This window comes from Nelumbo nucifera, chromosome 6 (genome assembly GCF_055504915.1).
Source record: "Nelumbo nucifera cultivar China Antique chromosome 6, China Antique-T2T, whole genome shotgun sequence".
Classification (NCBI taxonomy): Eukaryota; Viridiplantae; Streptophyta; class Magnoliopsida; order Proteales; family Nelumbonaceae; genus Nelumbo; species Nelumbo nucifera.
In genome coordinates, this window is record NC_142654.1 from 64,733,772 (window position 1) to 64,805,860 (window position 72,089).

The 72,089-nt window shown below is 36.7% G+C and overlaps 4 protein-coding genes and 1 long non-coding RNA gene across 11 annotated transcripts in view; all 5 read left to right on the top strand.

The window, feature by feature from the left end:
• Positions 1-17,415: 17,415 nt before the first annotated feature.
• LOC104587120 (ubiquitin domain-containing protein DSK2b-like) lies at positions 17,416-27,425 on the top strand. 4 transcript variants are annotated; one of them, XR_016077600.1, is made up of 9 exons: positions 17,416-18,018; positions 19,700-20,488; positions 23,302-23,519; positions 23,615-23,728; positions 24,045-24,103; positions 24,701-24,738; positions 24,977-25,005; positions 26,756-26,845; positions 26,962-27,425. XR_016077600.1 is itself a non-coding variant. In XM_010244586.3 (8 exons), exons 1-8 carry the CDS (start codon positions 17,787-17,789, stop codon positions 27,108-27,110), a joined length of 1,680 nt encoding a protein of 559 aa, XP_010242888.1. In that variant the 5' UTR covers positions 17,416-17,786; the 3' UTR covers positions 27,111-27,425. The 4 variants fall into 4 exon arrangements, 2 of the variants coding, with proteins under 2 accessions (XP_010242888.1, XP_010242891.1); XR_016077601.1 differs by having other exon boundaries at positions 23,305-23,519; positions 26,962-27,404; XM_010244586.3 differs by lacking the exon at positions 24,701-24,738.
• Positions 27,426-27,446: 21 nt separating this feature from the next.
• LOC148791145 (uncharacterized) lies at positions 27,447-29,353 on the top strand. The gene is made up of 2 exons (XR_016077602.1): positions 27,447-27,552; positions 28,725-29,353. It is a non-coding gene; the product is annotated as an uncharacterized LOC148791145 (long non-coding RNA).
• A 4,457-nt stretch (positions 29,354-33,810) lies between these two features.
• LOC104587121 (integral membrane hemolysin-III-like protein) lies at positions 33,811-41,725 on the top strand. Of its 3 annotated transcripts, XM_010244591.3 has the most exons (6): positions 33,811-33,963; positions 34,158-34,325; positions 39,109-39,304; positions 39,656-39,847; positions 39,958-40,041; positions 41,175-41,725. In XM_010244591.3, the coding sequence occupies exons 1-6, from the start codon at positions 33,880-33,882 to the stop codon at positions 41,264-41,266; spliced, it is 816 nt and encodes a 271-aa protein (XP_010242893.1). In that variant the 5' UTR covers positions 33,811-33,879; the 3' UTR covers positions 41,267-41,725. The 3 variants fall into 3 exon arrangements, with proteins under 3 accessions (XP_010242893.1, XP_010242892.1, XP_019051509.1); XM_010244590.3 differs by having other exon boundaries at positions 33,813-33,963; positions 39,109-39,847; XM_019195964.2 differs by lacking the exon at positions 33,811-33,963 and having other exon boundaries at positions 34,191-34,325; positions 39,054-39,847.
• A 12,950-nt stretch (positions 41,726-54,675) lies between these two features.
• Positions 54,676-55,963, top strand: LOC104587131 (zinc finger protein ZAT3-like). The gene has a single exon (XM_088889167.1). It carries the CDS (start codon positions 54,776-54,778, stop codon positions 55,835-55,837), a length of 1,062 nt encoding a protein of 353 aa, XP_088745293.1. The 5' UTR covers positions 54,676-54,775; the 3' UTR covers positions 55,838-55,963.
• Positions 55,964-67,279: 11,316 nt separating this feature from the next.
• The window catches only part of LOC104587122 (catalase isozyme 1-like), a 5,182-nt gene continuing 372 nt past the window's right edge, over positions 67,280-72,089 (top strand). Inside the window, exons 1-8 of one of the 2 annotated variants that reach the window (XM_010244592.3) lie at positions 67,280-67,325; positions 67,644-67,752; positions 68,314-68,410; positions 69,170-69,447; positions 70,201-70,977; positions 71,213-71,302; positions 71,581-71,648; positions 71,734-71,827. In XM_010244592.3, the coding sequence (XP_010242894.1) occupies positions 67,738-67,752; positions 68,314-68,410; positions 69,170-69,447; positions 70,201-70,977; positions 71,213-71,302; positions 71,581-71,648; positions 71,734-71,827 (1,419 nt within the window). In that variant the 5' untranslated portion in view covers positions 67,280-67,325; positions 67,644-67,737. Of the gene's footprint in view, positions 67,326-67,625; positions 67,753-68,313; positions 68,411-69,169; positions 69,448-70,200; positions 70,978-71,212; positions 71,303-71,472; positions 71,649-71,733; positions 71,828-72,089 lie in introns of those variants that run through there. The other variant, XR_016077841.1, reaches the window with a different exon arrangement.

Here is a 72,089-nt window from a genome sequence, read left to right on the forward strand (position 1 = left end):
CGATTGTCAAAGTGCTACACGTTTATGCAGTATATCCTGATCGTGTGAATAAAAAAAGTAAAAATGCGTATTTACAGCTAGTAGCAAGCTTTGACAACAAAATTTAATCTACGAGTAGGGTATTGGGAAGATAGGTGTATACTTTATAGATGCCAAAAAAGTAAAAACCATTGCTCCCTCCCATCAGAAAGGAATTGTGTCTTAAAATATGGACACTGTAATTGTGCAAAGACAAAAAAATGAGACCATTTAATTTTGACATTATTTACAAATACTTGTTTATGACTTATGAATAGTGGCATTTGTTGCATTTGTTTCTTTAGAATTTACTTGTAGTTCGTATTCAAGGTTGATATCACATTTATAACTACATTATATTAGCGGGGACCCGTGCAATCCACGGAATTTATTAAACGAAAGCTAAATAAAAAAAATCACTTTTCTGTATTAAAAATTATATTTAAAATATAAAATATTAATATATATCTATGATCACGTTGTTCAATTTTGGTAAGTTTATAAATGGTCAAATCAAAACTATTCCAACCTGGTCAGATTGGGAAATTGTTGAACTAAAGTTGACTGAAAATACTAGAAAACTGACTAACTTGGGCCAAGTTGGTCGGGTTAGTCGGTTTCATCAGTTTGATGCACAACCCTAGCTAAAATTAATTATTGTTATTTTTGTATTATTAAAAATTATTAAAAGTAGTATATAAAATATAAATAATTATTAATTGTTTAAAAAATAAAAATATAAAACAAGTCTAAAATATTTTATATCATAAATTTAATTTTTAATAATGCCACTATAATTTTTTAATTTAAATTTAATTTTTTAAGTTGAAATCTTTTGAACCAATTGACCAAACCGAAAATCGACCCAAACTAATACGACCCAAGTGAGCTGATTTTCACTAATGGTTAGTCGATTTAGGGTGACCAACTCCCCAACCTGACCATGTCAATTTAGTTTGTCAAACAACCTACAACCGAGCTGAACCAACCCGTGAACACTCCTAATTTCAACTAAATTAATAATCTATCTCTAATAAATAACAATAGTTTAAACTCCAATAATTATTAAAAATTTATTGCAAAAATACACAATTATTGAAAATAAATTTATAATGAAAAGTTTAATCTCTAATAAATAGTTTAATCTCTAATAAATATTAATTAATAATTTATAACAAAATTAAATAAATTAAATTTAAAAAGTTAAATAATAGTAGTTTACTCTTCAACAATTATTGAAACTTTTCTATTAAATAACAAAACAAAAATAAATTTATACATAACAATTGAAAATATATTTATCATAGAGAACAACAAATAATTGCTGAAAATACAATAAATATTAATTTTAGTATATGTAAATATATAATAAATATAGTTACAATTTTAAAATTATTATTAATAAATATTAATTTTTTTAAAAGTCATTTTATAGAATTATTAATTGATATAAGTAAAGTTAGTTATTTAAAATATTAATTAATTATTTAAATAATATCATTATTTAAATTTTAACATATTGATTATTTATTGAATTTAGTAATTAGTAAAATTATAATTTTTAATATTATTACATTATTTCGTTATTAATTTTGTAAAATATTAAATTATTGTTAATTTGAATATTATGTTGTAATTATTTTTCTATTTTAAGGAAATGTTTTAAATTTATTACATAATTTTATTATTTTAACTATTTAAAATCTTGTCATGTTAAATATTTCGTTATTTAAAATATTTAATTATTTAAATATTGAAATAATATATAAAATTTTTGTTATTTGAATTTTATTTATTTTAAAGTTATTACATAATATTAAATATTTTGTTATATAATTATTTATCTATTTTAATATTTTGGTATCGAAATATTTAAATAATATTTTATTTTTCAATGTTAGATTTTTCTTTTTTGAATAACATTTAAATTGAATAATCCAGAAAATCATAATTTATATTTCTAGTACATAATTTTGTGTTGAATTTTGTAAAAATATAAAATTATTAATAATATGAATATTATTAAATCAATTTTAATTATTTTGTGTTTTGAAAAAAATATTTTAAAGTTATTATAATATTTTGTTAAAATATTTAAATATTTTTAATTCAAATTTTCTTTAGATAGATATAGATAAAAAGTGGGGGAGAGGATAAATATGAATTAAAGAAAATTTAGGAGAGAAACTCTTTACTAAATTATAGATAACTTAGGAGAAAATTAGGAATTAGAAATAATTCAAGAGGTGAATAGTAATTAAAGATAATTTAGGAGAAAGTGTGGGAGGTAATTTAGGAGAAATTTTATGAGAGGATATTATTTAGGTTATTGAGAGAGAAAGAGACTTTAGGTGATTTTTATGGGGAAGGAGAGCATTTCATTGGTTGTTTCAAAAATGACATGGAATAAGAAAAAAAAATCAAAGAGAGAGAGAGAAAGAGAGATTACATAGAGTAAAGATGGAGGTCAATAGTCCTTTTGCCTAAATACTCACATGGACTTCACATAACACATGTATCGGGATTTCCTCTTCCCAGAGAGCACCTCACAACACATTTCACCGTGTACTGAATTAGATTTAGTACTCACAAAACGATGCTCACATCACACTCACAACCACTTGTAGTTGTAGATTGGGAATATTCCCTTGAATAAAAACATACAAGTATGGAGATGTTCCAAATACACAGTTGCAAGTGTTTGTAAGCACGGTGTGAGAATAATTTTGTGAGGACTCCAAGCTCCTATATATTGGGGACATCTCTCATGAATAAAAACACTCAAGTACAGGGGATATTCCCGATGTACAGCTAGGACATGTTGTGAGGTTAGTGTGAGGAGTGCTCTATGAAGAGCAGATGTAGACTATTCATACACATGTGGTCATTTATTTATCTTATTGATCAAAGTATGTTTATTTTTGAATTCGATCCCTTTTGAACTATCAGAGTTGGAAATGCTATTTGAACAACTACTTTTCACGTCATTTAATTTTTTCTCATAAAGGCTTACGATTAAAGTATTAACTCATATTTTTTCACTGAATCAAATATATATAAGGTATTTTTATCTCATTAATAAATTATACTAGTTCAATTTATATCTAATACTTTTTAACAATATAAAACCCATGCTTTCTAAAAGCAGCTAAAAAAATAAAACCATTCTTCCATCCAAGTAATGTTAAGCAATTTAATTGTTTGAACCAAATGGGTCAACCCACGATATCATAGTTAAATAATAAAAAAATTTAAAATAGAAATAAATACAAAAAATGTAAAAAAATGGGTATGTGTCTAATGTTTTATATTAATAATATTAAATGAAAATAAATGTGATGATAAGCAACTATTTTTATTAATAATGGAAATGACACAAAATTTAAAACTGACCAAATAAATGAAAATGTTTTCCTATTTGGTGGTGGATCAACAATTAAACTTTTTGGCCTAATCTACCAAACTTTGATGTCATAATTAAATAATAAAAATTAAAAACATATATAAACATAAAAAGAGAAAAGATACATAAAATTTGCAGGAAACATCTCAGTGCATATTTTTCATATTAGATAAAAAATAGATGAAATAAATAATTACTATTTTTATACAAAGAAATATCAAAATTTGTAGAAAAAACTAAAAACATCTATATCTATATCTACACTATTATGTGATGCAGCACGATCCGGACACTCCTAGCTGGCGGAAACCTGGCTCCTAACTGGCGACGGACGGTACCTGAGACGAAGAGGAAAGTGAAGAATTCCCAGGGAGCTTGCCCGGCGGGAACACTCCGATGCTTAAGTTAGAGCTATGAGAGAACTGTAGAGAATGCAAAGAGAGCTAAAAGTGCAGATGACGCAAGTTCAGTACCTTTTCTCCTTGGGGATCGGGGTCCTTTTATATTGGCGTTCTGTCAAATCAGGCGTAACCGCCTCTACCGCAGCCGTTACTGCCAGAGTTGAGGTGGCGGGTGCAGGCAGCCGTTGCAGGGTACGGACCTGCCAGGCGTGCCACATCTTTCAGAAATGGCAGGCACAACGCCACCTGACGAGGGACGTGGACGCAGCCTCCAGATTCGGCAGGTACTGTTGTCAGACAGATCTTTCCTACAGGTTTCCGAGCTACTTTGCACCGAGCTACCTTACACCGAGGTGCTAGGGGTGCACCGAGGTACTTATGCTTGGGGCGAGCCTTATGCAAGTATGGACAAGAATGTTAATGGTGCTGACCTGAAGTGTTTCCACTTCGGGATACTTAGCCGCAGGTTGGGGTGTTCCCTTCTCAAGAAGGAAGAGTTCGGGGCTCATTGGGAGGAGCTCGGGTCTTAAGAGGAGCTCGGGACTCCTCGCTTGGAGGGAGCACGGGGCGTTCCTCCCTTAGAGGGAATTCGGGGTAAGATGGGTGTTACTTCCCGGCGAGTTGCCACATCCACTGAGTTGTCCGGTCGGGCTCCGGCGAGTTCGTTACGCCGAGTTATGGCCAAACTGTCATGCTGAGTCGTCACTTATGCCAGGTCATGTCCACGTGTCCCCATGCTACGAGGTCGGGCCAAATCACCCTCCATCAATTGCCCCCCACTCCCCGTGCTGGGGGTTCTGACCTAGCGCGGGGAGTCCGCAGTGTGCCAGGTGGATTTGGCTTGGAGCTCAGGCCTTCTTGTTAGGCAGCTCATTGGTCGGACCAATTCACTGCTCGGCTCAATCAAGAGCAACCCGGGTCGCGTATAGTTCATGCGCGGACATCACGCAATCTATGGACTCCGTGGATGTCAAAAAATGCGCTAAATCGATTTCGCCTCAAGGGTCACGTAGCCGGTTTTCTTGAGAGCCGTCAGATCGTCTTGATCTTGATCGTTGATGCTCGAGTATAGTGGCTATAAATAATGGGGGTTCTGGTCATTTTTCCCTCGCCATAACTTCTCAGCATTCGTCTTGAGCTCGCGTTTAAGGTCTCCAGCTCGGGTCAATTCTCCCCACTTCGGTTGCTTTCCTTGGTGAGTCCCCTTAGCTTTTCTTTCAGTTTTCTTATTTCTTCCAGTTCGTTTCTATCTTTCACTATGTCTAGTTTCGATAGCCAACTGGATGAGCCCGAGGTGGGTACCTCAGCTTAGGGTGACCCTACCGAAGTCCAATCTCATGAGGCGCGGGAGGTCTCGGGTAATCTGGCGTCCACCTCCCACCGAGGTCGGATGCCGGATAGGTTCGGTCCTTCCACCATGACCCTGGAGAGACGCCGACACCTTATCCGGCAATATAACTTACCTAGGGAGTACACCTACAGTCTACCTGTGGGTAACTTCTCATGGGAGCACGGTCCTGACGAGATCGTGATCTTCTGGGAGCAGCTCATAGCCGGGCTCTGTCTTCCTTTCCACCCTCTTATCATAGAGGTTCTGAATCACTTCAATGTCACAATAGACCAGCTTCACCCGAACTCCATTCGTAATGTGGTCGGGACCATTTCCCTCTACTTTGAGTACGTCCTCCCTTTAGACTTAGATATTTTTTGTTCAATTTTCTCAATAAAGAAGAGCGCTTCAAGCGTTCTCCCCGAGCACAGGCGGGCCTACTACCTATCCCCTCGCCCGGGTTTCAAGTTACTGCACAAGCTTCCCAACAAAGTCCCGGCTTGGAAGCAGTACTACTTTGTAGTCCGGAACACCACGGGGTGGCCCTTCCCCACTCATTGGAGGGCGGTTGTTCAGGACCCCGACGTTATACTGGACAAGAAGACAAGGGAGACGCTCCAGTCATGGGCTGAGCTTGGGTTTAATTACAAGGATTATATCGCCGAGAGCAAGCTCATACAGGCCGGCTTGAGCCCGGGTAGGTTGTCTTACCTAGAGTTAAAACCTTAGTAGCTTGTACCTTTGAGTTGCTGACGCCGAGCTTTGTTACAGGATCCATGGAGGAAGAGAAGCTCAAGGGGGAGAGGCTTTTCAGCCATATGAAGGGGAGGAAGAAGCGAGCTGCCAAGAGAACTCGCGTCAAGTCCCTGCAGGCCCCTACTTCTGAGCCTGAGCTCCCTGATGTACCTCTGATCATCGATTTGGAGGAGATCTTACCACCTCGGGAGCCCGAGACATCGGCAAAGCCTGTTCCAAAGGCAGTTGTGGAGCTCGAGGTCACCACCGAGGCCGCTGATGCAGCAGCTGAAGCTTCTGTCGAGCCCATTCGCACAGCTGAGACGGCGATTTCCAGCACAGGGAGCCAGGAGGGAGCCCGGAGTATCCTGATCCCACACTGCAGCCTTCGGAAGAGTAAGGGGCTGTCTACACCGAAGAGGTTTCCGAATGGGCCGACCTCACTCCTGGTCCGCTCGGGGCCCGAGCTACCACCCACTCTATGGTGGTAAGTTCTAAAGACTTCTCTCCTTTTTCTCTTTTTTTTATTATTATTATCTCTTCGGTGCTAACCGATCTTCTCTTGTCAGGTGAACTCCGCCGTGCACGCCTTGACCCTTCAGTCCGAGAGGCACCTAAAGCGGGCTCTGGTTGCCGAGGACTTGGCTCGCGCAGCCCATACCGATCTGAGGGCAGCTCGCGACCAAATCTATCGGTTGAAGAGCGATGCTTCAGCTCAGAAGAACGTCATCGAAGCACTGATGGCGGAGAAAGAAGAGTTGGCACGCGAGAGGGACGGGGTTGGCCACCCAGCTCGGGTAATGGACCTCTCTGATAAAGTTGGTTGCGAGGAGCTTCCCGACCTCCTCGTCAACTGCTCTCCATCGTTTTGGGGCTAAGTTGTGTTTCTTCTGTCTACCGGGCCTAACTACAGGATCAGTATTAAGCTTGTGAGTTATGATGCTAGGGTCTATGTTGGGCATCTCTGCCGCAGACCATGCAAAAACATCTAAATTTTTAAGTGAAAAACTTACTAGTTGGGATCGCAGAGGCTCTCAATAGAAGCGCCGATCTGAAGTGTCCGAGCTGGGTCCTCTGTCGATGTCAGGATGGAGACAATCTCTTTGGTGAGTGCAGCTCGCTCCTCGCACTGCTCCGCAGGTCACTCCAGCTCAAGGTCGTCTACCACCTTGGCTTTTCCTTCGAGGGCGGCGATGTAGCATTTGCGGGACTCAAGCTGATCGCCTCGCGCTACCCCAACTCTGAAATCTGTAGGGAACTTCATCGCCAAATAGTAGGTGGAGACCATCGCGCGTAAGGCATGGGTGATGGGCTGACCCACCATGGCATTGTACGGGGAGGGAGTCACGATCACAAAGAAATCATGGTTGAGCCTTACCATGCTAGGCCAAGTGTCAACCCCCACCGGTACAGTGACTCTTCCTAGGGGCCTGACTTCCTCTCTGCTGAAACCTACCAAGGGAGTGCTTGCAGGCTTGAGATCGCTCTCCCGGAGCTGAAGTTTGTCGAATGTTGCTTTGAAAAGAATATCTGCCGAGCTACCAGAGTTGACGAGGACACGCCTGACTTCAAAGTCATTAATCTCTATCTTTATGACGAGCGTGTCATCGTGGGGGTAGTGGACCCCGTGCGCATCTTCCCTGGCGGCCTTGCGAGCTGATGTCCAAGCTGCAGCCGAGGTACAGCTCACGACGATCGAACCTCCGATGATCACATGAATAGTTCCCCGAACTGGTCGTTCTTCAAGGGCTGCCTTTGCGGCTGCTCTGCTTGCCTACTGGGTTTGGGAGTATCTCTACTTTGCTCCCCTTGTCGACCTACTTTATTATTATTATTATTATTATTATTATTCTGTACAAAATTTCTTAAGTATCCACGATGGATGAGCTCCTTTATCTCGTCGCGGAGGTTTTTACAATTTTCGATGCTATGACCGTGGTCTTTATGGAAATTACAATACAAATTCTTATTTCTTACACTAGGATCCGCCTTCAGCCGAGGTGGCCACTTCACGTACGGGGCGTCCTTGATCGCCATAAGTATCTCGGCCCGCTTCGCGTTCAGGGGCATGTAGTCCGTCCTCTCTGCTGCTGGAGCTCAAAAAGGCTGGCTTGGCCTTGCTCCCTGAGCTTGGTCCTTCTTCTTCTTGCTGTCACCCTGAGTTGAGGACTCTGTCTCCCTTTTTCTTTTCTCAAGGGCATGTTCACCTTTCTGGTTGATCTCCTCCTCCTTCCCTATAAACTGATCCGCAAGCTTGAGGACTCGGTCATAGTCTTGAGCTAATTAACAACCACATGCCACTTGAATTCTTTGTGCATGATGCCCCTCTTGGCCGCAGTGAGCCGAACTGCGAGGTCCAGGTCGGGTATCTGCAGGCAAGTGTCATTAAACCGCTTGATATAACTCCGGATGGACTCTCCTTCCCTCTGGACTATGCCAAGGAGGCTCTCTTGGGGTTCTGGGGCACCGCTTGCTGGTGACAAAATGAGAAGTGAAGACTTGCACGAACTGCGCCCAGCTCCTTATTGATCCGGGCGCAAGGTTCCGGTACCATGTGCGGGCCACCCCTTTGAAGGTGGTGGAGAAAACCACGCACATGCAGGACTCGCTGGCCCTCGCCAAGTGCATCTGGGACTGGAAGGCGTCAACATGGTCATTCGGATCGAAGGATCCGTCATACTTATCTAATGGGGGAACTTTAAAGTCCTTGGGCATAGGAATAGCAAGGAGTTCTAGAGATAGGGGATGGAACTGAGAGAAGCGGGGTAGTTTTTACTTCACCCGAACTTACCTCTTCCTTACCCTTGAGCTCGGGCAGGTCGTGAGTGGCAGCTCTGCAAGCTCGGCGGCGCCTCTGCTGCTTCTTTGCTGGCTCAGTGCTAGTACTGCTGGCCTCTGTGTTACCGAGCTCGATGGGCCCAGGGAGGGGCTCAGACTGTTCTTGGTAGCTGCGAACTGAGGGGCCTTGCCTGAAATCCGCAGCCAGTACCTCGAACTGGTTTTCGGCGAGCGGGAGCTCGAATTGCAAATGCTGAGGCGACACGGGCCTAACTAGCTGGGAGGCCCCCGACCTGACTACAGGCTACGAGGCAGGGGTAGCTGGTCTCTCTTTCCTGTCGTGAGACGATGCCGAGGTCTCTCCCCGTCGAGAAGGACGTTCGTTTCGACGACGAGGCTTGGCTTGTTGCGTGGCCGGATGCCGAGGAGGAAGCGGCTGCTGGGCCTGATGCAGTGGAGGAAACTGCTATTGATACTGATACTAGGAAACTTGATGCAACACTTGCTACTGATAGAGTTGAAACTACTGGAACTGTTGCATCAGGTCTTCAAGCTGGTTTTGGCTGGTCACCGGAGGAACGATGGAGGGTTCAGTGAAGGTTGTTCTAATCATGGAAGGAAGTGGAGCGTTCACAAGTGCCATTGTCTGAGGCACATTCAGGCTGGGAACTCCGTCCGCGGAGAGGGGGATGGTGAACTGTCCAATGCAAACAGTGGGAAGCTGGGGTCGCTCCTCAGAGGCATTTTGGTCGGCACCTCGTCCGGCATTGCTGGAGGAAGCCATGGATGCTGAGTTCTGAGAGTTGCAGAGATTGGAGGAAGGCTTTTTGAAGCGTTCCCACAGACGGTGCCAAATGATGCAATGCGATCCGGACACTCCTAGCTGGTGGAAACCTGACTCCTAACTGGCGACGGACGGTATTTGAGACAAAGAGGAAAGTGAAGAATTCCCGGGGAGCTCGCCTGGCGGGAACACTCCGATGCTTAAGTTAGAGCTCTGGGAGAACTGTAGAGAATGCAAAGAGAGAGCTAAGAGTGCAGATGGCGCAAGTTCAGTACCTTTTCTCCTTGGGGATCAGGGTCCTTTTATATTGGAGTTCTGTCAAATCAGGTGTAACCGCCTCTGCCGCAGCCGTTACTGACAGAGCTGAGGTGGCGGGTGCAGGCAGTCATTGCAGGGTACGGACCTGTCAGGCGTGCCACATCTTTCAGAAATGGCAGGCACGATGCCGCCTGACGAGGGACGTGGGCGCAGCCTCCAAATTCGGCAGGTACTGTTGTCAGACAGATCTTTCCTGCAGGTTGTCGAACTACTTTGCACCGAGCTACCTTACACAAGAGTGTTAATGGTGCTGACCCGAAGTGTTTCCACTTCGGGATACTTAGCCGCAGGTCGGGGTGTTCCCTTCTCAGGAAGGAAGAGTTTGGGGCTCATTGGGAGGAGCTCGGGTCTTAAGAGGAGCTTGGGACTCCTTGCTTGGAGGGAGCTCGGGGCGTTCCTCCCTTAGAGGGAATTCGGGGTAAGCTGGGTGTTACTTCCCGGCGAGTTGCCACATCCACCGAGTTCTTTATGTCGAGTTATGGCCAGGCTGTCATGCTGAGTCGTCACTTATGCCAGGTCATGTCCATGTGTCCCCATGCTACGAGGTCGGGCCAAATCACCCTCCATCACTATGAAAATTAGGGTAAATAGCATATTAGTACCTTGTACTTTGGGATAGTCTCACTTTGGTACCCAAAGTAATTGAACTCCTGTCACTTTAGTCCCTGTCATTAGCATTTTGTTCTTTTCTATAGCATGTGACCACATGTGCAATTTAAAACTTCTAAAAATGCTATAAACTACCATTTTCATATTTTTTGAGACTATTTTACCATTTTATTTAAAACCATTAAAACTTTGAGTTCTTCCCTATTTTCATTTAAACTTAAATAAGCGATTGTAGGTGATAAAGATATTGAATGAAGAATGTTTTGAACAAGATCATGGTCCTACGTTTTTGAGAAAGTTGAGATTTGAAAAGATAAGGTTTTTGAATGAAATCAAATATAAAACTACATTACACTTCAAGAAAAAAAATACATTTTTTCACCCTAGTTTTCTCCCCAGCAACGGCAACAATTATTTGTGTTGGTTGGCAATAGTGGCAGTCTAAAACCCCTTTCTTCTTATGAGAATAGTTGCAAAAAGATTAATAGAGAATGGTGGATTTGAGCCAAGCCGAGCCAAATATCTAGCTATTTGATCTCAGCTTGCCAATAAACCACTAGGTTCGAGCTCAAGCTCGATTCGAGCTAGAGACTTGAGCTCAAATTCGGCTCAATTTAAAAGTTCATAAGTTCAAGCTCGGTTTAGCTCGAGCTTGACTGTGAGCCAAACATTTTATAAAAATAACAAATATATAGATATAAAATTATTTTTTATTTGACATATAAAAAAAATAAGAATTATAAAAAATAGTTATTATATATAATAAAATATTATTTATATAATATTTTTAGTATGTATAGTATTTATATATATATATATATATACATATATATATTGTGTATGTATGTATGTAAACATATATATGTAAAAGCTCGATTAGACTCATAAGGCTCACTAGCTGAACTTTATTAGGCTCAAGCTTGGCTCAATTAGCAAACGAGCCTATATATTAGGCTCGAGCACATCTTGAAACTCAGTTTAGACTGAGCCGAATTGAGCTTTTCATGAGCCAAGCTCAAATAACTCGTGAAAAACTCGGCTCGTGGCCACCCCTATTAATAGAGAACTTTTGTGTCATTAGTAGTAATTGTGTTTTCTACAACTTTTTTTTTGTTGGCGATTTTCCATGTAACTACGCTAGTGGGAAGTACCAAAAACTATATGAGACATTGAGACTAAATGCATCTATTTACATGGCAGATGCTTACCAATTAGCCTTGAAGAGTATTTTTTTGTCCTTTCACCTACTATAAAGGGGATGGACTTATATATTGTTGTTATGGCACACAGGATAACCGCAGATACACTATTGTAATAATATCACTATAGGATAACCACGATCATGAACTAGTGGCTAATGACTTCACCCCCTTGTAGACAGCAAACCACAAACATTCTTTCAATATAATATGAAGCATGGTCTTTAGTCACCAAGCATAGTTGAATGACGAGCCACATAGGTGTTGACTTGAAGTACAAAAGTTATATCCATAAAAGACAAAGGCATTGTATAGACATGCAAGATTTGTAGAAACATCTTGAACATGACATTTGGAAAGATTGTAGAGGGGAAAGCAATCATGGTCTGAGTAGACTGATAACTGGTCCCCACTCCGTAGTCTGACGCATGTCCCCATCGAATCAACTTGGATACTCGAGCTAATTGCCGTAAGAATATTCTAGAATCTTTCATTCCATGCATGCTTTAGCCTCTATCCTCATCTATAAATGGAAATCCTTGTGAATGGAGAGGGGTTTATTATCACCATTTTTATTATCTTCATATTTGTTCATTTCTTGTTCTCCAAGCATCCTTGATTGAATGCTAAAATCCCATTCTCATATCTTTCTCAACTTCAAAGCAAAGACCATCATCACCTTACATCTACCATCTAACATTGGTTAATGGTTATGGCCTTAAGTGACAATTTTCGAGAGTTTAGCTATAGTGGTGCACGTTTTAAGTTTGGATACTAAAGTGAAACTACCTACAAAGTATAGGGTACTAATCTATAATTTACCCTAAAAAATATGAATGTGCTTGTAGAATTTTTCTTACTAAAATATTTTACTTTTTGAATTTAGTCATTCTCTAATTGTGTGGGTATAAAATGTAATTTGAACTACTATTTTTCACCTCATTCAATTCCCTATCACTAAGTCTCATATTTAAGGTATTAACCCCCATGTCCCCTCATTAAATCCTATGTTTAAGTTTTTTTTCACACCAATAAATTATATTAATTAAATTTATATACAATACTCTTAACTAAACCCATGCTTTTTAATTGACCTCAAACTAAAACAATTATTTTTGTCCAAGTGGCAGGTAAACATTTCAATCATTTGGGTCAAATGATACCAATCCATAATGTTATAATTAAATACTATAAGTTAAAAACAACAAAACAATAAATACAAAAAAAAATACATGGATTCTGTATAAAACATTTGGGCACATTTCTAATCTTATATATCCATTGTAGTAAACAAAAAATAAGTGTGACAAATAATAATTATCTTTTATATACACTAGTAAAACTGTACGTGCATTGCATGTGGTAATATCAAGTGATGATGATGATAATAGTCAACAACCAAATGACCTTACTGGTTGAACCATTAACCTTTTTTAACTAGGAAAATGGACTACAATTAAGACATTAATTCATTTATTTTCTTTGTATTTTAGCCATTTCTATCTTTACTAATAATAATTTTTATTTTTTCAAACATATTTTTGTTTAATATGACGAATATATATTATTAATGCATGTTCAAAGTTTTCTACAAAATTTATATTTATATTTATTATTATTATTATTTAATTTATGAGATAACAAAATTACTTATTTACCAAGAGGAAATGTAATTCCAATACATTGTTTGAATATTGGTTTTAATGTTGTGGTCAAATCAATTATTTATATATATATATATACATATATCATTTATATATAATATATATGTAATTTATTATTTATTTATAAATATGTTATTTATATTGCATTTTTGTAAACTTCTTATATGATGAAAAATAGTTGAAAAAATACTTATATTTTTGTTTTTATTTATTTCAACTATTATATTTTTCTTTTCCTTTTAATAATTTATTATTATTTTTAAATTAAATCGGATTGTATCATAGATTCGAATCAATATTTATGAGATCCGATCAAATCTTTGGATCGAATCGAATTCGAATACCCTGATTCAAATCCAATCTGATTTGTTTGCATCCCTACCAAACCACTTGTCTACAATGACCTACCTAATTAAATCATTGAACCATTTGACATGGTTAGTGGGGTCATGTGTTAGACATTAATGCCCTTTATTTTTTATCCTAATTTTTATCCCATTTCTATCACTAATGAAAATAAATCTCATTAATCACACTTTTTTTAATGATGGATATATAATATTAAAGAATGTACACAAAATTATCTACACATTTTTACATTATCTAGAATTTTATGTATTTTATTATTTAATAATAGCATCATGTGTTGGTCTATTTGACATGGATAGTTGAACCACTAACCCACCACTTGGACGGAAAAACCATTTTTTCCTTTTCGGTTGATTTTAAATCATGTATTACATTTTCATCATCAATAAAAGTAAATCTTATTTTTGTACGTGGCAATATCAAATGATGATGATGATGATAATAATCAATAACAAAAGGACCTTACTGTTGAATTGTTAACCTATTTAACCAGGAAAATGGACTATGATTAAGACATTAATTCATTTTTTCTTTGTATTTTAACCATTTCTATCTTTACAAATAATAATTCTCATTTTTTCAAACATATTTTTGTTTAATATGAAGAATATATAATATTAATGTATGTTCAATTTTTTTATAAAATTTGTAAATAATTATATAATTTTATTTTTTATTATTTAATTTATGAGATAATAACTTATTTACCAAGAGGAAATGCAATTCCAATATATTGTTTGAACATTGGTTTTTAATATTATGCTCAAATCAATTATTTATATATAATATATATGTTATTTATAATTTATTTATAAATATGTTATTTATATTGCATTTTTGTAAACTTTTTATATGATGGAAATAGTTGAAAAAATACTTATATATTTTTTATTTCTATTGTTATATTTTTTCTTTTAATAATTTCTTACTTTTAAAAAAAATTAAATTGGATCGTATCAAACTCGAATATTTGACATCTTGATTGAATTTGGATTCAAATCAATATTTATGAGATTCGGTCGAATCTTTGGATTATACCAAATTTGAATATACCCTAATTCAAATCTGATATGATCTGTTTGCGTCCCTACAAATCACTTGCCTACGATGGCCTAGCTAATTAAATTATTGGACCATTTGACATGGTTAGTCGGGTCATGTGTTAGGATGTACCCAAAATTATCGACAAATTTCTATATTTTCTATAATTTTATGTATTTTATTATTTAATAATAACATCGATTTGACATGGATAGTTTTACCACTAACCCACCAACTACCATTTTGCTTTTTTGATTGATTTTAAATCATGTATTCCATTTTCATCATCGATAGAAGTAATTCTTATTTTCATATTTATTTTTGTTTATGATGAATATATAACAATAGAATTGTATCAAAATGCTTTATACAAAGCTTATATTTTTCTTTGAGTTTATATGTATGTATGTATGTATGTATGTATGTATGTATGTATGTATGTATGTATGTATGTATGTATGTATGTATATTTAATATTTGTTACTTAGTTATGACATCATAGATTGAGCCATTTGACCCGGAATGTTTGATCATTGACTTACCTACCATCTAGATATGGAAATGGTTTGACTTTCAAACTAGTTTTAAATTTTGCATTTCATTTATATCATTGATAAAATAATTATTATTTGTCATACTTATTTTTGTTTATATTATTAGTATATAATATTATAAATGTGCTTGAAATTGTTTTCATATTTTTTTGTATTATTCTATTTTAAAATTTTTATTTTTAATTATACATTACGGGTTAACCTATTTGACCTGAAAGGTTGAACCACTAACCCACCCCCTAAATAGGAACATGGTTTAATTTCCCATCGGTTTTAAGTTGTATATTTGATGTCTATCATTAATAAAATTATGTCTATTTTATCATAGTTATTTTTTAATATGACAAATACATAATAATAGAAATGTGTTCAATTTTTTTTTCCAATTTTTTTTTCTATATTTTTTGTATTTTTTATATTTCTAATTTGTATTATTTATTTATGACATCATGAAATTATCCATTTGACCTAAATGATTGAAGTACTTACGACCAAGATGGAAAATATGATTTAATTTCTAGGTTTATTTTAAAAATATATAATTTCATTTTATTAATAATTATTGTGTATGGATTAGTGGAATTTAATGATGATAAACAAAAGTATTTTTTATATTTTTAAATTTATATTATTTATTTATGATATCATGAAATTATCCATTTGACCCAAATGGTTGAACTACTTACCCACCGCCTATATGAAAAACATGATTCCATTTATATGTTTATCTTAAAAATATAAAATTTTATTATATTAATAATTATTGTGTATGAATTTATTAGTGAAATTTAATGATGATAAACAAAAGTATAAGTGTTGGATTCAATGAGAGAGAATGTGATTTATTTAATGACTTAAATGTGAGACTTAATGAGAGGTAATTGAATGTAATTAATGGCATTCTCTTAATTACATTTTCAACCCCTTCAATGGAAATGAACTAAATTCAAGAGGAAGGGTATTTTAGTAAAGGAAAATTATAGAAGCCAATACCTCCTCATTCACACTTTTATAAGTAGTATAGGTATATTAACAAAATAAATAGGAAAAAATTGACACATATTATTACTACACCATTATCATCTAAAACTGCCACATGCAATGCACATAAACATTCGCTAACATTATTAAAAATTTAAGAAGTGAAGATAAAAAAAAAACACTTTTAAGCCTTAATCATTTCTATTAGGGATCCATCCTCACTATCTTTAACAACAAGATCATTCTTAAAACCTTCTCCTTCCATTTCTCACTCAATCTCTCACCAAAAGCCAATGTTTGATTGTGGATACACGATGGATTGTTTTGTTATGAAACACATTATACCCCTAAAAAAGTACATAATGGGTGTGGTGTGAATAATTCAGATCAGGTAGGCACATAATTATAAGCACGTTCAACGAGCACTTAAAATTTTTTTTGACACCTATCCCTTAAAATACCCCCGGCCTACCTTTGAAAAAAATTAAGAACAACTTTTGACAGTTGTCAGAATATGTATTAAGTACTCATTGAACTTGCTTACTATGTTGTTCCTACTAGATCTGGTCCCCTTCTCCTCTTAAATGTCTCAGCTCCTTTTCGTCGTCTCTAATAAAGTAGAGGCATAAATTAGATTGATTGTATCGCCTTAGAGTTCAAATCTGTTGCATGAACAATTCTAAACCTGTCATGCAAATCTGCGCCTATTAGGTTAAGGGCCAACACTAAATATCAACCATAGACTATAAAACACAAACTAATGTCAAAATTCAAAACCCAAATTTGCCAATTCTACACTAATCAGATTTTGATTTAATTATCAACAACTAAAAAAAATCCTCTCTTTTTAATTGGGGGGGGGTTAGAAATTATAAAGCATTGGGTCCTTTCCACTTCAAAAGCAGACCGTCACCCAACGAGAGGTGGGTTAGTTTGCCTCTCTATTTGCACTTGTTTGTTTGTATTTGTAGATATCCGAACCGGCTAAGACATCCTATGGAAAGGGGTCGTTTTTAGTCATTTCTGGTCCAACGGTTCAGTTGCATAGATTGAACCCAATTCTGATCAATCAAACCGGATAATCAATGATCATGGTTTTTTGCCTAGCATTGGACCAATAATGTGAGTGTCTGGTTCATCGCAAACCATAGACTGGTCTAATATTTCGACGTCCAGGATTCATCGTGGGGATCAAAAGTAATAAAGACCGATATCCTTTCCCGTTTTAGATGGGCTAAGGCATCTCCGATTCCACCGATTCTTCTCTGTTCTCTATTTTTGCCCCTTTTCTTTTATGGAGAAAATAATACATTTATATATTCTTTCCTTTGCTAAGAAACTTATTTATATATTCTTTCCTTTTCTTTCTTGAAAGTCTTGGTCCTCATCTGTTGTGTCTGTTGTCTCCAATTTTTTCTATACAAGTCTGTTTCTTTCGACAGTTTTTGATCCTGTTTGTAGAGTGCGTATATTAGGGTTAGGGTTTTAGTATTTTTTTTTGATCCATTTAATTATTTTGTAAATTATTTTCTCCCTCTTCCTCTCTCTTTTTCTTTTTCTGTATCTGCGGATCGAACCTCCCGTTGCAGGGAGGGGGAAATTATGGGTGGCGATGGGGATTCCAGTGATGCGGCTGATTCGGGCGTCGACAGTGGAGTTAATGTTCACATCCGATGCTCGAACGGGTCGAAGTTTTCTGTGAAGATTAACCTTGACTCAACGGTTGGGGCATTTAAAGCTCTTTTGGCGCAGAATTGTGATGTCCCCGCCGAGCAACAGCGGTTGATTTACAAGGGTCGGATCTTGAAGGACGACCAAACCCTAGAAAGCTATGGTCTGTCTCTTATCCTGATCTTTCTCCCAGTTTCTGCAATTATCGTATTCTCGATGTTATTGTTTTCTTCTAGTAGGGTTTTGGTTGCTTATCTGTGATTTTGCAGGTTGACAATGATGTATTGCATGCGGTTATCATTGATTTTCTTGTCTGTGTTTCATGGATGTAATAATGGAGAAACCCTAAAAAGTTAATGTTTTCATGTCTTATTATTTAGATCCAATGTCCTAACTGTAGTTGTTTCCACAGATTAGGTTTGGTTTATTCATATCCTGAATGGTTACCTTTTTTATGTAAATAACGGAAGTCAGTAATAAGTGACTGGGGCAAGGAATGGTGGATTTCCCTATACTTTGATACAAGGCGGTATTTAATAAATTGCACAAGCTGTGTAATCTAATATATACCCAAGTGTTGCCCAATGCTGCGAATAAGTTCAAACATGAGCAATGCTATTATATTATTATTAGTTATCACTACCTCCATCTAGTCTCCTCAATGGGATCGTTGGAGAGTCGGACTGGGTGATGGGCCTTACATTTCAACCCTGATGGTGGTGTAATTTCCCTTTTGTGATGCGATGTTAAGAGAACTTGTTCTATGTGGTTAATCTCAATGGATTTTGGATAGCTGGCATTTGGGGCAATGAAAAGGTGTCCGTTTGGACTTATTCTTGGGTTTAGTATGGGAGGGTGTTAACAGTTAAGCACAGTTGCCACATTCCTCGGAGATCATTTACTTTGGTTTATGATCCTTTACCATCAGTCCTGTAGAAATTTCTCTATGTGCAGGAAATGTAACAATTAATAAATATAACCAGGAAAACTTGTGCCACACGGTTGGGTAATTGCATCAATTATTCTGCGCTTGGTTAATCTCTTATCTTTATGTCCTTGGTCATTGATTATTTTTTGTCTCTTGTCGTATGAAATGGGATTTTTCTACCCATTAGTCTACATTTTTGTTAGTTTCATATTTTGACAACTATGCTATTCTTACCAATGTTCTCCTTAGTTTCTCAGGCCCGCTTTTGCAAGGCAACTCCTTAAAGACAGAACTGCCAGATTTAATACAAGGCCTAAATCTGATTAGTAGGCTGGGGTGGACTAATATTGTGGTGGAGGGCTGGGGTAGACCAATATTATGGTGGAGGGCTGGGGTGGACTAATTTATGGTGGAGGGGGATTGTAATCTCTTGGATGAGAGCAAGTAGGGAAATCCCATGGAGTTTCAGGTCCTTAGTGAGATGGGTGCAAACTCTAGAAATCAGTTCGAAATAGCTCATTCAAATGGGTGCCAACAACTGTAAATGTCTTGGCTGATACCTTAGCAAAAGCAGAGGCTATAAGGGAAAGTCTTGTGTTGGGATTTCCCGGTCTGAGAATGAATTTGTAATTTCTCTTTAAGTTATTGACTCTAGTCAAGGGTGCCATTCTACCTGTTGACCTGCTGTCCAAGTTTTTTCAGGTAGTAAGGAGTTTTTGCTTCAATGAGATACACCAATTCTATTATTTATTATAAAAATGACTCCCATAATTTTTTATGATATCTGTTTTAATTAACAGGCATAATAAACTAGTGAAAACAGATGAATGGATGCTATTGTTGCTCAAACTGCTTCCTCATTAAATTATTCTGCATATTTTCCTGAACTTGGCGTTTCCTTTTGTTCTTTTGGTAGGTTTGCTGGCAGATCACACTGTTCACATGGTTCGTGGTTTTGCTCCAGCTGCATCAACCAATACTGGTGGTTCTGCCAATGTTGGAGGTCCAAACACCACTGCAGGTGTTAGGAGTGTAAGCTCCACTGAAGGAGGGGCTTTCGGAGGAGGAGCTGGTTTGGGAGCTGGTCTTGAAGCATCTCTATTTCCAGGACTTGGTGTTAATGGACTGGGTGGCAATGGAATGCCTGGTCTATTTGGAACTGGGCTTCCTGAGTTTGAGCAAGTGCAGCAGCAACTTACTCAGAACCCAAATATGATGAGGGAAATAATGAACATGCCTGTAATCCAGAACCTAATGAATAATCCTGACCTAATGCGTAACTTGATCATGAGCAATCCTCAAATGCGTGAGATCATCGATCGTAATCCTGATCTTGCTCATATACTTAATGATCCCAGCACTCTTCGACAGACACTAGAGGCAGCAAGGAACCCTGAACTCATGCGGGAAATGATGCGGAATACTGACAGGGCAATGAGCAATATTGAGTCATCTCCGGAAGGATTCAACATGCTCAGGCGCATGTATGAAACTGTTCAGGAACCATTTCTGAATGCAACAACTATGGCTGGAGATACTGGAAACGATTTGGGTTCAAACCCATTTGCAGCCCTTCTGGGGAACCAAGGTGGGACACAGGCCAGAGATCGATCAAACAATCCATCAACCACTGGTTCTGAAACAACCACTGGGTCTCCTGCTCCAAATACAAACCCCCTCCCCAACCCATGGAGCAATGCTGCTGGTAAGCTTTCATCCAGTGGATCTTTTGTTTTTTTTATCTTCCTTCATACCTTCATATATGGAATGAATCATCATCATCATCTAAGCCTTGTCCCAACCATATGGTGTTGGTTTCATGAATCATGTTCATGTAAAAAATAAAATCTAATCCAGGTCCAGTGAGTTCTATAAAAGTGGGGAAAAGGGTCCTTACTGGGTGGCAAATTTCTAGTAGTGATATTATCTTTAGCAACAAGTGTGGACTTTTGAATCCATACCATATATTAATGCCATACACATTGATTTCTGGGGGATATGCCTATAACTTGTTCATACAGATTGTAATAAAGATACTTATTGTTATTTATCATTTTTTGATCTATAACAAAATTAGAGGGATCTATAAAAACCAAAAGGTACTGATTAGAGAATAGAATTATTTAAAGCACCCAAGTGGCGGCTAGCACAAGATCCTCAATAGGGAAACAGAGCAGAAACATAACAAAATAAAAAAGGAACTACATGAATGATCAAGTTATCCTAGGAATGATGCTCCCTAGTGCAATTATGTTCTCCTCCTTCCACCTAAATGAGATGCAAGCATTTTGATGCCAAAGCTTTAAGCGTCACAGACAAAGCCTTTTGCGTCTCTGTAGACCATTAACACCTTCTCTAAGCCATCTCTTGATCATCTAACAATCTATTCAACCTTTATATCTATATATGCTGCAACATTGTCATGAACATGGGTAGTGATCATTTATAAAAAAATTGCATAGTGATTTGATCTCTTACCTAGTAGAGTCCTCTGACCAAACAGAATCAAGAATGTCAAAACCATCTTTTTAGTGCATACTTAAAAGCATCTCCAATTCCTTAGGTCTTGGTTCTCTATTGAGCATTGATCAAAATTTTGCTTTCTTTCTGGGTGCTTGGATTTCCTAATTAGGGACCTGTCTAGAAGTAGACGAACTTGCAATATATGACCGCAATGGTGAAAACGTCTACCAAAATGTCACCCAGTTGATCTTTGCTCAGCATTTCCCTCCCATATGGCCTACAAAGCAGCAGATCTTGCACATCTTCACTTTATCCTTGGGGAGAAGTTGATGAGGAAAGAGAATAATTGTCATTTGGAAGTTGCCAAGAAGTGAATAAGCATTGAACAGGGGAAGAAATGGCTCAATATCCCTGAAATGTAAGCACCAGAGACAAGAGTTCATAAGTTGCCTCATCACTAGGAGAGTTTTGAACTTAATAAACACTTCCTTTGGCTAATTTTAGATACTCCTTTTCCATTATTGGTGGACTGGTTCACTATGAAAATGGTCTTCTTTATGCTTTGTTTGCATCTGTAATGGCAATTGATAGTTAAAAACACATCATCATCTAAGCCTTATCCATGTGGGCTCAGCTATATGAATCCTGTTTTGCCATTCAGTTCTGTTTAATGCCATATCCATTGTTAAATTATTGGTGCTTAGATTATTTCTTACTACCACCCGTCCTTTTTGGTCTGATCCAATCCCTTCTAGCCCCTTCAATTTGCAACAAATCACTTTTTCTAATAGGTGTCGTTGATGGTCTTCCATGCTTGTGACTAGACCGTCTTACTCTACTTTTTCTCATTTATCACCCGAAGTGAGTTCATTTTTCATTTTTTGGACATTTTGTTTCTTTACTGCCCAAAACTCCTCCATACAGCATTAGCTGGCCTTACAAATTTCTTATAGATTTTTCCTTTTAATCTAAGTAGTATTTGCCTATCACAAAAAACTTCGGATGCACTCCTCCATTTTACCCATCTTGCTCTAATTTTATGGGGACATCCTCAATCTCAACATTGGTGTCCAATCCTAAGTGTACCTTGATTTGCACTCCTATTATTATTAAATTTACACATCATATATTCTATTTTAGTCTTGTTTTAACACCTCTTGTTTCTAAGGCATTTCTTCATAAGCATAACCTTGCATTTAATCCTTCATTAGTTTCATCAATTAAAACAATATCATCAGCAAACAACATGCACCATGGGGCTGCCTCCTGAATATGTTTAGTTAATTCATCTATGGTCAATGCAAATAAATAAGGGCTAAGTGTTGAACATTGGTGAAGACCCATTATAACAGTAGAATCTAATGTGTGTTCTAACATTGGTTGCTGCATCTTCGTACATATCCTTAATTATAGTGCCGTTCGGCAAGTTTTTTTAAAGATCTTCCGGAAGATCTGACAGCCAAAAGACTGTGATCTTTTACATAAATGGCATTCCACAGACCCTTTGGTTGCAGGCGTGTCTTTCTGCGTGAAGGTGAGACTTGAGCAAGCGAAAAAAGGTGAGAAGCTCCATTTCTAGCTTCTCGAAATAAGATTTTCTCACATCTTTTTGGGGCACGATCTTTCGATGGAAAGATCTTCCTCCAACTAAACGGAGGAAGACTAAAACACAAGCTGCCGAGCTTCTAAAAAGTCGACAGCCTATATGCTTTCTCTAGATCAATTGACACCATATGGAGATCTCTTCTTAAGAAAGATAGCTTCCATAGTTTATTTCCCTGGCATAAACCGAAATGGATTATCTGCTATATTTGCTTCATGTTGTATTGTTTTGCTCAACTATTCTCTCCTAAAGCTTCATAGTGTGGTTCATGAGTTTAATCCCCAATGGTTGTTACACCTTTGTATGTTGCCTGTGTTTTTAAAAGTGAAAAACACATATGTGGTATTTTACTTGGATCATACTTGAAATCTTCATTGGAATCAAATTATGTCTGAAAGAATTTCTTTGTTGTTGATGCATTTAATATTTTTTAATTATAATTGCAAATCTAGCAGCTGGAGGTGCACAGGCAAACACAACCACAAGGTCAACTCCTGCAGGGGATGGGAGGACTCCTGGAATTGGTGGTTTATCTGCGCTTGGTCTTCCCGAGATGGAACGCATGCTTGGTGGCATGCAGGATACTTCGATGTTGAATCAGTTTATGCAAAACCCTGCCGTATCACAGATAATGCAAAGTCTTCTCTCTAATCCTCAGTATATGAATCAGGTGGTAATCTAAGTTATGCTATGCTAATAAGATGTCCCATTTTGATTCCCTTTTTTTTTCTTCTTTTGTTTCTAATAGTGCTTCTTGATTTTCAGATAATTGGTTTAAATCCACAGCTACGTAGCCTGCTTGATTCCAATTCTCAGTTGAGAGAAATGATGCAAAACCCAGAATTTCTTCGTCAGTTGACTTCCCCCGAGACGATGCAGGTAGTGTAGCATCAACATAACATCATGCATCTGTAGGTTCCCTCATTTTTAATTCTTCTTTTGAGGACCTTTCTGGTTGCTTACAAGCATTAATGATAAATGGTTTAAAAGTTGAGGCACGTTTCATCCTTCTACTCATGATGTTCAAATCTTGTTGAAGCAGGCGGAAAGGTTTCATGTGGTTTTTGTTGACAAGTTTCAGCCATCTTTTTGCTAGTGTGGCATTTAAGCTTTGTCCTATTGTTTTCACAGTTAAAAGTTATCTCTGAGTTGCATCTTTCTTTAAATTAACATTTCTTGTGTTTGTTTCTTGCAGCAAGTTTTGGCTTTACAGCAGTCACTTCTTTCTCAGCTTGGTCGGCAACAATCAACCCAGTAAGTTGCATAATCTCATTATTTGTTTAATTTGGCAAATAACATGTAACTCCAGTTAGTCTTTCTTAGTTTTTGCCCATGTGGACTATGGCTTCCATAACCAATGTATACTTAAACTTTTCTTACTAAGGCATACTTTTTAATTCATACACCATAAGATGGGGAGAAATTCTTGTGGTTCAGGGATGAAAAGCGTGTCCTGGTAGTAAACACTTGTCAGAATGAAAAGGTGGTGGTGCTGGTGGTTTGCTGTGTGTTTGACCTCTGTCTTCAGCATGTATGCACAAGTACAGGGGCCAGGCACCAATATTCCTTGTTTCCTTGTATGACGGTGCATATCATAAGCATGCTTGATGAACTTATTTCAAACTTTTATTGTTATTTGACTATGAACTAATGCATTCAAACACTAAGGCAGGCTATGCACTGTTACTGATAAAAAGAGAAGCACCGAGGAAGGCTAAAATGAAATGATATTTCTTTATACATAGCTTCCAAATGCCCGTTCCAATAATTTGTGTATATAAATTTTGTAGTATTCTTTTGAAAAATTGAATGTTTTGATGATTGGTTAATTCAAGGGTCTGTATGTGACAGGATTCCCTGCAAATAAAAACGCTGCACACACTCTGCAAGTATGGGAATCTGACCGCACATTAACATTCCCCCATGAATTTAACATACATGTATGGGAGATATTCCCAATGTGCGGCGGGATGCTATGTAGGCAGAGTTTTTGCTTCCAGGAGATTCAGGATTGGTCCTTATTGGCCAAGAAACACTTGAAAATTTAATAATAGTTCAGCTATTTTGTTATCTCTCTTGATTTATTTTTGTTCTAGTTTTTAATGGGTTTCTGGTATTCTCTTGCAGGGAGCCAGGTCAAACTGGTGCTGGTGCAGGTATTCAAGACATCATCTTCACTTGAATTGATTTTGCCAACCACTGTTTCACACATCACTGATGTCTGATAATTTTTCTCTTTTTTTATCTGATGGTTAAATCCTTGTCAATTACCTGATCTAGTTCAATTTATACAGAAACTGAATCTTTTTCACCCCTTGGGCCTGTTTACAAATTGCCCCCCCTAACACCCAGCATAACTATTCTATAAATTCCTACTTCTCTAAGTACAGCGTCATGACCAGATATTATTTCCCTATTACCCCCCTATCTAGGAATCCATTTGAAAGACCTTGAAAGAGAGAGTCAATCTGGAGGCCGAGGACCTAGCTCTCTAATGTTGTGGTATCTAGGGCCCCCAATGTCTGTCTCCATTCGTCCACCTTATTACCACTTGGGAGTCTCCCTCCATCTTCAAGGATCACTTTTTAAAAGGTGTTAAGGTGGAGCCAAACTGCCTTAACCGCCTTCTTCCTTGAGAAGAGGTTTACACGCCAAATTTGATGAGGTGTGCGTGTCACTGTCATTCCTCAAATTGGTGAGGCATATACCTCATTTAAGTGACATAAAAAAAATTAAAAATAATGCTTTGTAAATTTTAGAAAGCTTTATTGTTTAGTTGGTTAAACAAAAGCAATCTGTCATAATATATATATATATATATATATATATATTTGCTTTTATGTTACTTTCTGAATATGACACTCATAATTTGTTATTCTAGGTTTCAATGTATCACATGTAAGAGTAGCATCTCTGTTCATATTTTCACCTATGCCGGTGTGGCCTACTAATTCTAAAAGCTAAAAAGGATATTTTCAATCTTTGTTTAAATAAAAAATAAAATAAAAATATTAATATAATGAAAAGTTAAAAACAAATTTGTCAAATTCTTTTTTATCTACTTTAATACACCATTTAATTCTAAAGTAGTATATGATTGTTTATATTGAAAAATAGACTAGAGGGAAGAATGTTATAAACATAAAATGAAATTTAAAAAACATAAGGTTCATATAAAAAAGAATATACGTGTAATAAAATGTAAATATAAATCGACTATGAAAGAAAAAAAATGTATCTGAGAATGTATGAAGAAATTAAAAATAAATTCAGTTTATTGTATATATATGAATAAACTAAGATGTATGTAAATTAAGCAAATGAATTTTAGGAAAAGAAGGCTACACGTTTGAACAGAATACAAAATAAAATTTAAAAAATTTATGTTCAAATGCTCGTATCTTAATCAGCACCCTGAAGTCCACGACAAACTCCCTCGAGATCTTACAATCAGCACCTTGAAAGTCCATGGGAACTTCCTTAATCAGCATCCTGAAAGCGAACAAAGCAAGAGGCCAGAGCATGATGTTTAATGGCTTGAAACTTGAAGTCCATGGGAACTTCCTCAAGATGGTTACGAAAGCGTACCTAAATCAGAAATGGTGGTAACCTAAACGTACCTGACAAAACTATATTTTTCCCCCTCCTCCGTTCAGTGGGTCCCGAGGATACATATTCTTCCTCCAATGTCTCTGTTAATCTTAGTATTTGGAACCATCTATTTTAAAATGTGGTTATGCATTGATCTATAGCTTGAAACTTTATTGCATCATTAGTAAAGGACAAGGATAGATGGTAGGCGTGAAAATTAACGGTTTAATTTTTGGATTTGGTTTTGGTTTTATATATTTGATAAATGCTTACCCATTTGGATGCTCCCGCCATTAAATGTATTCGTTCTTACAGGAACTCCTAATAATATGGGATTGGAGTTATTGATGAACATGTTTGGTGGGCTCGGTGCAGGCAGTTTGACTACACCCAACACATCCAATGGTAACATTACCCCATTTTTATCAATTAATTAATATCCTCTGCACAGTCTACTCTGCATCCAAAATGATTTTCTTCACTATAGGCTCCTCAAGGGTTTTTTATATTTTTTCCTGCAGTGCCTCCTGAAGAACTTTATGCAACCCAGCTCGCACAGCTTCAAGAAATGGGTTTCTTTGACACCCAAGAGAATATCCGTGCGTTAAGTGCCACTGCAGGGAATGTCCATGCTGCAGTTGAGCGACTCTTGGGGAACCCGGGTCAGTAATTCTATTCTCCTATTTAACGTCTAGTCTGCATCGAGCCAGTTAGGGCAAAAGATTGAGTTTCGTAAGATGGCAGAATGTACGGGCACATTTGGATTCCATTTTGGTCATGAATAAGTATTATTAGTAATAGTAAACTTCTTGGTGTAAGACTGAATTATTGGACATACCATGAGATGAAGTAAAGAAAAACAACCGTTTTTTTGTCATATTATCAAGAAATGAAGGCCTTGGTCCTTGTACATACCATGTAAACACTTTTTTTTTTAACATTTGTGTTCTTATTGTTTGCTAAATTTCTGGTTACCTGGTCTTAACTGATTGCTTTTGTTTCTTATGCTTTCGTCCATATGAAAGCGTGCTGAAAAAGGTAAACCTTTTAAGGTTACAAGGACAATGAATCATTTATCCTTCAACAGGGATGCTCAAAGCTTAACTTTTTTGGTAAGTGTGCCCTAATACTCTTAAAACATATGAGAACCATTGCTTGGGGCGATTTGATCCCAGGTCGAGAATACGGGTCTTGAGAATTGTATCAGTGTTGTAAGTAACTAGCATACATATCAGGTTCATTTTGTATTCATGTATTGTATTGGCCAATATGCACTGGACCCATACACAGTGCTTTGGCACGCCTTTTTATTAAAAATGAGATAGAACGATTCAAACCTAGGTCACCTACTACTGCCTAGTACCCAACACCCAAAGTAATTCAACCACCAAGCTATCTTTGCCTTTTGTGATAATAAATGAAATAAAATAACTTTTATTAATTTTAGTATCCACATGTAATATAAATAAATATTATATATTTATGTTTGACAATTTCAACCAATCAAAATTGATATTTTATAAATTAATGGGATAAATAATCAATTAAATCCATGTTAATATCAAAGGATGATTTGAATTTTGAACCTCAAGAAATTTATACAATAAAATATTAAAGATGGGATAATTATTAATTATTATTTTAATTTACATTAAATAAAATCATATTTATTATTAACAAAAATAAAAAGGGTTACAAACTATTTTAGCACATATATTAAATTGAATTTATCAAATCTACTAATCTACATTTATACATTTGATTTTTAATTTTAGAAAAACGTATAGAAAAAATATTAATAATGGAATGTTTATTTTAGTTATTAAAAAGTATGAATTTGCATATGGTATGTTATGTATCTTAATAATTTTAATAGATTTGATATATTTTATGTTGAGATTATATATTTTATAATTTATTAATTAATATTTGGTTGATTTTTTTGTTAATATAAAAAATAAAAATAGTAAAATAGAAAATAATTGATATAATAATTAAAATATAATAGGTGCATATGTTTTGTGTCTTAACTTTTTATTTATACGTTATCAAAAAAAATCATATGGTATCTGTGTCCTATTATATTAATTGTAATATATTTTTTCACATGCATTATTAATATATACATTTTTATGTATTTATACCTTTAATTATGGCTATTTGATCTTCGATGTAGTGTTATTAATGTATTTATGTTAGTTGTACATATTTCCTTAGTGTATTCATGTATTTCTATATTTTTTATTCGCATTCATACATTTTCAAAACGTACTTGTACTTACAGGACCAATTGATCCACTTACAAGTTACACAAGTACAAGGTTGTTTACTCACAGCACGCATGGTTTGTTGTATTGATACCGATATCAAAAAGTTGGGATCAAATCGGCCCAATTACAGGGATAATATGGTCCCATTGACAAGATTTATAGCTTTTAAGTTTTTTTTCCCCTTGGGAGTGAGGATAGTTACACCCAAAAAAAAAAAAAACTCCTTTGTGATAAACTTAAGCTTTTCAGCCGTTCAGCTACTAGATGAGCAAGTCTAAAGCAATTTCTAAAACCTGCATTATACATGGGAGTAATAAGCATCAAATGGTATCGAGTATATTGACCGAAAATCAACGTGTCGTTCGACATCGATTTGCATTGGTCGGCAGCCATCCATACGTGAGAAATGTATCAGTGAAAAATTCACTGAGACAATAGTTCATTACCTTAACTTGATTGCTCCATTTCTACTTGGTTCTTGTGTATGATTTGAAGTGTCACTAGCACTTCCCATTTTGAAGCCACAAGGAAATGTCAATGTATAAATTCTGGAGCCATCCATGTACCTGTTGCAAGCAGAATTGGAGATGTATTTTCCACCGTTATGTTTTTAAGCAGTAAAACAAATCCTAGGGCTGTGTTTGGAAATGATGCAAATATGTGTGAATGTAAATAAGTAGTGTGTAAAACGGTTCATATAAATTGCAAAGTAGGGTTAGTTTTGCATTGACAAATTTACATTTTTACCAAAAAGGCTTTTAACTATAATGGATGCACACACGAATTCTAATAAAGTATATCTTTTTTTTTAATTAAAAACTCACTTGAATGCAAATTTACTTCTTTTTTATTGATGTATTTTTACATCTTATTATCATTGTAAATATGCATTGGTCTGTCATTTGTTAATGCAAAAATATGATATTGCCAAACACAGGCAAAAATGAATCAGAGTGCAAATTTACCCTAAACCGTGATTTACACTCTATTTGCATCTTTTCCAAATGCACCTTAAGTATTTAATTTGGGATCTTTGTTAGGGGTGGACTGGATGCTTTGGAGTCGATCTGATGGCTACTGATCCTTCATCGTCTAATGGGAATAAATACCATGTCAAATATAAGGTGCACTCTGTAAAGATGCGAAGGTGCATTCTTATTGGGGATTAAACAATGGATCCCACTAATAGGTGACTAATCAATCCCAATGCCAATGGATACAAACATTTCCCCCCAACGTTCTGTTTGGTTTCAGTTTAAAATTTTTACTTAAGTGTATAGTGCAAATTAACTTGATGGAAATTATAAATCTTGGTTTACTTTTATTTCAGATTTGACATTATTTGACTCTTTGTAAAAGTACTATGGGAAGTGAAATGTAGTTGCCAATTTGTATGAAAGAGATATAAGGCTGGGAGAAGGCTATTTATTTGGGAGGAGTAAGGTAGTAAGCAAATTGATGTAGTTTCCATTTTATATGAAAGAGTTAAGTGAGGAGGATGAAGTGCAAATTTTGCACCAATCTTTTTAGAAGCAAAATTTGCATTGCTCATGAATACAAATCTATAATATGTATAAAAGTGCAGATGAAGAGTGTAAGTTTTTTTGGTCTAAAATTACCCTTTATTTTTTTATTTGAGAAAATGTATAAAAGTCATTTTATTGTAGCTTTCATGGTTATTAAAATGCCCATATTTGATTATTTAGTCAATCTCTAATTGTAAGGGTTGAAAATGTAACTTTAATTATTACTTTTCACGTAATTTAATCCCCTCTCATTAAGTCTTATACTTAAGTTATTAACTCACATGTTCTCTTATTAAATCCTATATTTAAGTTATTTTTCACTAATAAATGCTTCTAATTAGATTTATGCCAATATTTTTAACAATATAAATCCATATATTTTAAAATTGACTCAAAAGAAAAACCATTATTTATTAAAGTGGTGGCTGAGCAATTCAACCATTCAAATCAAAATGATGAACCTATGAAGTTATAGTTAGGTAATAAAATTTTTAAAATAGAAATAAATTTATAAAATTACAAAAATATAGAAGAATTAGACACATTTATGATATTTTTATGAATCAAATTAAAAAAAATAAGTATAATGAACAAGAATTATTTTTATTGATAATGAAAATTAAATACATAATTTATAATTTAGAATTGACAAAATATGAAATTATTTTACTCTCTGGAAAAAATCAATAGTTCAACTTTTGGGTTAATTGTGTTAACATTAAATGCCATAAATAAATAAAAATAATAATAAAATATAAAAATACAAAAATGAAGAAAAATACATAATTTTTTCAAAAAAGATTCAAGCACATGTATAATATCATATTAAACAAAAAACAAGTGTGACATATCATAATTATTTGTACATACAATTACAAAAAATATAAAAAAATTGAACACATTTATAATTCTATGTTTACACTACTATTAGAAGTATGAATAAGATTGTGAAACTTTCTTTTGACTAAAATACTCAATTTTGAATATAGTTCATATTTAATTGTGAAGCCTAATTATAAATTGAACTACTACTTTTCATCTCATTCAATTTCCTTTATTTAAATCTTACAATTTTTTGATAAATGAACAAAACAAAGATACACCAAAAAGATAAAAATATTACAAAATGAAGAATCTAGCCAAGTAGATAGGCCTAACAATGGTACTTAAAATTTCACAACTCAATCCGATTATCACATATTTGTATGAGGTGTTATATGTCATCTAATTTGGATTTTGTAATTTGCATCGAATTAATAATAAAAAACAAAAATAAAAAAAATACATATTTATAGAAATTTTTAGATACATTATTATTATCATTACCATCATCTAGAATTGCCATGTGCAAAGAATGTGCACACTTACTAGTGAGATAAAATGTGCAAAATTTACATTAGGTAAGAGTGCAAATTATAGTCACAGATAAGTGAATACAAAACTGAACCCGGTGAAAAGTTTGTATCTGATTCATTTTTGTATTGCAAACAAACACAAACTAATGGTCCTAACCAAATGAAATGAGATATAGGTAGATCAAAATACAGGTTATTTATATTTGGATTCAAATCAAATCTTATCCGTCACATCTGGATTGAATTTCATTTCAATCAGATATTAAGTAGCATTAATAGATAAACCAAAAATTATTATTTATTATTAAATAAAACGACCTGAGATGACTTGATTGTATAACGTGAACAAATAGATTGAAAATAGCTTTGTCTGAAACTTATGTATCCTTAGTTAAAATACAAGTCAAATCTAGATTGAATTTGAATTCCAATCAGATATTAGGTAAGTAGCATTAATAAAGTAAATTAAAAATCACCAAAATACAATTTATTATAATAAAATGAATTAAAAATAACTTTAATATTATATATCATGAATAAAATGGATTAAAAATAACTTGTATGAAACTTAAAATTTGTCTCTTTGGTAAAATGCACAGTCAAACCAATTTTACATACATATACGATTGGAAATTTGGAATTGGATAGGAAAGATCTAAATTTATTCCAATCGTAAAAGGATTTGAATTGGAACAAATTTGTAAATGCCGTTGACACAAACACATGCAAAAAAAGGTTCCACTGTGATGCTAGAAAGATAGATACCTAATCAAAGTGATGGACAATCAAGTGGGTATTATTCATTAAAATTGATAGTGGGTGAGTGATGCCAGAAAGACATGATACCTGAAAAACTCATAACTAATCAACTAATATCATAACAAATGATAACCAATCAGGTGGATTTTCTTCAAAATTCATGGGGCTTTGATTGGTCAAAACCTTTTCGATATCATGTCTTTTTAGTATCATAAATTTTCTAAGTTTGACTAAGAGACAGACCATTTTCATACCGTTTGCACAGTCCCTTGCATCTTTACATTAGGAATATCTCTATATTCACATGTTTTTTCTTTCATCGGGAGATATTCCCAATGCGAGGCTGCAAGGGACTGTGCGAACCAAGCTTTTAAAAAGAAATAGAACCACTTTGACCATTGGTTTTTGGGTCAATGATTCGACCGTCTGAGTTTAATGGTTCAAGCGGTTTGAGGTAGTTAAGCGTTGAATTGGAATATTAGGATAGAAGGTTATGAGAAAAGAGAGAGGTGAGTAGCTATCGGTTAAGGATAGGGTTGGATTCGAGCCGAGCCGAGCCAAATAGTACTAGGCTCGAGCTCGACTCGAGACTATTCTATAAGGCTCGAGCTTGAGCTCGAGCTAGGTTCGAGCCATAACTTTGAGCTTGAGCTCGGTTCGAGCTAGAACCTTGAGCTCGAGCTCAGCTTGAGTCAAGAGTTCATAAGCTCGAGCTCGGCTCGGCTCGACTCGTTTTATATTTTATAGAAATATTTATTATATGTTTTATAAATATTTTATTATAAAAATAAAAATTATATATAAAAAATTTATTTTATATTTAAAAATTAATAATTATAATATTTTTATTATATATATATATTATTTTCTATAATTTTATTATACATATTATATATATTCGAGTCGGCTCGCGAGCCTCATGAGCCAAGCTCTATTAGGCTCGAGCTTGACACGTTTATTAATCGAGCCATTGAATTGGGCTCAAGATCGAGCTCGAGCTCGGCTCGTTGCCACCCCTAGTTAAGGAGAAGAAAGAAAGAAAGGAAAGGAAAAGAAAGAAGAAGAAAGGAGGAGGAGGAGGAGACTATGTTCGCCGGCGATAATACTAGTGGTGGTGGCGGCAACAAATCTGCAATGGTGACATTTCTCTCCAGCCTATTCAAATCTCTCTTATTCTCTCTCTCTCTTAGATCTTAGTGAGCTCAGATATGAGATTTTGTCTCAATCCTTCCCTCCCCCATCTCTCGATCTCTTCTTTTCTCTCTTAATTTTTATTAAACTGCAAACCACTGCCTGAGTCGAATGGTTTAACGGCCTGATCGCTCAGACCGGTGATTCTTTGACCATTTTAATAAATATTTGTAAAATAACGGTTCAAGGCCAAAATGAAACCAATGACTTCACCGATTCCCAGGCCAAACGATTTGACCATCCGATTTTCAAAACAGTGGTACGAACGGTATGAACACGATCACTGAAGCCGATCACGGTTATGGAAAGACATGATAAGTTGATAAGCAACAACAAGAATGATGAAAAATCCCGCTCCATCCTCGATTGCTGTGGCTCCACCTTTCTACTCCAACGGGCGCAGTGGAGTGGAACTAGCGTTGGTGCGTAATACGCAACCGGTTCATCTTTTTCAATTTCATACGATACGAGAAAAAAACAAAAAAAATTCCCACGATATGGGTAATGGGTTTACTGCATGGTTTCCCGCCAGTGTACGCTGGGCAAAAAATTACTATTTGTTTTTTAGTGGAACCGTGAAACCAAAATACATAAACCTTTTCTTTTAATTTTGTAGGAAGAACTAGCCAAGAACAAAAAGACTTTGGTCCCTTTGGAGGGTGGAGCCAAGGCTGCCTATTCTTCCTCTTTTTTGTTTTTGTTTTTTCTTTCTTTTGAAGCCCAACTTCTTTCTTTATCTCTCTGCCAATCTCTGAACCTTTCCGATCGCGTGCAATGCTCAAAGGTAATGTTCTTCTAAGATACGCGTGTTTCCCATCTTCATCCTTAATTCTTATTCTACCCTTTCCCCCCGCAATTATGTTGGTTTCTTTTTCTTTTCTCTGTGATCAATGATTCATTGACATGTTTAATTATGGAAACACAGTGTCTACATGGGAAAACTAATCTCCTTTTCTGGGTCTATATTTACGAGGTTTTGGGTTTCTGGCGAAATTTGATCTGCGTTAGTCGTTTTTTACAATAGACGGGTTACTTTTCTTCTCAAATATGATGAACCTTCCATGGGGATTCTCTTTTTCTCATTCAGTTCATTTATACTACAGTTGATTTTCCCGGTATTTTAGTTTTGTTTCTATTAATTTATTTGTCCTTTTGTTTGCTTTGGTGCGTGTGTTGGGGTGGGGTGGTTAAATTACCTTAAAGCAGGGTGGGATAGTGCAAGAGCTTTTATTTGGAGAGCTCATATGGTGAATTACCAAAATGAAAGTTGGTTCCTTATAGAAGTCAATGCTTTGTTTTTGACAAGTTGTCAGTCGTTTCCTTATATTGGGTCGATGCCAATTGGTGTTGATTATTGATTATAATTAGCATTCCTGTAGATTGAAAGAATAACGTGGTTGTTAATTGTTATAAGCTTTTAGCTACTTTGACTTTGGGGCTTGTCAATATAGAACACTATGGGAGGTTTACAGAATTATTTTTATGATACGTGGTTTGCTAAAGAGATTGGGGAATTACCTAAAAGAATTAGAGAATAAGATGACAAACGAATGTAGGCATATAGACAGGAAGTTCTTACTGTTTGAGATACAGAATTTCCTAGAATGAGAAGTGTTGCTATTGTGTGTTTTGGGGTATAGGTGGAGCAATGATGTTTTTTTTTCTCTTTGGGGCCCTGTAGTTATGTTGAACATTGAAATGAAGAATATGTTTGAAGTTCTTGAGACAATGTAAAAGTAGAAAGTAGAAACAGTCTGTTGTTGATAGGTACTAAATTGTTTTGCTGCTTCTTTCTTGGGAAGTACACAATCAAAGAACACAACATAAGGAAAAAAAAGAACTTGCAAGAGAATAGGTCTGCTAAATACCACAGGATGCAGCATGGTAACATGGTTTTGGGCCCAAAAAGGACTCCAAATGATACCCCTTACTGCCTTTCTTTGGTAGGTTTGTATAAGCTTTGAAACTATGGATGGATCATATTATTGGGGAAATCTCCAGTACAAGGCCGTGTTACCTGTATATGGATCTTGTCCGGACTGGGGGAGTGAATGCATGGTCTATCAAGAGGATCTTTTATCCTCCATGTGGCAGAAATAGAATAGATCATCTAGTGAGATTTTTTGTTCTTTTTTTTTACTAGAACATTGTTATCAATATACTGTATAAGTGAAGAAAAGAAAGTAAAAGGAATGAGCAGTTTGAATAGCTTTCATAGTTTTAGCTGAGAAAATATTTCCTTGAAGGAAAAACATTAGTAGTTATTAAAACTTAGAATATATAGGGAAAATTGGTAGGTTGTTTTAGGCCCATTAAATTCTTAATTCTTTTTCCCTTTTCTTTTGGGGTGGGGTGAAAAATGAATATGATAAGTCACCATATCATGGTGTAAATTTGGAGTGTTGAGCAGGATCCAACTGCTGGAGTGTGAAAATCGAAAAACTCCAAAATTTGGGAGTGTTTATAATTGATCAACATGTATGTATGTCTGTACATATGTAGATTCACTGAGGTAGGCTCAATGAATCGGCTTATGACTTATTTTGATAACACAAAAGCATATAGCATTATAGCCCCTTGTAGATATATCAGAGATGCTGTCTTGTTCTGAAAAATGTGGTTGTTCTTTTTCTCTTTTGTAAATACCCACATAACTGCATGTATAATGGCAGATCAATAAATCTTGCCCCTAAGTTTTGAGTTCATGTCCTTTTCCATTGGTAGACCACATTCCAGGCACCTTGGTTTCACACCCTTTCCAGTTCTATTAGATGTGAGAAGTTCCATAATTTTTTGGTCCCTTGACAATGGAGTAAGTGAGTGATGGAACCCCATCCCTTAGACATGTAATAAAAACACGAGGTGAGATGTACCAGCATCTAATGCTTCTTTTTTATATACACTCCAGATCTAGTGGGTTTTGACTCAAAAGGATTTTCCTTCAATTCTACATATTTTTTGACATTTCATTAATTGATTACATCATTGTAACTGGCGATTCCATTATCTTATTTGTTTTTTCTCTAAAAAGTAAAAACAAACCCAGTTATGTACAACAGTGAGCAATTAAAAATTTAGGTAAAGATGATTGAACATCTCAAGAACTCCTTAATCCTCATCTTCAATCTTATTTGCTTATTCTCTTAAAAATTTAAAACAAATCTGAACTCAGTGAGGAGACTGAAACAGTTTCAATGAAAGCAATTAGGCATCTCAAAAGTTCCTCATCCTCTCACTTCAATGGTTTCTTGCAAGACAATCCTGAGAGTCATGATCCTTCAGCAGCCAAATCTGAGAACCTCAACTCACCACTGAAGAAACACCCAAAGAAAAAGATGTAAAAGTACCTAAGGAAGGGAAAAAACTGGTCATTGAAGCAAAAGAAACTTAGGTAAAACCCCCATTTGATGAAGTAACAGAAACAGAAGCCCCAAAAACAGTAGCAGAAGTTACTCCAGCAGTTATAGATAAGCTACTATTCTTGCTACTGAACAAATCAAGGAGATCACAACCTGTTGTGGAAGAACCAAAGGTTCAAGTAGAAGGGAAGTCAAGTGCCTAAGAAGAGACTAAGGTTGAAGAATAGAAAATTGTGGAAGAACCAAAGGTTGAAAGGCCTCTGAAACAGATTCCATCGGCTTTGGTTAGATCTTCAAATTGGTCAAATAGGCCTGTGAAACAGACATTGCAAGTGAAGGAAGGGATCGCTGGATAGAAAAAATAAAAAAGAGAAAAAAGCCTCAACAAGCCTCAAAGGCCCGTCCATTTCTAACGTCTATTATATCAACTTGCATAGGGAAGAAACATGGTTGTAACCTCATTGTAACTTTATTTTATTTATTTAATACTAGAAAGATAAAAGCTTTTAGCCTTTTAGAGGAGAGAAAAACCACTGTGACAACCAGTTTCTCTTTTCTTACTTTTGGTGCATCTTAAAATGACTTGCACTGGATCCAGAGTGTTTTATATGATAGAGTGTCCGTCCATGCTTATGAATTTTGTTAAATGTTAACTAGGTTTTGAGCTCATGTAAGTGTTACTTTTGAACTTTAGTCATCATCAGAAGACAAAAGCTCTGTTTCAGTTTATATTTTTTTTCTGGAACTTCTAGTCTTAATGTAGAAAAGTGTGGGCAGTTAGGATATCTAAATTAAGGTTCAGTGACATTTTGCATCTAAGACCTAACTGGTAGATGCACCTAATTATTAATTTTTTTATCAGCGCCTTAATTAATGAAATCATCCTTAACATGGTACTTTAGTTGCTTGAACCAAGTAGAGGTGAAAATCTGGTCATGTTGAGGCCAACTAGATCCAACCCCAAGTGCTGAAGATGAATATTTCCCAATCCAACCTCAGGAAAATTATAATGGTGAGTGTTAGTGTTAATGATGAAGATTTCTTAAGAGATTGTTTTAGGTGCATGGGTTGCTTGGTGGTCTACCTACTCATAAGTCATAACTGATTTGGGTCTACCAGTTGGCATTTATTCAAGAATGGTGGTGGTTCTGAAATCTGAACCTAATTATGGATAGAATAGATAAGAGACTAGCAGCATTGAAGCAGAGATGGGGTTGTATTAATTTGATCAAGAGTTCTCTTGTCTAGTTGTTGATTTACTGCATGTCATTGACAAAGGTGCTAACGAAGGTGGTAGCAAAGGAAGATAAGAAAAAATCACTTGGTAAAATGACAATAGGTAGGCCTGCTTACTGTCTAGTTTTCTGGATGCATCCCTCAATTTGCCCATCCTGCTCTAATATTATGGGACACCCTCCCCAATCTCTCTTGTTATGAATTGTTGAACCATGGTAATGGAAAAAGGTCATGTTGAGTTATCCCTTGGTCTCCAATCCTAAGTATGCCCTATTGTTACTGTTATTATTGTTGTTGTTAAGGTTGTTATCAGTATTGATAAAAAAGGATGTTGTTGTCACTCTATAACATTTTTATTTGTATACAATCAATTTTGTTTTAAAAGAATTTATATTGATCAAAAGGATTCATGTCCAAAACATGTGTCAATAGTCACAATAGTCATTTTCATTGTTTCATCATTTTGTTTTGTTTAATTCCATACCCATTGTTAAATTATTTGTGCTTAAATCATTTCCTACTACTTCAATCCATGTCCTTTTTGGTCTACCCCTACCCCTTTCTAGCCCCTTCAATTTGCTAGTTGAAAAAGATCACTTTATTTATGGGTACTATCAAAAATCTTCTATGCATGTGACCAAACCATCTTAGTCTACTTTTTCTCTTGTTATCACCTATTGGAGATACTCCTAATGTCCTCTGAATGACTTCATTTCTAGCTTTTCCAGTCATCCATCTCAGCCATTTCCGTTGTTTACTCTATCAAAAATGTTTTCTCACAGTCAGATGATTAACTGAATGGCCATGCCTACTGTTCAGAATTTGAATGCCTGGTTTGGCTTTAAAGCAACAGCTTCTATGTCACTTTCCTGTGTGTTTATGCATGTATATATACTTATCATATGTATTCTGAACAGTCTTTGTTATGAGGAAAGTGTTGTTGCTATGAGACCTTATCTTGAACATGTACAGAAATCTTGTAGAATTTGCCCAAGTTTAATATTCTGGATGGTTAAACAAGCGATTGACTCTAAAGCAAACGAGAATGGGCTGGGCAATGTTGGACCAGGCTTCCACACTTGTGATAAGCAACATCCTGTACCAGCAAAGAAGACAGCATTGAGAGATTTGCAGAACTCTTACAGAACTGTGGTACCCAAAACCCAAGGTAATTCTCCTTTCCTAAAGGAGAAAGGACCCATTTTAGATGCTATTAAGGTTTCTGGAAATAAGAGACCATCACCTGAGATCCCACCAAACCCTCCCTGTCATCAATCTCTTAGTAGTAATGGTGAAAACGGGCATCTTGTGTATGTCAGAAGGAAATCGGAACTGGAGTTGGGGAAAAGCAATGTGGGAAGTGATGCTAGTCATCCGCCACCAAGAAAATTTAGCCATGATGAACAAGAATCCCCTAGACAAAACACCCAAATGAAAGAATCTAAGATTTCTTGTTTTTTGTCATATGCTCCCATTCCAATGGCTTCTCTGACGACTTTCTCATCTGGAGGACCTACAGTTCCCCTTTCTCTGGGAAAGACTGGTAATGGATTGTTACTGAGAGAATCAGAAAATCCTATAGTTACTTCTGGAGACTCTCTTATGGTTAACCAGCGGGCACCTAGTGAATCACATTGGAAGGAGCGGTTCCTCCGCCTACAAACATTCTTGAGGAATTGTGACCATTCGAGTCAGGAGGAGTACATCCAGAGTAAGTGTTCTTTGAATTTATGTAAACCATTTAAGATTTTATCGTTTTTCTCTCACAAGTTTTTTAATTCTTGTCTTAACTGATCTATCTCTGTTTCTGTTACTTATTAGTGCTACGGTCATTACCCCCTGTTGGTCGTAGCAGACATGCAGTTGAACTGGAGAAAAGAGCAATCCATCTGTCACTAGAGGAAGGTATAGACTCTGCACTTCTTAATGTTCTTCCTAATAAATTGCCAAAAATCTAGTAGTGTAGCGCAAACAATGTAAGTGTGCTCAGGAAGAGCAAGTGATTCAGAAATTGTTGAAATATAATGGGGTGGATTTGGAATAATAATTGAATCATATTCATTTAGTGTCTATTTGGAACATTCTGAGCATTTGAGTTGAGTTTCTACCAGAAAGATGTTGGGACTATATTTATATCTGGCTAATATGTTTGTTTTTGTCATTGTTTTAAATGATGAAAATGTTATTGCAAAGTTTCAGAACAAAAATTATCAAAACGTAGGTATGGACTGTGGAGTACCTAAGGCTCTGTTTGGGAAGAATGCAAATACAAATATGTTAAGTGCAAATACATGAACCTTGTGTGTTTGTATTTTTTGCACTCTTCCTAAATGGAGCTTAAGGCTCAGTTTGGAAGGAGCACAAATACAAATATGTACAGTGCAAATACATACAAAATAATACAAAATACAAGGTTTTGTACTCTACGTATTTGTATTTGTACTCCTTCCACACTGAGCCTAAAGTTCTAAAATTAGGGTAATTACATATGAGAGTATTGCAAATGAATGACTGCTTTTATTCTGTCTATATTTGCTGGAGGAGCACATCTTTTTGAGGGTATATTTTATGCCATCATCAAAAAGAGCAGCATCCACATCAACGTTTTCAATTTTGCATTGGTTTTGACAATTCTTGTGGTTCTTCTCTAGCTAGTGGTATCAGATGCTAATTAACCAATAGAAAAAGGAGTACCAGATGCCAATTTCTAGATGGTTTGTATCTACGAGTACATATGCTACATCCACAACTCAAAACTCTAAAATATATCCACATATATTTAGGAATCAAGACCTTTTTTTTTGGGTTGCTTTTAGGAGATTTTGTAAGGCTGCATTTCTGCATCTTGTCTCAACTCAATTTGATTATTTCCCATAAATACACCACCCAGTGTATTTATTGTTAAATTAGATATATTGGCAATTTGTTGCTCATAAATTTGTATTTCTTCAGTTCTATTACAGACATAAATGGTAGAGTTAACACTTAGAAGAACCCAATATGTTTTAATTTCTTCATTTGTTTTTCCTCTTCTGTAGGGAAGGAGGTACATCGGGTGACGGTTCTGAATGTCTTGGGCAAGTCTGTGACAAAGAGTAATGCATTGTTGTCACCTCAACAGCCCAACTAGTTAAAGGAGAAGAGAATAAAAATTCTTAACATATACTGCTTCATCCATGGCCATGAAGGCATTCCCAATTATCTGCAGGTAGAAATTCAAACTAAATTAAGCTTTTTAAACTGTATTATATCCTTCCATGAGTTTTAGTAAAGAATCATTTGAGAAACCTGGAGGCTCTGAACTCCTTAACTATGATTTCTTTCATTTAGATACCAATATGTGGTTATTGCTTTGTGTCACTGTCTTCTATCATGAGTTGAAATTCCTAGTGCTGGATGTTAGTCACTTGCATAAGTGATCAAATTTGATTACCTGCTTCATTTAACTTGATAGCCTGATTTGGATCAGACTGTTTGTATAGGGAAGATAATTTGCACTTCGCTCAGGTTACTGGGAAGTGGAGTTGACCTTGACACATATATGTGCGTGATTTTTTATTTTATATAAATATATATATTTCTGGTAAAACGTATGTGTGCTTGATATGGATGGAACAAAACCATAGACTCAAGTTTTGTAGTTTTTTGGGCCATCGAACTGATAAATCACTATCTACTTTTGAGTTGATTGGGTTGAATTGGTTAAATAGCATATCTACGATATTGCAGGAGTGGGGACAGCTTAGTAATCACCTTGGGGCCTAGTCCACCATGGCTGGCTACCATAGGCTAAGTAGTAGGCCTCAGATTAACACTAACATAAATGTGCTAGGTTTGCATAGTTTCAAGACTTTAACATTCATTCCAGATGCTAAGGCCATGCTTGGTTAAACTCTCATTCTTACCTAAGATGAAATTCTAAGATGGAAAAGAATGAGTAAAAATGGGCAGAATGAGAAAATATTGCTACGAACCAATTTACTAAAAAATGAAAGAATTAGTAAATTTTAACTCGTTTGGTTACAAATTTCATTCTCATTTATTTTTTTCATTAATCAAATAATAACATAGGTATAAATATAAGACTCAATAGCAGATATATAGTGGAAACATGTGAGAGCCACACCATAAAGAACAAATCAACCATGTGGACCCTATGTCAATAACACGATATGAAAAAGAAAAAAGACAAGAAACTTGAGAACCTGCTCAACCATTACAAACCATACTCAATCTTACAAATCCGTACTTAATTATTACAAGCCATGCTGAACCAATACTCAGCTGTTACAAACCTATACTCAACCATCACATGTCTATCATTTGTTATAAATCAAGGTCAATAACACTAACTTGTTGAGAATTTCAGTTAACAATATTCCTGTTTTGTAGGCACAAAAAACATGGTCATGAATCTGAACAGGTAGTTAGGATGCTTTCAGTCATTAGGTGAGCCCTAGCCTGAAACTTACATTGATCAAAAGACTTCTATCCTTGGATTTGATTCACTAATGATACGAGAAATTTCAACTTCATAGGAACATCTGAATTTTAATAGCACGTCATCTGAATAGGTAGTTCAGATTGGTCCATGTTGACAGGTGTATTATATGTACTGTACACAGGTTTAGTACCCGCAGGGGTATTTTTTGTAATTTTGTAGGCCTATTGAGTTGTACGGCCAGTATAGTATAAAATACAATGCTTCACTCAACTGAAGCAGTTCTTTTGAGGCCTTAACTCAGTTGCCTCTTCTTCTTCTTCTTCTTCCTTCCTCCTTTCTTCTTCTCCTTCTTCTCCTACTCAACATGGTATCAGAGCAGGACCGTCCAGGCCTGGAAAACAACCAGCTGAGGTCTCTAGTGCTGCGCAGAAGCTATAGTCCTGATGCTCGAAGACAAGGAAGAGGAAGCATTTTCTAGTGCTTCTACTAGTCTCCACTGCCGAGTAGGGTTATGCTACAAGAAGGCTGATTGTTCAACTTCCTAGCGCAGAAAAGGGTTCTGCTACAAGTTTTTTTTTCTTCTTCAGCCTTAGGTGCTGGTAACTGGAGTTGCTCGGCTAAGAAGACTGTAGAAAACCATCCCAGATGTACGAAGGAAGGTTTTGATCTGAAAAGAAGTTTGAGTCCATGACTGTATTGCCTATTCACAGTTCGGGTGACCTAGGTACTGAACTGATTTTTTTTTTCTGTTTATGGTTCTCTTCTTGTACGACTGTTGATGTCCCAAAATCTGAGTAGGGACTGTCCCCCTTCCTCCGAAGGTGTGTTGCTCTATTCAGCTCTCTAAGGGACCGTTGATGAACCCTAGACCCTAAGTTACTGTTTGGCTGCCCTGGAAAGTGGATATCAGCCGATTAGGTGTGGTGAACCACCACTCGTATTGCTGTTCCTACTGATTTTTTTTTTCAGCTGAGAAGTTGTAAAACTGTAGGTCATTCAGACCTGGTTACACTGCAAGTGCAGTTCGTATATTGTTCTGTGGACTCCTACACAGTGTAGGTCATACAACCTTGTACTGCAGCTGCAGTGTTTGTGCTTGGTTCTTTGTTAAACCGAAAATCTGCAAGTGCCTAGTTGTGGACTGTAGCAGCTCTGTAAGGTAGTGTGCTTTTGGTTTTATGTACTTCTAAACATAGAATCATGAATAGTGAAGATTCAGCTACATCTGGAATCTCCATAATGTTGAATGGAATGAGTGGGAACAATGACTTATCCTTCCCTATGGCTGCTGTTCCTCTTGATGGGTTAAACTACCTAGAGTGGTCAAGGGGGATCATGCTATACATAACTACAAGGGAAAAAATAGGCTACATAAATGGAAGAATCAAAGAACCACCTTCTGGAAATGTAGAACATGATAGATGGGATCAGGAGAACAATATGGTTATGTCTTGGCTTTTGATCTCCATGCAACCGCAAATAAGGAAGAATTTCATGTGGGCTGAAGCTGCAAATGAGATATGGGAACAAGCAAAATCCACATATTTTGAACTTTGACACTATGCCAAGATTTATCAACTGCAAGCAGTTTCATCTACTTGTAAACAGAGGGAGAGGAGTTTATCAGTTTATTACTCTGACTTGTCAATTGTTTGGAAGGAGTTGGACCATTACCAGAATGTTGATTGGAAGTGTGATGAAGATGCAAAATTGTATAAGAAACTTGTCTCACATCAAAGGGTGTTTGCCTTTTTACATGGTCTCAATCCTATCTATGAATCCATTAGAGTACAAATTCTAAGTTCTAAGGATTTTCCTTCAATTTAGGAGGTCTATGCTCTTGTCCAGTCTGAAGAGAGCAGAAGAAACTTGATGAACAGCACCGGAGGGGATGCAATTGTGTTGGCGGCAAAGGGGGGTTCCTCTACTAGTGGTGGACCTTCTTCCAAGAGAGGGAATAACCAGAAGAAAGCAGAAGATAAGGAAAAATTGTGGTGCACTAATTGTTAGAAGCCCCGGCACACCAAAGATACTTGTTGGGATCTCCATGGGAAACCAAAGTGGGCTCAGGATTTATCTAAGAAGCAAGGCTCAGATGTAATTAGAAGACCCGGGCAACAAGGTACCAAGAAACACCACATGGCCAATATGGTTACTCAAGAGAATCAGCCCTCCACTTCTACTATGATTCAAACACCACATGGCCACCATAGCTACTCTGGATCTGACCCAAGGGAGGATATTGTAAACTCCTTCCATGACCATTTGGAACTTTATGGTAGAGCAATTCGCTAGATGGATGCTCCTCCCACCACCTCCTTTGCATCCACATCAGGTAATCCTGCCACAGCTTTCCATATTGCTTCTCACGACCTTGACTCTCCATGGATTATTGATTATGGAGCGTCAAAACATATGACTAGTATGTCCTCTTATTTTCAAACTTATCACCCTCTTTCCGGAAGAGATAAAGTGAGACTAGCTGATGGATTATACACTTCCATAGCTGGTCAAGGAACTCTCTCTCTTCCCCTCGGCCTTACTCTTTCTAATGTTCTTCATGTTCCAAAATTCCTTATGAATTTGTTTTCAGTCAGTAGTGTTACAAATTCCTTAAACTGTTCGGTGACCTTTTTCTCTTTCTATTGTGTGATTCAGGATCTGGCCTTGGGGAGGACCATTGGTAGGGGACGTATGGTTGATGGACTCTATATGCTGGAGAATACGACTTGCCTTCATGTTACAGAGTCTACGAGTCAGTTCAGAAAGAGTAAAATGTATTTGTGGCATTGTCGTCTGGGTCATTTGTCTTTTGAGTCCTTGAAAGTTGTTTTCCCAGAACTGTGTAAGTCTGTGTCTGTTTCTAATTTTTCTTGTCAAACGTGTCAGTTGAGTAAGCATTGTAGAACTCAATTTCCTCAAAGAAATAGTAAATCTGAGTTTCCTTTTCACATTGTGCATTCTGATGTGTGGAGCCCTGTTACTTTACCTTATGAGAGTGGCTACAAGTACTTCATTACCTTCATTGACGATTATTCCAGATACACTTGGGTATATCCAATGCGAACCCGTGAGGAAGTACAAAAAATTATCCAAGATTTTCAGCGGATGGTCTTCACCTAATTTCAGACCGAAATCCAAATATTTCAATCAGACAATGCAAAAGAATTTTTTCATAGTGATCTCACGGAGTTTTTTGCTTCACATGGCTCACTTCACCGGAGCTCTTGTGCCCGCACGCCACAACAAAATGGTGTGGCTGAACGGAAGAACCGACACCTTCTTGAAGTAGCACGGGGTTTACTACTCCACATGAATGTTCCCAAACGATTTTGGCTTGAGGCAGTCTTTTGTTCTACATACCTCATTAACCGAATGCCCTCTCGTTGGTTAGAGTACAAAGCCCCACATCAGCTTCTCTTTCCTAAGGCCCCTCTTCTTTCTATTCCTCATTGTGTTTTTGGTTGTCGGTGCTTTGTCCAAAACCTATCTCCCACCCGGGGGAAATTGGACTCTTTCGCTATCCCGTGCATATTTATTGGCTACTCATTCTCTCAAAAAGGGTATCGTTGCTTTGATCACGTTTCTCGGAAATTCTATGTCTCCATGGATGTTACCTTCTTTGAGGATGAGCCATTCTTTCTTGTTTCTCCTCAGGGGGAGTGTAGGCATGAGGAGAAACTGGTTCAACTTCCTCCTTTTCCTACTCCTCCTTCTCCCCCTTCTTCTTCTGATTCTCCACCTTTCCGTGTTTTTTCTCGTCGTTGTAAAGGCCAACCAGGTTCAAGAGTTGTGGAGAATCCAGAAGCCATACCTGAAATGCCATCAAATTCCTTGGGGGAAGATCATACTTACTCAAGTAACTTAACTCCCAACCTCCCTATTGCTAATGATCTTGACCTTCCCATTGCCCATAGGAAATGTGTTAGGTCGTGCACCACTAAACACCCAATTTCCAACTTTGTTTCCTATGAGAACATCTCACATTCATTTCGTGTTTTTCTTACCTCCATTGACAGTATCCCTATTCCCACGAATGTGGCAGAAGCTCTCTCAGTACTAGAATGGACGAAGGCTATAAAGGAAGAAATTGATGCTCTTCATAAGAATGGCACGTGGGAACTTGTTGATCTCTCTAAGGGAAATGATCCAGTTGGATGTAAATGGGTGTTCACTATTAAGCATGGGGTTGATGGAACCGTGGAGAGGTATAAAGCTCGTTTAGTGGCAAAGGGTTTTACTCAAGTATATGGGGTTGATTATGCAGAAACCTTTGCCCCTGTTGCCAAAATGAACTATATTAGAGTCATTTTTTCTCTTGCTGCCAATCTGAATTGGGATCTACATCAGCTTGACATCAAGAATGCCTTCTTGAATGGTGACCTTGAAGAGGAAGTTTATATGGTTTAACCCCCCGGTTTTTTGGCTCAAGGAAGTGAACAAAAGGTGTGCAAGTTGAATAAGTTTTTATATGGACTGAAGCAATCACCAAGAGCTTGGTTCAGCAGATTTCATACTGCAGTTCAACAGAGAGGATACAAGCAATGTCAGTCAGATCACACACTGTTTATAAAAAGAGTAGAAGGTAAAATGGCTGCCCTAATAGTATATGTGGATGACATAATTGTTACTGGTGATTGGAAGGATGAAATTCAAAGTTTGAAAGACTTCCTTGCCACTCAGTTCGAAGTGAAAGATCTAGGACCCGCCAAATACTTCCTTGGAATTGAGGTTGCCCGATCAGAAAATGGTATCTTCATCTCCCAAAGGAAATATGTCCTAGATTTGCTTAAGGACACTGGAAAGATTGGGGCTAAACCAGTTGACTCTCCCATTGACCCCAACCATAAGTTAAGTGACAACCAAGGTGAACCTCTTAAGGATGTGAAGCAATTTCAGAAGCTTGTAAGGAAATTGTTGTACCTCTCTATGACTCGTCCAGACATAGCATATGCTGTTGGTGTCCTCAGCCAGTTCATGCATGCACCTAGGTCCACTCATCTTGAAGCAGCAGAGAGAATACTGCGGTATCTTAAGAAGTTCTTGGGTGCTAGCTTATTATTCCAGAAACATGGACATTTGAGAGTTGAAATTTACACAGATGCGGATTGGGCTGGACCTCAAAGTGACAGAAGGTCTACTAGTGGTTACTGCACCTTTGTAGGAGGGAACCTTGTTACTTGGAGGAGTAAGAAGCAAACCGTGGTAGCTAGATCCAGTGCTGAAGCTGAGTACCGTGCAATGGCACACGGAGTAGCTGAAGGTATGTGGATAAAGAATTTATTGGGAGAGTTGGGTTTTCCAGTTGATAAACCCATGACTCTACTCTGTGACAACAAGGCAGCTATAAGTATCGCTGCCAACCCGGTACTATATGATAGAACAAAGCACATTGAAGTTGTCAAGCACTTTATCAGAGAGAAAATCATCATAGGCGAAGTATGCACTCCATACATCAGCTCTAAAGACCAACTAGCAGACATCTTTACAAAATGGCTAAACCATTCCAGACACCAAGGTCTCTGTGACAAGTTGGGCATGGTTGATATCTATACTCCAACTTGAGGGGGAGTGTTGACAGGTGTATTATATGTATTGTACACAGGTTTAGTACCCGCAAGGGTATTTTTGTAATTTTGTAGACCTATTGAGTTGTACGACCAGTATAGTATAAATACAATGCTTCACTCGACTGAAGCAGTTCTTTTGAGGCCTTAACTCAGTTGCCTCTTCTTCTTCTTCTTCTTCTTCCTTCCTCCTTTCTTCTTCTCCTTCTCCTACTCAACAGTCCACATGACAAACTCAGATGGGTTTGATGGGTTTACATGTCATCTAGTTCAGCCAATTTTAGTGTTTGATGGGTTTGCCTCTGCTCAAAAAGAAAAAGAAAAAATGTATCCAAGGGGTTGAAGCATCCAAGCATCAGCACTAAGGCATCAACCAAGCATCCAAAGTAAGGCATTTATAGTGGGAGTTTGAATTCTGTACTAGCACTAGTGCTGTCTATTTGATATCATATACTACATTGGGTGATCTCCACCATGGAGAGTGAAGGACTTACAACTGAGTGTTCCTATCCTATCCACACAGGGCTTAACTGAATATGCTCTATAGTTATATTGGGTCCTGTCTTTCTGGGCTCATTCGGGCTTCTAAGACACAGATGATTATAATCATTGTCATCTGGTGGGGATCACCCAATGGATGAACAATACATACTACAAGCATCAGACAAGTTATGAATGAACCCATTATGTTTCAAATTGGTGAAGCAACCTCATAGAATAAATCAACAAATGAAAATCCCAAATAACATATTAATATATAGGCTATGTTGTTAGAGATAGTAAAATGGAAAAGCACAATTGACTAATAGATAGGTTCTCTATGTTGGTGAAACACATTTGAGGTGTAAATCGGGCCATGTTGGCTGTGCTTCCCTCCATTAGGATATTTCGGGGGGTTGGCCTGGTACGGCTCACAGCCCGAACCCACGTGGGCCCGTGTCGCAGGCTGGGTTGGTTCATGGGCTGAGCCTTGGAACAGGTTGGGCCGTAGATTGGGCCAAGTCATTTTTTAGAAAAACTAAAAAATAATTAAAAATTTAAAGTAAATTAACAAAATAGACAAAAAAATATTAAAATTTTATTTTATATGAATTTTGATGTACAATTGTTTATATATGCAATAGTAAAATGAAATAGTATAATAAAATTGAAATATATATATATATATATATATATATATATATATGGAGAGAGAGAGAGAGAGAGAGAGAAAGAGGCTGGCATGTGGGCTGTGGGCAGCATGACCTGCTTAATCGTACCATGCCGTGTTGGGTTGGCCCAATTTCATGTGGGCGGCATAGCCTGGTTTACACCTCTATCTGGATGGTGATGATGATAACCTTTCCAAAAAAGGAATTTGAGTTGATGACCTAGAAAGAAAGCAAGGTTTTTAAAATCGAACTAGACAACGAACTGGTCAGGGGTTCGGTTCCTGGGTTAAACGGTCCGACCGTTCAAACCGAATAGACAGCCCATTCTGATAAAAAAATAAAAAAATAAAAAAAAAACCGCCAAAACCATTGGATGGCTTAAATGGTTCGAACGGTTTGACCACTTGGGTTAATGGTTTTAGAGTAAAATGGAACCGGTCACCTGAGTGGTTCCTGGTTTTTTCGGTTTGACTGTCCGGTCCAGTCTGGTTTTGAAAACCATGCTAGAAAGCCAAAAACATTGAGATCAATGACTTGTATTAGCCTATTAGGTAAAAAGAACAAAGCAAAGATCCAAATGTAAAATCCAATAATACATGGCTGTCAAGATAAGACTGACAGATTATGAGTGAAGAAAGGCAAAGAGTCCAGGTCTGAGTTCGAGATACAGATAAAAGTATAACGTACTATACATTCCTGGGAGCAAAATGAACTGAGGAAAGGGAGGTTTGATTCAACTAAGCTCTGCAATCAGCAATCAAGATTTGTAACCGCCTAGAAGGAGATTTATTAGTCTCGTGCATTCCCCTCAATTTGCGCCATATTCATCCCAAATTCCCAATCTCTAAGATGAATTTTAATGCTTCAAGGACAGAGCCGCTGTTTTAGCAGCTAAGAATCTTGACATTTTCGCTTATCAAAGGCACCATTGGGATCCCATATAAGAAATTCAAGCCAAGAATTAGTAGCTCCTGTAGCACCATCAAAAGTCCAGCAGCCGTTACGATCATGGAGTGGCACTACTACTAGTCACCTGATGAACTTGCTCCTCCATTTGTGCATGGGCCCGATTAATGATGAGTGAAATACCGACCTCCCAATTGTCCAGTGCAGTCTTGCACCTGGATTTCCATATGTGCCACAAAATGATAGCACACTTAGCAAATAAAGAGACTACTGAGGAACTAAACAAGTCTTCTTGCAGAACCCATTCTACACACCAGTTAGTAAAAGAGTGATCACTGTTCTCATTAATACATAGGCCAATAGAAGGAATTCAGATTTTGTCATCACTAAACCGTTCTTACACTGTCCTCACAGCCTTTTGCAGCCGTGCATTGGGAATATCTTCAAACTTGCATATTTTTATTCATAGGGAGATATTCCCAATTTACAGCTGCAAGGGGCTGTGAGGACGAAATCCAATTCCCAATAAAAGAGCCAAACCACACTGCATGGGAGACGCTACAAAAAAAAAAAAAGGTGATCGAGGGTTTCCCTTCGCATACCACTGCCACAGAATGGGCAACAATTATCTACGCGGTATGATTTTTTTGCCAGTGCATCTCTCAACGGAGAATGTTATGAATCCCGTGCCAAATGAATAAATGTATACAATGTGACAAGTTTCTGATATGTCAAAAGTGTTTCCAAGTGATATTACCAAATGCACGAAGGGTAGTTAGTAGAGGACTGACCTACTTGAAGAGCGTTGCCACAACAGTGGTTAAGGCGATGTTTGGTTCAATTCTTATTTTTTATTATTTTTATTTAAGGTGAAATTCTAAAATGGACAAGAATGGGTAAAAATAGGCAGAATGAGAAAATATTGCTATTAATCAAATGCTTTTTTCCTGAAAATGAATTCTTTTTAGATGGACAAATGTCCTATGTCGCTCATTTTCATTCCTTAAAAAGGAAAAAAAAACTATTCCGGTTATCATAAACTGCCAGCCTAGGTCTCCAAATCCAGTCCAAATAAAATGCAAATGGATCAAATTGGGTCCAATCCAATTCAAATTGAATCAAACAACAAATTAACATGAGAAATCCAAAAAATATATAGAAAAACTACACCACCTGCTGCAATCCAATCTAATCCAGTTAAAATGCAAATGGATTGGATTGGGTCCAATCCAAAGTGAATGAATAAGACTAATTTCGTAAAAGCGCTTTCATAAAAGTACTTTTGTAAAAGTGCTTTCGTAAAAGTGCTTTTGTAAAAGTGTTTTCATAAAAGTACTTTTCATAAAATTACTTTTATAAAAGTGTGTTCGTGTGAAAGTATTTTATTTTCGTAAAAGTACTTTTTATAAAATTATTTTTATAAAAGTGCTTTCATAAAAGTACTTTCGTAAGTGTTTTTATGCCGGCTTCAGTTTTGATTGGTTTCAAATTGGACAAGGGTTTGGTCTCATGATTGGATTATTGGGAGTTTGGTTTAAGTCCGATTCAGACCAATAAGAATATGAACCAATTTATTTTGGATTGGCCCAATCCAATAATTATAACAGACTGTCCAAATTCGATTTGATAAATTTCGGACTAGATTGGATCCAATCCAAAACTGGTCCATTGACACCCCTACCGGAAGTCAATGTTTGTCGAGGTGAGTTTCCATGGTAGTCCACTAGTAAACATCTATAGTAGCAGTTTTGTAGGCAGAATTTTTTCAAAGAATGAAAATGAAAAAGATGGGGTATGATTATTTTTCATGCTGCAGTCTACCTCAATTTTTGTGCTATGGACTAATTTTTCATTCTAAAAAGAATGTGGCCCATTACAAGAATTTTGCAACCACACAATCTAATGTTATTCATTCTTACTCATTTCTAGGATGAACATGAGCTTTGCAAACACATGGCATCTCCCGAAGCAATTTTTTGTTCAAACTAAACCATCCTCTCTGTGTGGCATATCTTCCGAGAGGCAGGTTTGTTTAATAGAATTAATTACAGATCCTGTATAGTGTCGTTCTAACACATCATCCTTCCATTTCTAAGTACCATTATCTATTAGGTGAACGACTCTCGTACATCGGATATTTGGAGTTTGCCCCTTATCAATTGCTGAATTTAAGAAACCCGGAATGCATGGATCAAAGCATTGCCTAGTGCATACTACCCACTGTATAAATATTTATCCCATGGATATCAGTGCTAAAATAGTAAAGAGTGATAAAAATATTAAGGTCCTATTTGGTTCGTGGGAATAGGGGTATGGAATCGGAATCAGAATGGACCATTCTAATTATAACTGTTTTGTTTGGGTGGAATCGAAATGTCTTTCTCAATATTGGTGGAATGGCATTCCCCCATTTGAGGGAATGACCATTCCCTCTCCCTCCCTTGGGAATGAAATTTCATTCCAGCTAATTCTAATTCCCATTCTGATTCCTGTTTGAACCAAACAGACTATGGGTAGACCTGTTCATGGGTTAGGTGGCCCGATGGGCTGGCTCGGCCCTCGGACGGGCTTGAACAGGTATATGGGCCCGTGGGCTTAACCTCGGGCCAAAAAGCCTGACCCGCAATAAATTCGAGCCGGGCTCGGGATTTTCCAAAATAGCCCGGCCCGACCTATAATTAAACCTAAAAACCCTAGTCAAATACTCCTCTTTTTTTCACCTCTTTCCCTTATTTTTCCAGCCGAACCCTTTTTCTCCACATCCTTTTCCCCTTCTTTATATTCTTTTTTTAATGTAAATAAATTCTAATTTATATTGATTATTGAATAGGGAAAAATTCTAATTTTTTTTATTAGGTCGGGCTTCGAGCTCGGGCTCGGGCCCAAGTTGTAGGCCCGTTGGTCGGGCTGGGCTCGGGCTCGGGCTCGGGCCTAACATATTTCCATTAATGAAGAGTAAAAGCCCGGCCCGAGCCCGACCCAGCCCGGCCCATGAACAGGTCTAACTATGGAAATAAACCATTCCGATTCTGATTCCGACTACAAACCAAATGGACCCTAAGTGATTAAAAAGGGTTTGCCAAATTTGGTAGAAGGAATGACTAGCATCAATTGCAGCAACCTTCTCCTCAGATAAGCTGCTACTGGAGAGCATTGGCGCTTCTATTCCTCCAAATCCTAGTACTTTACATATAGAGGGATGTCAATGAATCGGGTTTGAATTGGACCTGTTCGAATCAAACCCAATTTGAATAGGTTAAACAGTCCAATAAGACATATTAAATTGGACCAGTCTAGACTTCATGGTCTAAAGATTTATTGGATTGAATTGGACCTGGTCCACCTGTAATGGATTTATATTGGACTGGGTTGGTTGAACCAATATCTGGTCCATTGACAGAAGATAAGAGTAGGGGTGTCAATGGACCGAGTTTATACTTAAAACCAATTTATACAGATTGGACGTCTAGTAAGACATTGAATTAGACCAGCCAAGTCCAAAATATTTAGATTGAATTGGACCTAGCCCATCTATAATAATCATATTGGAGTATTGGATCGGTTGGACCAATATCCAGTCCATTGACAGACCTACTTACATGAGAGCTGCTCTCTAAGCACCTTAAATAGAGTCAGATGGACTGAGTGAACTTATATGGACTAATTGGTGGAAGTGATTGCCTTATTGTCTGAGGACAAAGTACCGCTCGTTCCACCTAAAAGAGTGCTGAATATTTAAGCTTGCATCTGCCCTAGCCCAAACTAAAATTTTACTCACTTGAGTCGGATTATTGTATGGGTTCAACAATTTAATAGTTTTAAATGGAGCTTAATTTTTATTAATAATTTTATTTTTATTAGTCATTAATTAGACAGATTTTTATTATTTAATATTTTTTGCTAATTTTATTATTTAGTACTTTTTATTAATGATCTTATTTTAATTAGCTTTTCTTTGGCAATTTTTTAGTTGTATTATTTTGAACAGAATTCAAATATAATTTAAAAATTTGTTAATGTATTTGAAGTTTGAACGAGGTAGACCTGATTGATCGGGTTGGGTTGGGTCAAAGCATTTTTGGGTTGGGCCGGTAAAGGCTAGATGTGTCAAATGGGTAAATGGTTCAGTCACTTGGATCATCTGTTCTTTGACTTATTCAACAGTTTTATAGCAAAAATATGAGTTTAACCATCCAGTTCAAGCGGTTCATATCAACACCGGTTTGAAAATAGGGGACCTAGGGATGGCCCATGACCTGACCCAACCAACCCAACATCTCTTCGGGTCGGTTCCGGCCGGGTCGGGCCACCTTCTGATTTGGATAGATTAGGGGAGTGGTTATATTCAGTTTCCTAACAAAAAGGAAACTGAATTGATTGTGGATTGCCCACGTTTGATTTTATTTAATTTATTTAAATATTCAAAAAGAAAACTACAAAATTGTAAGGGGTTGGGGAAACAATACGAGGAGAGGGAATGAGCTGACGTGGACAACAGAGTTTTAAGCATAGAGATAAATAGATAGATAGAATTTAGAGTATCAGTTACCGTGCGAGTAGTGGAGCAACTGATGAACAGCAATTTCAAACAAAGCTTCGACGGCTTCGGTTCTCAGACCACCGGCGGCGAAAGGTCGACCGAGAATCGTCGAAAGAAGCGAACGAAACTCTGCCATGGTGGTGGCGGTGCTGGCGATCCCGGTAGCAGCATTTCTTTGAAGCACAAGCCTGTATTGAAGAAACCCGAAACCGGGGCTCCAAAGATCACCCGACCTTGTAGTGAGTGTGGCAAGCAGTTCTGGTCCTGGAAGGCTTTATTTGGGCACATGAGGTGCCACCCGGAGCGGCAGTGGCGTGGGATAAATCCGCCGCCTAACTATCGACGACCTGTGTCACCGGAAAATCGTATCGAGGAGGCCGCCGGAGCGAAACTGACCGAGGAGGAACACGAGGTCGCTTCATGCTTAGTAATGTTGGCGAATTGGCCTAATGAGCCCACTGCAATGGAGGAGGAGGAGGTGGATGTACATATACCAATACCCAGCACTGACACAATGGATATAAACCAGCGGGAAGAAACCGGAGACCCCATGTCGACGATGGGGGGATACGTTGATGGGTCTAAGACTGGTGCAGGCCCGTCGTCGGGATTAGGTTGTCGATACGAGTGTCTGAGTTGCAAGAGGGTGTTTGATTCGCACCAGGCATTAGGAGGACACAGGGCCAGCCACAAGAATGTCAAGGGGTGTTTTGCAATCGCGAGGTCCGCCGGCGAAGACGGCGAAGAGCAGCGGAGTTGTGATCACAGCAACCATGACAGAGGTGATCAGGGGCTGGGGCTGATGGAGGTGAAGGAGGGCAGAGAAGAGAAGACGGTGGTGGTTTCCGGGCACCGGTGCAGCGTTTGTTTAAGGGTGTTCTCTAGTGGTCAAGCGCTTGGTGGGCACATGAGGTGTCATTTGGAGAGAGGAGACGAACCATCTCCAAATGGGTTGAACCCTTCTACGAGTGGGGTTCTGGACTTGAATTTTCCTGCCCCAGAAGAAGAGACTGATGATAGCCACTCATCCTCCGCTTCTTCTTCTTCTCCTTCTCCTCCAGACCTTATTTTGGACCTCAGGCTCGGTATGTGAGAAACAATATTTGCACTTCATTTACTGGGCATGTTTATGGCTTTGACAGCAGCCTCATCAACTTCACTGAATTAGGACTCTTTTGTTGTTTAAGTAGTGTTACATGTTGTGTTTATTATTGTTTCTGTTCCCAAAACTGGGAAGCAAAACCATGGTTTCAATGTAACTTGATTAAACACTTCTTCATATACAAGTACTAATATAATTGATTGTTTGAGATTGGTGTATGGGTTAATTAGTTGTTACTTCTACTGATATAGCTTTATCCTTCTTTTGTGACTCAATGTTGATATCTAAAACTATCAACTTGTCCTCTATATATATAGGATAATGGAGAGCCAAATATGAATCAATATTACAAATTACAAACAGTAATGCAACCAAACCACTTCAGGTTTCTCATTTCGAGTTAATTAATTAATGCTCTGATGTGATAATGGACACTTTAGTTAGCTGCTACATAGATGCATTGGAATGGTGAGGTGAAAGAAATTAAATAAAAGTGAAATGACTCAATTTTATGAGAACGGGCTTTATAATTAAGAGATGTTCATTCATGGAAAGAATGCATGTAATATCATATATCATTGAAAAGTTTGTAAGTGTAATAGATTAGCAATGCGTTCCTAGCCAGCTAACCTATGGCTGTGTTTGGTTGCAATGCAAATGAATTTTGTACTGGTATAAAAATGCATAGGAGTGTAAAGAGGCTGAGTGTAATTTTTGTTTCAGATTTGACCTTGTCACTTTGGTTGTGATTGTGAAAAGCAAAATAGAAAATTAAATGGTATGGCACCTGTATATGCAAGAGGTTGGATCGACGTCACTATATGAGAAAAAAATTGAGGTAGAGGAAGGTGGTGCAAATTTTGAGTCAGTTTGTAAGTTACACTTTTATTGAATGCAAATGATGGTTACAAACAAATAGATGCAATACTTGTATCTGATTCAGATTTGCATGTAACCAAATGCAGCCAGTACACAAACTCTAAATTCTTTTTGTTGGAGTACTTTCCACAATTGATGATAGATCCATTTTCAGACGTAAAAGATATCTGAAAATTCTTATTTATGAATAATGGTGAAGAAAGGAACATGAGATGACCTTTTGTGGGTGTATTTGGGAAAATACTTGGCTCTTACCGAGTTGGAGGATATGTATCCATCCAAATGCATTTTCAACGTGAATTAAGGTTTAGACGTGAAAATCAAAAGGCAGTCAGATGCTTTAGTCCTACCACGGTGGTAGGAGTCAAATAAAACCCATCTCAACGGCTTATTTTCACTATGGCAGTCGGTTGCCATTTTCTTTTGATGGTTCTTACTTATCAAATCAGATTTGCACAGAGCACGTTTCACACCAAATTCACATAACATTGCAGCCATACGTTGGGAACATCTTACCATTAATAATAAAATCCATTAATAATAAAATCAACTACAGGAGATGTTATCAGTGCTAGGTTTAAAGCATTGTAAAGTTGATGTGAGGCGTGTTCTATGATGAACAATCGCAGTAAATTGTTTATTTGGGCAAATGCAATTATTCATGTAAGTGTTTTTTGGAAAACATTTAACAGGATAAGTGTATCTATTGGGTATTTTTTTTTTATTTATATATTCCTCAAGTATAGTTATATGATAACTGTTTTATCTAAAAAAGTGATATTATTGAAAGGTAATATTGCCTGCTATTAGGTATCAGCAATTTTATGCGCAAATGGGTAAAGTGTTTTACTCCAATCTGAAAAATATTATATGGCCAAATAAATGAGTTATTCTAAAATCATTCTTTTTTGTGGGACTCACTAATACCAAAATACAAATGCGGGTTTATATCTTTTCCATAGGACCCGCCAACTATTACTTGCCCTTACATTCTGTTGGCTTTCATGGCTACTTTAGGTAGACGGGCTTCTATATCTTTCATTGGATACTTGACCATTCAATGTGTCACGCCAAGCCATTTAATTTCTAAGATGGTAACATCTTTAAACAACTTAACAAATATGTTGGAAAATAGAGGCCATTGAAACTTGGAGGAGAAGCTCTGAGATGTGTTTGAAGACACTGTCTTAAGAACGTTATTTGCCCCCACTCAGTTCCACTGAGTTTGTTGTTGGGTTATAGGCAAATATGTTCCCAGGATACAACAAAGCCTTGGGTGAGAGTCTGCAACCAATAAAGTTAAAGAGTCTTCTGTGAGATAGTAGCAGATCGAATTGAGAGACACGAGTGATTTCGAAAACTTGTGTGTGTAATTGTTTGATTCATGCTCCTTAAATAATTTATGAAAAGTTATGGAGTAGAGGAAGGTGCCAATTCAGAAAATTCTCATTGAATGGTCACATTTTCAAAAATTGTGATTGTTAAAAGGTATTTAATTATTAATGACTGTTAACTTTGAATAGTGCCTCTTGATTACACCTGATCGAATCATGGTCATTGAAACATCAATGGTCAGCCTCACACAGAAGTCAAAGCCGACCTTCGTGAGCCACACAGGTGCGCGCGAAGTGCGAGCAAAGTGTGCCTCATTGCGCTGCACACGTGTGCGCATGTTGCACAGTAGTAAGCCTTCATACTCTTCTCTTTATTCCTAAGGAGTGGAAATAAACTACTATTTAAAAATTCAAAACAAGTCTTGTAATTTTCCAATGTGAAACAATTTAAAAACTAGTTTTAGTAAGAAAAAAAAAAACCTATTTTTTAAGACATATGTGTAGGTGTATTTTTCATGTAATTAATCAATCAAACCTCATTGGATTTAATCTCTAATGAGATTAAAATCCAACAAATTTGTTAGTGAGATGATCTTTTGGTAGTACCATAAATTTATGCAATATTTTCTATGATTTTAGCCAAATACTATTCATAGCAATCCATAATATGACTAGTATATAACATGGAGGGTTGCTTTGTGTTCCCACAATTAATTGTGACCTACACTTTGATTTTTTCTCCCCACCCGACCCCATATAGTTGGAATAAGGCAAGGATGATGATGGTGATGGCTTGATTTTTTTTCTTATAAATAAATAGATTATTGAATTAATATTAAATTAAATTATGAGATAATTAATAGACATTTTAATTAATAAAATTGAATGCTTTGTAATTAATGGCATTCTGTTCATAATGCATTTTTGTTTTTTTAATATTTTTAAACGTAGAAAAAGAATAAAATTTTTAAAGAATTAGAAAGAGCAAAAATTGCTGCTAACATGGACCTAATCACTGAAGCGAAAAATAAAAGAAAACATGGACCTAATCAATTAATCACTGAAGCGAAAAAGACAAAAAAACATGGACCTAATCAATTCTTTTGTATATATATCATCGATGGTTGGAAATAGGGGTGAATTTGGGCGGGCTCAAGTTCGACTTTTATCAAAATTTGAATGGGCCCAGCGCGAAGGCTGTAAAATGGTAACTCGGGCCAACCCATTTGCACCCGTAGTTGGTATTAGCTTTTTCGGGCAAGCCCACCTGGGCCTGAGTTATGCCATGGTTTAATCCAAGTTGGGCATGGATCATCCTCAGACTGGGCACAAGTCATAAGAATGTTGGACTTTTGGTCCTAGAAGTAGAACCGGCCAACTGCCAACCCCTCCCGGCTTGTGGACCCCTACCGGCCTACCCCATACAGAAAATCAGAAAAACGCAGTGGATACGACAGAATGAATCATCATTCATCAGTCATCACGCAAGAGGGAAAAAAACATCCAAAATGCATTTTTCTTTTTTTTTTTTTGCTGCAAATCCAAAATGTAATTGAAAAGGAGTATACAATGCTGATGTGGATAAACTCAAGTGACACCTATATTTTTATTTTTATGTTGATTAGGATAAACCTGGTATAGATTTTTAACAATTTAGAATGGGGATTTACTCCTCACAGAATGCACCTCACACCGATCTCACAGCACATCTCACCATGTATTGAAAACATTATCCCATTTTTGCTTCTGGGTCACGGGTTACTGGTTCGGTCGTCCAGGTCAAATGGATCAAACCTTACCACATCAACAATATGTAAATTTATACATGCATACATACATACATACATACATACATACATACACATTTAGTGTATTTTAAATTGCAACTTGAGGTTAAAAAGGGGCATTCGAACGTCCAGATTCTATTTTAAATTTTTATTTGTAAAAAAATATTAAAAATTACAAGTTGAGGCTAAAAAGGGGGTTTTTTGGCGAAAATAACAGGGCAAGGTTGGGATGCATAGATCTCAGAAAATTACCCAAAATCAAAAAGAGTGCAAAGTTATGGCTTCTCGAATTTTGCATAACATTTAGTGTGCAACTCGTGATCTGGTCACCGGTTCGGACGAGTCAGTGGTCCAATAGTCCGGGTCAGATGTTTTTTGACCATCCTTCGGATTTTACTAAAACTAGACCCAAAATCTTGACTGGTTGATGGTTCGAGCGGTTCAACGAGTCAAGTCAACGGGGGGGGGGGGGGGGGTTGAAAACTGGGATGCAAACAAATCAGATAGATTTGAATCGGGGTATATTCGAATCTGATCCGACACTATTAATTGCAGATTTGATCCGATTTAAAGATTTTATTAGATCTCATAAACATGGACTTGAATTTGAATTCGATGAGGCAGTTAGATCTTCGGACCTAACCTGATCCAATTTGATTTTTTCTAAATATAAATAAATTATTAAATAAAAAATAAAATATAACAATTTAAATAAAAATACAAATATCTTTTCAACTATTTTGGTCATATATGTACATGTTTTTGGATCGAATACGGAGTAATCCGAATTCAATATGATTTCTGATTGGGTACTATTATTTGATTTGAAGATCTGAAATGGAACTATCCAAATCCGATAATAAAGGATCGGACTTCGGATCGAATCAGATTCATTTGCACCCCTATTGAAAACACTGCACAGGAATTAGGAAATATTGCTGATGTGCGACTGGGGCGTGCCGTGAGAACTTAGTTAGGAGCAAAGCTGGACTCGACAATTTAACCAATACAAGGGATTTGTTATAGATGATTATGCCATCATTCTAGCGCTGTGAACAGGTCGGTTCTGGTAAGGTCTAGGTAGAATCGGAACCGACCTGGTAAGAAATACCAAAGACCCAACTGAACCACAACCGATGTAATTTGTAAGTTTAAACCTAAAACCAAACTGATTAGTTCTCGAAAGTCGAAACAATCAGGTCTGACCCAATAGACCTGAATATATATATTAATTTATTATTATTACCGGATCTAAATCGGTTTGGGACTGAATAGAAACCAAAACCAGCCCATCGATTCAAATTCCTAAAAAAACAGAACGACCCACTCTATTCGGGTTCATCGGGTTGGACCCGACCCATTGGCAGCCCTACATCGTTGATCGTTCCAATGACCCATTGCCATCATTTTAACCTTATGTGGATCAGCACACACAACAACACAAGAACCGAGCCCCGATGCCAATATTCCTTCATCAATCCGCGTTCACACTATCACATAACAAGAATTGCAACACAAACAGTCAAACAGGAGTCAGCTTTATCCGTCCAAACGGCTTTTTTAATTTGAGCACAGGTTTTGAAGGTCTCCACGTCTACGTGTCGTCTATCTATCGGTGCCTTCCGTCCGGATCATCTCCTGTCTCTTGCCACGCAACAGGACAATGAACCAAATCATGAATGCATGACGTTCTCCAATACGTTTCTACTTCCATTAAAAAAATATTTCTTCTCGGATATAAATAAAATCCACATGAACACCCACCTAACCACAACAAAGAAAATAAAATAATACAAATTGACCCGAATGCCCCTCAATTTGTTTAAACAATCGTGTTCTTTTTTCAGCCCATTGTTTTTAAAACAGAGTGAGAGTGAATGGTTGAATTGATCAAACTGCTTTAGAACCGGTTGATTTTGGGATAGATGCTAATTCCTCTTATCGGATTTTTTTTTTAAATTACTGATTTTTATTTTTTTGATATCATTGATTTCTCATAAATTAGAGAAGTTGCTTGTTTGGTACCACTCATTTTTTCAGAAATCGGTTATGAATTTGTTTGATAGTAATTATTATCAGGGATTTTTTTTTTGTGTTTATCGATGCCAAATCATCCAAAAATAATTGAAATCGGCCTGAAAAGAGGAAATCAACCAATTTTAATAATTGATTTTCCGATTTATCAGAAATTAGCCAACCAAACTACAAAATAACTGATGATTTTAGAATCACTAATGTGACACCAATTTCTGAAAAATCGTCATCAATCTCAAACACAATCTTAGAGGCTCTTTTCTTCTATCTTACTTTTTGCCAAATCAAACATATCCATTTTGAATTTGACATGACTGAAAAGCTTATATATTCAAGTTCCATTTGGTTCAAGCTAGATAGAATCAGATTTCATATAAAAAAAATAAAAAATTGTTTCTTATTATACGTTTATTATATATTTAAAAAAATGAAAATTATACATATAAAAAAATTAATTGAGATTTTTATTGTTCAGACCATCTTATAAATTTTTATGAATTTGTACAGCAACAATGACAAATAAGGGAATCCATCACAATTACGAGTGGTGTAGCATAAATAGGATTTGGGACAATATATTTAGAAAATCAATAAAAATTTCTGAATTTCAGTAAACCTAGATTTCCTGACATTTTTTAAAATATTTTTTTATAAGCATAATTAGTTTAACGAACTTCACGAACAAATTTGTTTTGACTCGATTACGATTCGAAACTCGAGTGGCTCATAAATAACTTGGATTCGTGTGTGGAATAGTTATAAGTTTTTCTAATAGAATGGTTGAACCCATTTTATAAATGGCAAGTTTCTTAAATACCCATAAGTTTTAGGAAATTGATTAACTCTACCACTATTATTTACATATTGTCTTACAATACCTTTAAGTTTTCTTATAATTGACTAAATCTTCCATTGCTGTTAGTGTTTGTTAATATTTTGTCACAATCCATGCACATGTGACGAATAGGTTGTTTTAAATCCAATATTACCCTTTTGAAAACTTAACATCCTTGCTTAATGAATATGGTTGTAACAGGGAAGAGAATAAGTTTGGACTCCTTAGAATCAACTATATTGGCGCATCCTTTTCCTTCCTCATCGAGTCTAATATCATTGATTTTCCGACAAACATAGATAACCTGAATTCAAGTTTCTTCTATATAGAGTATTTTCACCATGAAATCGGTTATGGAGAATGATAGAAAATTCTACAACTTAGAATCACTCGTATAGATTTTCGAGAACTTACCTGGCCAGAACTACACATTGTTGTGACGACCCCCTTTCAGATCTGTGATGACCTTTCCTTTTATTAGATTTGTTCAATTGATATCCAATATTCGCCATAACCTAGAAAAATGGAAAATTTCTTAAACTACTTTTATGGTTTAGCTAATTGATTAATTCACCTTTACTGTTTTACATATTGTCTTAAAGTACTCTATTATTTCTAACAATTGTCTAAAACCTCTCTTCCCATTAATTTTCCATCATACTTCATTCAAATGTGACATCACGTGACTAATATATTTTTTAAAATTCCTAAACTATCCTTCCTCTTTCCTTCCATTTCCCTTTTCTGCTATAGGGCCTATGTTAATGGATTTTGAGAAATCAATTGCAAATCGAGGTTGCATCATTTTCAGACCGCCTATTCTCCTCACTTTTCACAAGGAGAGAGAGAGATGGCTGTGAATCAGGGAAATCGCTGAAGAGGTCTACCTAGAAATACCTAGATACCCAAAAAAATCCATCGGCGGCAATTCCCATTGATTAAGACTTTTCATAGGAGAGAGAGATGGCGTGAATCATGGCTTTTGTGGGAAGATGTTGGTTGTTTTCCACAAAACTGCATTTTCCACCACTACCCTTGGGAGAATATGTAGAAGCATCTACAGTTGTAGGCCCTTCACCTAAAGAGGGTTTTCCAGTAGCTAAATAAAAGTTAAGGTGACCATTGCAAGCCCTAATTAAGAAACCAGAATCTTCTCCAAGCTGATTTAAAGAAATGTGCCAGCTTTTCTGCAACAGTGTTCAGAGAAAACTTAGAAGATTGCCCATTTTGATAAACAACTCCTGATAAACCCAACTCATTTGCATATTTTTCTGTCAATTTAGACCACCTGAAGGTTGTTGCTATCTGAAATGAATTGTTGTTGGTATATAAGAGCTTCTCAATCCCTCAAGGCGTTTCCTTTTAGCTAGTGAGACCTTTTTGACAAAAGCCTTTGATGATTGAATATTTGAAGGAAACTCACCACCCGGAAAACCTAGAAAGAGAGGAAATTGCCGATCACTGATCACCGGTTGCTACTGCGGTCTGAGAAGGATGCAGATAGGGGGGAAGAGAGGAAGAAGAAGAAGAGAAAGAAGGAGAGAGAGAAAAAGAGACAGCAGAGGCAGAGGGGTTGCTGTTGTCACTCGGGATCATTAACTCAGAGAAGATGAATATTGATTTTGTTCAAATTTTCGAAAGTTGTATGTAGTGGTAAATGGAGAAAAAATTTGACATTTTGTTTCTTTCCATTAACATTTAATAGTGATATTAATTGTTAGAAATAATAATGGTACTTTAAGACAATATATAAACAGTAAAGATAGAATTAATCAATTAACTAAACCATAAATGATAGTTTAAGAAATTTTCCCTAAAAAAGAAAAAAAAGTTTGCTTATTTTTTAAGTTTCGTTCCTCTATCAATAGTTTTGCTTCAACCCATGATGATGTCAAGAAGAAGAACACGACACCTTGTTTTCCAGTAGAAAACAACTTGACTGATATTATTATGAAAATCCCTCATCATCTTTGAAATCCATCCATTGTAGATGGAGGTCAAGGAGTTGAAAGGAAGGCTGATTGAGGTAATCAATTTTGCATAAGATGTTCCCTACCTTGCCTTCATGCTCAGAACGGGTATGATTCTCAATTGAAGAGCAAAATCTTTATAGAAAAGCTCTAAATGGGTAGGATTCTCAGTTGGTGCCAACTGAGAATTTCTATGATTAACAGCTTCGGTGGATGGAGATAATGCTGAAGGATTCTCCTCCCCTGAATTAAAAAGAGCAAAATCATCACTACCACCTAAAGACATGAACCTCACAAACATGCTCTCTGCTTCAGGGCTTGGAGGAAATCCTCCATCCATCTTTGACATTATCACTAGGGGGTGAGCAAATGGGTAGGTTTTATCCGGAACTAAATGGAATCAACCTCGAATCAGCCTTGAACTGACCTTACCCAATCTATTACAGGGTAGGGTCTAGTTCCAAATTCTTGGAACCGACCCCCACTTAGGCCGGTTCTAGGGTCTAGGGGTTTACCTTACCCGAACTGGCCTGATGAACCAGCCTTGGTGGAATCGACCTTGTTGGAACCTGTCTTGGAATTGAACTTGCCTTGAAATAAACCTCAGAATACTTTTGGGGATGTGAATATTTGAATCCAAGCATTCATGGTTACAAAGACCATGGTCTCACGTGACCATTGAATTATTTAAGTGATTTGATCATTTGTTTTCATTTTAATATTTGAATGTGTACAATAAGTAGTGTAAGAGGTAATAGTTACAAAATTTAAATTTAATTTATAAATTTTTAACCATATAATGATAATCTACGTATTAAGTTATCTAATTTAATTAATAAAGAGTATAAGTTTTAAACTACATATTATATTTAATTAAAAATCAAGATTTTAAAGAACATGCTTTTTTTTTGTGAAGGGGGAGAGTAAAGAAAGTACAGGTTCCATGAGTAGACCTTGAAACCGACCTCGGAACCACAAAGGCCAGAACCAACCTTCTTAGGGTAGGCTCCAGTTCCAAAAACATGGAACAGACCCCTATAAGGTGGGTTCCAGGTTCTGCCATGGAACCAAACCAAACCGACCCATGTTCATCCCTAATTACCATTGCTAAAATCAATAAAAAACACAAGCAATGAATGCTGCGACTAAAGATTTACATCCTTTGATAATGCTTCAGAACCACCAAATATCATCTTTCACCGTTCCACACATGAACGCATTATAGTCCAACCGATTCTTTCAACATTAAAAGAATAGACTCTAGAGCAGATTAAATCAGCAAGTTAGCTAGAGAAGGAGATGGGTGGATTGACGAAGGAAAGAAGGCGAGGGAACACAAGAAAGCTTTGACATTTAGATGGTAGAATTTTGAAATTTCGAGTAAAATAATATTTTTATCTTTTTGTGTTAATATATGCTAATGGGAAGGGAGGATTAACCAATTATCGACAAGGAAGGTTTAGTCAATTATTAGAAAAACTAAGGGTATTTTAAGATAGTATGTAGACAATAAATGTAGAATTGGTTAATTTTTTAAAACTTAGGGTTACATTAATAAATTTGCCCTTTTATAAATTGGCATACCGGTAATTATTGTCAAATGTGATCCTATTTTACTATTAAATCTTTTTATTTTTTAGGCAAATTTTTTAAACTACCTCTATTGTTTAGCTAATTGACAAATTGTACTTTTATTGTATAACTATTATCTTAGAGTACCCCCAAGTATTTTGACAATTGACTAGCTCTACCCTTGTCATTAAAGTTCGTTAATGTTCCCCCAAAATCTGTACACACGTAACATATAATTTTTTTAAAAAACCCAATACTACCCTCCATCCTTATCTTCACTTCCCATTTTCCTTTTCTTCAACCCATGGTTTTTAAGAACGAACCAGTGACCGAACTGGTCAGGGGTCCGGTTACCGGTTCGAACGATCCAACCGTTCGACTCGAACGGACGGCTCATTCTAACAAAAAAATAAAAAAATAAAAAATTTGGAAAACGGTTAAAACCATTCGAATGATTCGAATGACAAACCAGCCGGTTCAGCAATTTGCTGACCAAAATTAACGATTTTAAGGGAAAAAATGATTTTGGAAGAAAACAGAACCTGTTAGGTGACTGATTCCTAATTTTTCTAGTCCGACCGTCCGGTTTGGTCTGGTTTTGAAAACAGTGCTTCAACCTTTTCTTCTTTAAAGAGCCCAATTGACATCATCCTCCACCCGGGCAGCTTCATCCTCGCAGTGTGCGAATGGTGTGAGCACCAGTGTTGCACTCACCACAGCCATAACTGAGAAGTGAGAACCAAACCAGAACCCACCTTCCCTATCTCTACCGCCATCCCTTCCTCTCTACTTTAGAAATCTGATCCTTCGTAGGGATGAAATTTTTTATCAGTTGATTTTTTTTTTATCGTGTTTTCTTTCTCAAAGTCAAGCCTTTAGTTGCTTTAGCCCTGAGATGAATTCCTTCGAGCACAGCTAAAAACTACCCTTCTAAGCGCAATGAGACTGGTGTCTTTGACTTGTAGCTCGGTATCAATGAGGGCATAAGGGGTAGAGACCGGGGCTTTCGACCTTGGTATTACGATGTTTTAGAAGTGTTTCAGGTAGAGACGGAGACGGAGCAACAATGTCAGTCATTCCTATCTTTTTGAAAATTTTCATATGTTTGTTTTATTTTGAAAATTTGAATAATAAAGAACAAATTTGACATTTTGTTTTTCGATTATCACTGAATGACAATATCAATTATCAGAAAGAAAAAGTTAAAAAGTATTTGAAAGTAATACTTAAAAAGTAAAGGTTATAATATCAATTGTCAGAAATAACAAGGGTATTTTAAGATAATAATTAAACAGTTAAGGTAGAATCAGTCTATTAGCTAAACTATAAGGGATAATTTAAGAAATTTGCCCATATTTTTTCAATATTGTTCTCTATATATTCCAGCAACCGGAGTGTGATCGCCACATACGCACCCGTAGTAAGACACAAGAACAAGAAAGGGGTTCACCTCAGTGCTCGTATCTTCTCTGCTCTAGCCATGGATCCTTACAAGGTATCAAGTTTCGATTTTTCACTTAGATTCAATACTCAGTTGATTATGTAGTTTGATGGTTGCACATTGATTTGGCTTTTCTTTTTTCCGTGTTTTGATCGAATTTCCTTCTTTGTCTCACAGCTTTTTCTTTCATCGCCTTTTTTTTTTTGTTGGTTGATCGAATTTGTTTCTCGGGCTTTCTGTTCTGAGACATCCTTATAATTCGACTGATATATATATTATTTTATTTCTTCTTCTTTTTCATCGATTTTATAGAAGGGTAAAGGGTTTTCTTGTTGATTTCTCTTCTTTTTAGACCAGGATTCAGTCATGGGGGTTCTACGAACGATGCAATACCTCCTCTTTCTTTTATTTCCTTTTGTAAGATTTTTGTTGCTTCCGATTTCCAGTTCTTATCAGATTTCTTGTATGATCCATTCCCCCCCACCCCCCAATTGCTGCTTTATGTGTTCATTATGCTACTTCGCTTTGTATAATTCATTGTTTCCAATCCTATAGTTTTAGTCGTATTACTTTTTCATAATTCTTTTCTGATGTGGTTTACTTGATCTGATACAGTATCGCCCTTCAAGCGCATTCAATTCTCCTTTCTGGAGCACAAATTCTGGTGCTCCTGTTTGGAATAATAATTCATCACTAACTGTCGGAACAAGAGGTAATGATTCATTATTAGTTGATTAACACTATCCCTAGCTCTATAGCTATAATTGACAGTACTATTTTTGTTTAGCGAGAGGGAACTTAAAGAAATTCTTCCATTCCTATTGAGTTTCTGCTTATCTAGTTGGCATCTTGAATTTTCTTGGTTTAAGTTTTACTTCATGGATTTTTTATAAGTCGTATGTGAACACTGGGCATACTGAACATGCTAGCTTCAAGCACAGGAGAGATAGCACTGCCACTGCTGTTTGTAGTGTTCTGATTTTCAGAATTGAAATGTTATTGAATGCAAAAAAATAAGAAAAAAAGGCATAGAATAAGACCCACAAATGAACTGCTATTTTAACCACCTATCACCTATTGGAACTTTAGGGTTTTAAGTCTTTTGACCAAACAAAAATCAAACGTAATAAGCAACATAATCTAATTTTTACTAAGTTTAATTCAGTGTATAGATATTATTTGTCAAAGATATTTATTAGTTTTTTTTTTTATAATTGTCGAAGATATTATTAGTTTGTCCCTAATTATTAGTCAAAGATATGCTGATAAAAAAATATATTAGTCAAAGATATATGATGTTTTAATTTTTCAACATCCTTTGCTACATTTGGTATTTGCTTCTTATACATTTTGTGTTATATGTAAAAGGGGGGGGGGATTATGGGTCAATATGTGTAGAAGGTGCCATATTTTAAATATAGTTTGACATTTGAAGTTCTACAATCACAAGCTCGAATATTCCATTTGACAGGTCCAATTATGCTTGAGGATTATCATTTAGTTGAAAAAATAGCAAACTTTGACAGGGAACGAATCCCAGAACGTGTTGTCCATGCGAGGGGAGCTAGTGCCAAGGGGTTTTTTGAGGTTACACATGATATTTCACACCTCACATGTGCAGATTTCCTAAGGGCACCTGGAGTTCAGACCCCAGTCATTGTTCGCTTCTCCACTGTTATCCATGAGCGAGGCAGCCCTGAAACTCTGAGGGATCCCCGGGGTTTTGCTGTGAAGTTCTATACGAGAGAGGTAACTATACATTTAATCTTTGTTTTTCTACGGTTTCACAATATCATAATCTTAGCCAGAATTTTAAATTATAAGAATAAAATTTTCATATTCCCAACCTTGTGTTATTTGCCAGGCATACAGTTATCATTAATTATCTGACTTCTTAACTTGGTTTTTGTTGTCTCATAAATGGCTTTGATATCCTATGCATTAATGATATGACCCCTCTCCCCCTCCCTGTGTGCACTGTGTGGGTGGTGTTGAGGAGTCTATTTTCTTTCATCTGTACATCATTCTGTGCTGATAAAAATTTTTGGTACATTTAGGCTATATTTGGTTCCATGGGCGTTTATTGAAAAAACGCTGCCACATTAGTGCCTTATAGGCATTGGCGTTTATTGTGCAAGAAACCTCTGTTTGGTTTCAACGTTTATCAAATAAACACTAAAAAACATAAATGCTTGGATTGATGTGCATGAGGCATTTGGGGAAACGATAAATTCTTGTTTCCCCTAACACCCCATTGTTTCTTGAAATGAAATGCTTATGTGGCATACTTTATGGGGTATTAGTCTGAGGTGGAAAGTAAGAAACGTTAAAGTAATGCCAACCAAATAACAAAAGCAAGAAATGTTTAAAGTAGAGTTTTTCAAATAAACATTTAAAGCAATAAACACCCCCTCTTTAAATACCCATGGAACCAAACGCATACTTAATGTGCAATTTATTCATTCTTTTGATCAATTTGTGTTTTTCTGTTGTTCATCTCAGGGTAATTTTGATCTAGTAGGGAACAATTTCCCAGTGTTCTTCATTCGTGATGGAATGAAGTTCCCAGACATGGTCCATTCTCTCAAACCCAATCCTAAGTCTCACATCCAGGAAAATTGGAGGATCCTTGATTTCTTCTCCCACCACCCGGAAAGCCTGCATATGTTCAGCTTCCTCTTTGATGATGTTGGTATTCCACAGGATTACAGGCACATGGAGGGCTCTGGTGTTAACACCTACACCCTCATCAACAAGACTGGGAAAGCACATTATGTAAAGTTCCATTGGAAACCTACTTGCGGGGTCAAGTGTTTGTTGGATGATGAGGCTGTGATGGTTGGAGGAGCCAATCACAGCCATGCAACTAAGGATCTGTACGACTCAATCCAGGCTGGAAACTATCCTGAGTGGAAGCTTTTCATCCAGACGATAGATCCTGATCATGAAGACAAGTTGGACTTTGACCCACTTGATGTGACCAAGACCTGGCCGGAAGATATTATTCCCCTGCAACCTGTAGGTCGTTTAGTCTTAAACAAGAACATTGATAACTTCTTTGCAGAGAATGAGCAGCTTGCATTTTGCCCTGGCGTTGTGGTCCCGGGTATCTACTATTCAGATGATAAGCTTCTTCAGACTCGGATATTCTCCTACTCTGATACTCAGAGGCATCGTCTTGGGCCAAACTATCTGATGCTGCCAGCAAATGCTCCCAAGTGTGCTCACCATAACAATCATCATGACGGATTCATGAATTTCTTGCACAGGGATGAGGAGGTAATCTACTCTAATTTCTACTTTTCCTTTTTTCCTTCTATGGGCAAAAGCAACTTTGAAATTTTGAATCTTAAGCATTTTCATTCTTCCCAAGGAAATTATGAATTTCTCAAAGGACATTCTTTGAGATAGATTTGCAGAGGAAATGAATTGTAAGATGATAGGTTAATTTCTTGTTGAATGATTTGTTATATGGTTATCCATTTGCTTATTCTCTAATGAGAAGTTTTTTCAGGTCAATTACTTTCCTTCAAGGTATGATCCTGTGCGTCATGCAGAGAGGTTCCCCATCCCACCAAGAATATGCACTGGAAAGCGTGAGAAGGTCAGTTGGTAGCCAGGTTATTTGTTGTCAAGCTTCTAATTTAACTCTGAAATAGTTGAGTTGCATGTTCTAAACCATGCATTTTGTTGAACGAATCTGTTCTTTATTCTGATTTTCCTGGCAATGAACTGACAAAACAATTCTAATAAAATTGTGTGAAACATTTTCAGATTTTGGGACTCTACTGCTATCAAGAAATAAATACTCATTGGTAAAAAGAGAAATGTTGTGACCCAACCAAATAGGATGACTAACACCCAACTTTATGTTTAATACAGTGTGTCATTGAGAAAGAAAACAACTTCAAGCAGCCTGGAGAACGATACAGATCCTTTGACCCTGACAGGTGCATGTTCTGCTATTCTAATATAAGGTTAATGAACAACCAAGTCCGAACATGACCTTTTCTTTTTCTTTTTTGCTTAATGCAGGCAAGAGCGATTTATCAAACGATGGTTTGACGCCCTATCTGACCCAAGGGTCACACATGAAATCCGTAGCATTTGGATTTCATACTGGTCTCAGGTGAGATTCATATTCATTGGTGTGTACTTTTATAAGTAGACATCACCATAGGTTTTAACCTTGTTGAAAGATCACCCTCCATCTATTTGAATTAGGGTAAGTTATGACATTTACAGGGGTGAAAAGATGCTGGTTTTAGTTCTTGTTATTGCTAGTATTTACATCAGTAGCAGGTACTGGCTTTATAGAAGTCACAGTTGAAGTGATATCCTTAATTTCTTTCTTTTTTCTTATATACGACAAGTCAGATAGGATCTCATGC

Excerpts from the sequence above, each read along its gene's own strand:
- LOC104587120 (XM_010244586.3), top strand. The coding sequence starts at position 17,787 with ATGGGTGGCGATGGGGATTCCAGTGATGCGGCTGATTCGGGCGTCGAC. Across the intron at positions 18,019-19,699 it reads CCAAACCCTAGAAAGCTATG|GTTTGCTGGCAGATCACACT; the intron begins GTCTGTCTCTTA and ends TTCTTTTGGTAG. Across the intron at positions 23,729-24,044 it reads CTTCCCCCGAGACGATGCAG|CAAGTTTTGGCTTTACAGCA; the intron begins GTAGTGTAGCAT and ends TGTTTCTTGCAG.
- LOC104587121 (XM_010244590.3), top strand. The coding sequence starts at position 33,880 with ATGATGAAAAATCCCGCTCCATCCTCGATTGCTGTGGCTCCACCTTTC. Across the intron at positions 33,964-34,157 it reads GTGGAGTGGAACTAGCGTTG|GAAGAACTAGCCAAGAACAA; the intron begins GTGCGTAATACG and ends TTAATTTTGTAG. Across the intron at positions 34,326-39,108 it reads ATCGCGTGCAATGCTCAAAG|AAATCTTGTAGAATTTGCCC; the intron begins GTAATGTTCTTC and ends GAACATGTACAG.
- LOC104587131 (XM_088889167.1), top strand. The coding sequence starts at position 54,776 with ATGAACAGCAATTTCAAACAAAGCTTCGACGGCTTCGGTTCTCAGACC.